The sequence below is a fragment of the Vanessa cardui genome, chromosome 27 (genome assembly GCF_905220365.1).
Source record: "Vanessa cardui chromosome 27, ilVanCard2.1, whole genome shotgun sequence".
NCBI classification, from domain to species: Eukaryota; Metazoa; Arthropoda; class Insecta; order Lepidoptera; family Nymphalidae; genus Vanessa; species Vanessa cardui.
In genome coordinates this window covers 5005445-5066392 of record NC_061149.1, presented here as the reverse complement: position 1 = coordinate 5066392, position 60948 = coordinate 5005445, and the positions used below count along the sequence as shown (strand labels likewise).

Below are 60948 nucleotides of genomic sequence, written 5' to 3'. Positions count from 1 at the left end.
GACACATGCCGATTTCCGCACGATGTTTTCCTTCCTTAATTATAAACAAACATTACTCACATGAATATTCAGCGGTGCTTGCCTGGGTTTGAACCTACACTCATCGGTTAAGAAACACGCGTTCTAACGACTGCACCCTCTCGACTTTGTAAAACTATAGTGGTAATATATTATATTATGTTGTTTAAGTATTTCTTAATGTCAGGATGTAATAAGGATATCCGAACGGTTTGTGAAATATAATTAGTATAACTTGTTCATTATAATGTAGAATTCATTAAAAATATATTCGTGCGATGTTAATTTTTTAAAACGTTCAATGCTGAGTAAGGTCTAAAAAGCTCGTTTATGTCCCCCTTGCGGGGCGTTTAAAAAAAACATATTTCTCTATCGTGCGGTGGCCGTAGCGTATATTTGTTTATAATATGTATAAATATGTGATATATTGTAAAAGTGATAAATATATGTATATGATGCCTAAAGTAAAGTAAAGTAACAGCCTGTAAATTTCCCACTGCTGGGTTAAGGCCTCATCTCATATCTCACGCTGTTCCAATGCGGGTTGGTGGAATGCACATGTGCAGAATTTCGATGATATTAGACACATGCAGGTTTCCTCGCGACGTTTTCGTTCACCGCCGAGCACGAGATGAATTATAAACACAAATTAAGCACATGCATATTCAGTGGTGCTTGCCTGGGTTTGAACCCGAAATCATCGGCTAAGACGCACGCGTTCGAACCACTGGGCCATCTCAGCTCATATGATGCCTTTTGAAAAGATAATGTACGGTGTTTTAATGCGGGGTTTCTTTTCAAACATACCGCAGTGAAGAAATAAAATTCGATTACATCACATCGAGTTTTATATTCTAAGACGTTACGGGGTCTAATAAACCCCGTACCGATATTATGATAGTTATTATACGAGATCTTAACCGCCTCGTACTGCACGAATGGAAAAAACTCCTTCCAGGCAGGATGTATTATACACATATATAATTGTTAGCTAACATGTCTTTGTATTTTTAAATGTTGAAATAGTAAGTTTCTAGCCGCTTCTGATCGGTAGAATATACATTCCATACTGGTGGTATTCTAACAAAATATAGTGTATTAAAAGACTTTTGAATCTTTATTTCTTGAAGAAATAAAGATTCAAAGTGCTGTTAAAATCCAACTTGAATGCCTAAAGTAAATTTTAATTTTGGTCTGTACACATTTTATAGATTATTATATATACATACATATCAAACAGTATATGCTGTAACCACTATCATATATTCACGAATGTATTTGTAATATTTAGGACAGTTTACCTTCCTTGAAGCTTGTTTAGTTGCTATTGATATGGTCACTGGTAGGACCTATGGTTGGTTTTAGTTTATTAGTAAAATGATTTGCAGAACAAGTTTATTTTTAACTGTGACCGTATTTTTGACTGTAGGTGCAACCAATATTGAGGGTGAGGTGTATTTAATATTCTTATTATTATTAGTATTACCAAGTTAATAATTAATAATAATGTTATTAATAAATATCATCTAGATGACTTACTTGATTAACATAAGAATTAATAACATTAAATGCTTAAATATATAAAAAAATATATGAATTAAAAATAATACTTGACCGCGTGCAATGCTGGCAAGAATGCTAGCAGCTTTCCACGTTGAATCGGATTGAAGAATGTTACTAGGTATGCCAAATCGCTTGAAATAAAAGCCTGTATGTGCATAAATACACTACTTTTTGTTGTAGTCAAAAATACCTAGTAGTTTTGATTTTAAAAGCGTACAAAGTTTCGAAAAATATCGAGTCCCGCTAACAGCCGCGCGAGTGCTGTGACGTCATTTTTTAAAGTGTCGGGAAGCGCACCGCTTAGTATCAAGTCGCCAGCTCTTTTTCAACCGACTTCCAAAAGGAGGAGGTTATCAATTCGTCTGTATTTTTTTTTTTTTTATGTTTGTTACCTCATAACTTTTCACTGGGTGGACCGATTTTGATAATTTTTTTTTTGTTTGAAAGGTAGTGCTTCCCGTGGGGTCCCATTTTTTTTTAATTTTTTTCCGATGATGGTATCCATGTGAAAACGACATAAGTCTTAAATTTGCATTATGTATATGCGCGACAAATCGGTGAATAACTGAAAATCACGTTAACCAATTTTGATAATTCTTTTTTTATTATAAAATATATACTTCAAGGGTAATTTGGTGAAAGTTTGGTAAGGTTCTGAGTACAGGATCCATGACAAAGTAACGGAACGGAAGGGAACGGAACAATTCTGAGGAGCACGTTAGCGATACTCAGTCGAATCTTTTATTTATAGGTTATTTGGATATTTGAGTCACCTTCCGTAATGTGGTTATGTTTACGTAATTATCATAGTCAAATATTATAATCAACTAGCTACCCACCCCGGCTTCGCACGGGTGCAATACTGATACTAAATATACTACAGAATTTGTGTATTTACGACATCACATCGCAAACTTCTAAAATTATCAGTGTTTCTTTACTATATTGTTCATGTATTATATACACAAACCTTCCCCTTGAATCACACTATCTTTTAAAAAAAACCGCATCAAAATCTGTTGCGTAGATTTAAAGACATAGGGACAGAGAAAGCGACTTTGTTTTATACTATGTAGTGATGGAACTCCTATACGGCTCGCAGTTAGGGTGCGATATGGGGCAGAATTTCTTACTATCTTTAATCAAATTTTGTGTATGTGATGTGATGTCATATGATGTACGAAATATAGTTGGTCTTTTTCAAAGTTTTTTTGCTGAGTTCGATTACAGCTCTTTCGAGGGATCCTTGTAGTTTACGCCGCGTGACGTATTAAATCCGCATTTTCGAAAGTCTATTTTTGCTTTATTCGCAAGTTTCCTTTGAAATTGTCCCCGAAGTAGTTTCTGACTCATATAAACGGAACGCTTAATCTATCCATATTAAAAAAAATTAGTTAGTCAACATCAGCTTCACTTAAAATCAAAAACTAAATAAAAAATTTAACAAAAAGAAAAACCGACTTCAAACAAAACACTATTTTAAAAAAAATGAATATGCACGAAAAAGTAATAAAAATAATTGCGTATTCAACATATTTTTTAGAGTCTTCCTAAGTTAAAAGAAATGAAAAATATTAGACTACTTAAAAGTCGATTAACGATTATATCATGTAGTTATAATTATTGCTATATTTGGAGTCGGTGTCAGCCAATAATACCCTACAGTATATCTATCAAAAAACAATACGAGAATACTTTAACAAATATGTTTTTTCCAAATTACCTTTTACACAATAATATCCTGGATCAAGCAAGGGGCTCGTATCGCTTCTTTCTTTTGATTGTTGGGGCAAGGGCACCGTGGCTGACACCGGCTCCAAATATACCAATAACTATAACTACATGATATAATCGTTAATCGACTTTTAATTAGTCTAATATTTTTCATTTCATTTAACTTAGGAAGACTCTAAAAAATATGTTGAATACGCAATTATTTTTATTACTTTTTCGTGCATATTCATTTTTTTTAAAATAGTGTTTTGTTTGAAGTCGGTTTTTCTTTTTGTTAAAATTTTTATTTATTTTTTGATTTTAAGTGAAGCTGATGTTGACTAACTAATTTTTTTTAATATGGATAGATTAAGCGTTCCGTTTATATGAGTCAGAAACTACTTCGGGGACAATTTCAAAGGAAACTTGCGAATAAAGCAAAAATAGACTTTCGAAAATGCGGATTTAATACGTCTGCCCCATTCTGCCCCATATCGCGTCCTAACTGTGAGCCGTATAGGAGTTCTATCACTACATAGTATAAAACAAAGTCGTTTTCTCTATCCCTATATCTTTAAATCTACGCAACGGATTTTGATGCAGTTTTTTTAATAGATAGTGTGATTCCAGGGGAAGGTTTGTATACATAATACATGAACAATATAGTAAAGAAACACTGTTAATTTTAGAAGTTTGCAATGTGATGTCGTAAATAAACAAATTCTGTAGTATATTTAGTATCAGTATTGCACCCGTGCGAAGCCGGGGTGGGTAGCTAGTTGATTATAATATTCGACTATGATAATTACATAAACATAACCACATTACGGAAGGTGACTCAAATATCCAAATAACCTATAAATATAAAAGATTCGACCGAGTATCGCTAACGTGCGCTTCAGAATTGTTCCGTTCCCTTCCGTTCCGTTATTTTGTCATGGATTCTATGCTCAGAACCTTACCAAACTTTCACCAAACTATCCTTGAATTATATATTTTATGATAAAAAAAGAATCATCAAAATTGGTTGACGCGATTTTCAGTTATTCATCTATTTGTCGCGCATATACATAATGCAAATTTAAGACTTATGTTGTTTTCATACGGATACCATCATCAGAAAAAAATAAAATTAAAATGGGACCCCACGGGAAGCACTACCTTTCAAACAAAAAAAAAATTATCAAAATCGGTCCACCCAGGAAAAAGTTATGAGGTAACAAACATAAAAAAAAAAAATACAGATGAATTGATAACCTCCTCCTTTTTGAAGTCGGTTGAAAATGAACAAATGAATAAACTAGCCAAATTATACATAAAACACATAAAATTTATTAATCAAATATTTTATAAAAAATAATACTCGAGGTCATTTTTGTCACACTTTTTTCGTCGTTTTCACGGATTATCGCAACACTTCGCGAATAACTCTTAATCTTAATGAACACCATGAATTTTATCCTTTTTTTTCGCATTTTAACATCATTTGGAACTATAAAAAACAACATTTCCGGTAGTTGCATTTTTACATTTAAGTATGATTTTCTTGTATTTGGATTGGACATTTTTAAAAGTATTTAGGTATAAAATTGACGGCGCGTGCGCGCAATTTCGGGCGGGCTGAGTGAGCCAGACTGAGCGTGTTGTACAATGACGTCACACCGTCACCGACAGTCCGCGTCGTACGTTACAACTTGTTTTACTTATAACTCGGAAACTAATTGACGTATCGAATTAATTCTTTCATTGTTATTTTTATTTTTGACAGAAAATATACAGTGCCATTAATCAAAATTAGTGAACATTGTTCATTCCAATCCTCTGAGCAAAAAACAAACCAAAAAATTCTAGACCACTTCAGATTGAATGCAAAGATTTTATGTTTTTCTTCTATTATATTTCGATATTTCTTCTAAGTATGAATTTTATGAATTAAGTCACTAATTATCTTATAACATATTATATGGTTGGCGAGTTTGTAAAGAAGACATACTTAGTATATACTTAAAAACAAAGATTAACACTCACCATCAAGTAGCAGAATAAGTAATTAATTACCATTAGAGTCACGGGATGCCTTAGGGATTTTCTGTGACTTATCCAAAGCCTTTGATTGTGTTCAACATGAGACTCTGGTCAGGAAACTTTATCACTATGGAATTAGAGAATGTGCGCTCGACCTTCTGACTTCTTATCTTAACAAAAGAATTCATAGGGTTGACGTTAAAGGAAAAAGGTCTCCTGGGGTCTCAGTTGGTATGGGGGTCCCTCAGGGATCAATTCTTGGACCTTTTCTGTTTCTCACATATATAAATGACTTGCCCTTTCTTGTTGGGAACAAACATGATATAGTATTGTTTGCTGATGGAGACCTCCTTAGTTTTTAAAATTAATAGAAAACAGGTACAGTACGACGAAGTAAACAATGCTATAGCTGATATAGTACATTGGTTTAGCATAAATAATCTTAGACTAAATAATAATAAAACTAAAATTGTGAAATTTAGTACACCAAATGTACAAAATGTAAAAGCCGATGTTCTCATCAACGGGGAATCGATGGATCCAATTGATTCTGCTGAGTTCCTTGGCCTCACTGATGATGCCAAGTTGCAATGGGGCCCCCGTATTAACGGATTGGCGAGTAGACTGAGTTCTGCGGCATTCGCGGTCAAAAAGATTAGATTATGTACCGATGTTGATACGGCGGCTAAAGAATTGTTAAGGAATAAATTTAAAGAAATCAAGATATTGACTTCTCAATATATGTATATATATTCTCTAATGTTATGTATGTACGAAAAAATATTAATGATTTCGTGAGAAAATGTGATACTCATAAAATTGGTACAAGGAACAAACACAAACTTGTTACTCCTGTTACTCGACTGCGTAGAGTCAGTAACTCCTTTGTGGGGCAATGTCGTATACATTGTCCCACAAAGGAGTTACTGACTCTACGTTTTACAACAGGATCCCAGAAGGCGTTCAAAATGCCTCTGTTGCCAAATTTAAAAAAAAATATTAAGGAACGCTTGTGTGCAAAATATAGATAGCACACCTTGGGAATGAAACGATCGCCTCCTGGCTATTTCATCTCATATTAAATTGTTTATTTATATAATACATAAAAAAATCCCGCTGAGTTTCTTTCGCCGGTTCTTCTCAGGTCAGGGTATTTTCTTTCCGAACCGGTGGTAGTGTTTCAATTGACCATCAATAAGAAAGTGTAATGCTTCTATATTGAATAAAGTTATTTGAGTTGAGTTTGAGTTTACCGTAATATAAGACACTTATACAAACCAATCTCATTTTTTTATGGTGTATGTTGGCGGACGAGCATATGGGCCACCTGATGGTAAGTGATCACCATCACCCATAGACAATGACGCTGTAAGAAATATAAGCTATTCCTTACATCGTCAATGTGCCACCAACCTTGGAAACTAAGATGTTATGTCCCTTGTGCCTGTAGTTACGCTGGCTCACTCAGCCTTCAAACTGGAACACAACAATACTTGGTACTGTTATTTGGCTTGTTAGGAGGAGTTATCGAAATGTTAAAGCATTTTTTCTGGTGTTACAAATATTAAAAGATATCTGTGCTAACTATTCATCGAAATTTAAAATTATCAAATCGTTTGTAAAAAATACATTGGTAGAAAAAGCATATTATTCAATACAATATTTTATAGATGATAAAAAAGCGTGGAGTTAATATCTGTTGACTTCCACGCAGGATATATCAATTTCAATAATTGTATTTAACTAACATGACTTTGTATTTTTAAATGTTAAAAAAGAGTAACTACTGATTTTCTTACCGGTTCTTCTCGGTAGAATCTACTTTCTGAACCGGTGGTAGCTTCACTTGGTTGTAAAATGACGATTCAAAAGTGCTTGTAAGAGCCTTCTTGAATAAAGTTTATTTTGATTTGATTTGATATTCTTATTATAAATATCTTTTTCAGGTCCTAAGCATGGTAAAGTTGCGGCATGCTACGTAGCCTCTTGGGCCATATTCAGAAGCCCTCCTTTTAGTTTCTCAGTATCAGATATAGACCCGACATTATGCACTCACATTGTCTATGCTTTTGCTGGTTTGGATGAAGAATCTTATACTATTAAAAGTCTCGGTAAGTTATATATGTGAAACTTATATTTGACTACCGGCCGGTCCCGGTTTCGCACGAGTGGACATAAGTAAAATAAAACGATTTTGGTTGTCTTTTTCCGATATGCTTAAAAGTTTTCGTTTTATGACAAGTGGGCGTATATCTGGGGGCATGGCAGTGCCCCAGCCAAGTCTCGAGCAAAACGGGCACGGCCGTACCATCTTTTCTCGAAGAGATTAGCGGCTGTTCCCCCCCCCCCTATATCTTCGACGTGAACAAAGCTAGGAGTTTAGGTTTTCAGTAATTAATAGTAGGCATTAGTACAAGCTTAAGTTTGAAATTACATGCTAATTGAATTAATAGTTTAGGTTTTACGGTCGATCAAAGTTACACCATTTTGTCACTTACTGACTCACTGACCTATTATCTAAAATCTTAGGTACTTCTAGCAGACTTAGAAACTTCAAATTTTGCACCAAGATATATATAGTCTCTCTCATAAAAAGGAATAATTATAAGTGACCATCATGATTCACACATAACAAATAATCTGATTACAGGTCTCTTCAATAACATTTGCACTTAATTCTAGACATCACTATAATTATAATATAAAGAAAACTATTGATACAATTATTAAATGTAGATTTATGACTAGAAAATAATTTAAATAGGACCGCATTGAGAGACATGGCATTTTTTAATATTTAATGTTTTCGGTGGGATTCAAACTGTTGTCCACAAATTTAATAGATTTTTAATTGAACAAATGAATTATACAGATAATTTTACTGTTGTTATAGATACTTTTACGTTAAAATATCATATACACAAAGACATATAAAAGTATCTATAACAAAAGAATAAGTGTTGGAAAGTAGGGATTCGTAGTATACGTTTTGCGCGGGAAATCTTAAATGTAACTGCATTCAAAATGGCTGCCTCGCTACTGTCGGCGCCGTTCAACTCCCATTGACACTATACCAACCAATATGAAAAACAAGATGGCGCACCATGCGCCGTCAATTAATTTTATCGTATCCATTGCCGAGACTTGCAAATAAACAATCAATATTATTATTTAATTGTCTAGTTGCATGTAATAAGCAATTTTAATACATTTTTATTTCAGATCCATGGCTTGACATAGATCGAAATAACGGTAATGGTGCATATAAAAATCTGACCAGAATCAAAAAGGCTTATCCCCATGTAAAAATAACTTTGAGTCTTGGTGGCTGGAATGAGGGTTCCGTGAAATTCTCCAGGATGGCCAGTGACAAATGGAAAAGAGCCACATTTATCAGAAGCGTCATGCAACATCTTGAGTGAGTACAGCTTGGTAGGAGTGTAAATGATCAGAGGCTGGTACTATCATTAAGTAAATTTGGTCATGTCATTTGAGCTGGACAAACTTTTATTAAAGTCTCACCTTTCTTGGTGGTAGGGCTTTGTGCAAGCCTGTCTGGGTAGGTACCACCCACTCATCAGTTATTCTACCGTCAAATAACAGTATTCAGTATTGTTGTGTTCCGGTTTGAAGAGTGAGTGAGCCAGTGTATCTACAGGCACAAGGGACATAACATCGTAGTTCCCAAGGTTGGTGGCACATTGACGACGTAAGGAATAGTTAATATTTCTTACAGCTTCATTGTCTATGGGTGATGGTGACCACTTTATATCAGGTGGCCTATATGCTCGTCGCCAACCTATACCATAAAAAACCCCAAACTCTCATATATTAAATAAATAAATAAATATTGGACAACATCACCTACTTTACTCTGATCCCAATGTATGTAGCTAAAGCATATATGGAAAATCAGAATAAACGGCGGTACCACACCCAGACCCAAGACGACATAGAAAACTAATGAATTTGTTCGACATCGACTCGTCCGGGAATCGAACCCACGTAATGGCATACCCATGAATAACGGTGCACAAGATATTCGACCACAGATGCTGTCATATTATTTTAATATCAAACATTAATACTGAGTATTGTTATGTCCAATTTAAAAGGATGAGCTTGCCAATATTATTACAGGCACAAGGAACATAACATCTGTGTTCCCAGACAGCATTGCTCAAAGCAAAAAGGTTTTACCCTCAATTTTTTTCTTTCCCTTAGGAAATACGGATTCGATGGTCTAAATGTTATGTGGAAATATCCAACATTGAGAGGGGGCAGTCCTGAAGATAAAAAGAACTTCGTCACTTTAACCAAGGTAGAAGATCGCATACCCAAATACAACAACAACAACCTGTAAATTCCCACTACTGGGCTAAAGGCCTCCTCTCCCTTTGAGGAGAAGGTTTGGAACATTTTCCACCACGCTGTTCCAATGGTGGAATACACATGTGGCAGAATTTCTATGAAATTTGTCACATGCAGGTTTCCTCACGATGCTTTCCTTCAACGCTGAGCACGAGATGAATTATAAAGACAAATTAAGCACATGAATCAGCGGTGCTTGCCTGGGTTTGAACCCGCAATCATTGGTTAAGATGCACGCGTTCTAACCACTGGGCCATCTCTTATCCCAAAATTAATTCCCACTCCCAAATGTTTTTCTTAAATTAAATACCAATTTCGCCATACTGAATTAGTATAAAACAAAGTCGCTTGCCGCTGTCTGTCCGTATGTACACAGCGGATTATGATGCAATATTTTTAGTAAATATAGTGATTCAAGAGGAAGGTTTATGTATATAAAACACGGACAATATTGTAAAGAAACACTATCAATTTTAGTAATTTCTAATGTGATGTCGTAATTAAATAAATTCTGCAGTAGAATGGGTAGGTACCACTCACTCATCAGATATTCTACCGCTAAACAACAGTGCTCAGTATTGTTGTGTTCCGGTTTGAAGGGTAAGTGATCCAGTGTAACTACAGGCACAAGGGACATAGCATCTTAGTTCCCAAGCTTGGTGGCGCATTGACGATGTAAGGAATAGTTAATATTTCTTACAGCGTCATTGTCTATGGGTGATGGTGACCATTTACCCTCAGGTGGCCCATATGCTCGTCCGCCAATATATTCCATAAAAAAATAGTATCAGTATTGGACACGCAGCAGTGGGAAATTTACAGGCTGTTGTTCTTGTTGTATGACATCACACTACGAGTTTGAGCAGTAACGATTAAACTACACAGTTTAATTATGATTTCAGGAATTAAAAGAGGCCTTCATACCATATGGTTACATATTAACCGCGACATTGGCGAATATCAAAGAAATAATAAGTGCAGCTTATGATTTAGAAAGCCTGAATCGTAATCTAGACCTGATCTATCTAATTGGCTACGATTATAATGGACCCTGGAATAAAATTGTTGGAGCATCTGCCCCGTTAAGGGGCTTAAGTAAGGATGAAAGGAATGTGGTATGATGATATTTATTATTATTTTTATCTATACATATAATAAAATTGGAGTATCTGAATGAGATATTAAAATAGCCCTTTTTTACTCAATGCATATGTATGTATACACGGTATACATACCAAAAAAATATTTTCTACAATTTTTGTCTGTCTGTATATCTGTCTGTTTCCCGCTAATCTTTGGAACGGCCGGACCGAATTTTGACAAGATTTTCACAGGCAGATAACTGATATAATTAAGGAGTAACTTTGGCTACAAATATTTTTTGTTAAATTTAAACGTGTGAAGGTCAAGGACACAGCTAATTAATCTTAGATGTTAACGATTTTTGAAAACATCCAAAGATACATCAACACAACATACAGTTCTGCTCTTGGTATAAACCTTACTATAGTCCATTCCGGGAGACGAACTCCTAGGACAGAAATTACTTGCAATCTATTAGTCGATGCTCATGGCTACACATAAGTGAGACAAATGCGAGATATAAGCCAATTCTAAGATGATGGAAGGATAGATTTGGTACTATAAAATATCTATGAATATTGTATAGATAACAAAAAAGGATAGATGTTTAATTTTGGACTTTCAGGCAGGATATCTAATATAAATTTAATTGTATTTGATTGACATAATTTGTTTTTCAAATGTTGGAAAAGTGTACTAAAATAGTAAGTAGTAATAGTGATAGTATTTCCACGGCAGCTGGAATAGTAGGTAATAGTAGGTAATTTATGTTTTATGTGAATACTGTACAAACGAATTCTGTAAAATTGTTATGTTACTTAAAATGCTTATAAAAAATGGATGAATTAAATTTGATATAAGTTAAATCTTAAAAAAGTTTTGTGAAAGTTTAAACGGTATACAGTATAATAAATGTGTTAAATATTATGTAAAACCCAATGATATTCAAATAAACAGATATGTTATACCCATACTAAACAACAGAAAAAAGTGTGCCGCGCCGGGAACCGTTTATTTTCATTTCACAAAAGGATAGCTTGATAAAAACAATAAGTAAAAGGGATAACTAGATGTTTTAATTACGCCAAACGTATTACTACATAATTATGATGTATTATAACGTATTACTGGCATAATTATGATGAAAACGACTAAAGGCAAACGTCCCAATTAGGACGTTTTCTAGTCTTCACTTTTTGCGCGTTAACGACATATCTGTTTACTAGAACATCATTGGTAAAACCTGAGCTAAATATGACATTTTTTTTTAGGAATACACAATAAAGTACATGCTGTCACATGGAGTGAGCCCTGAGAAGTTAGTTCTTGGTTTACAATTCCACGGGAAAACGTTTATTTTGAAAGATCCCAACGTCGAAATTGTTGAATTTGGTAAAACTCTAGCAGTAACCGATGTTTTTGCTGGACCGTATCTCAATGGAGCTAATATGTACGGATATACTGAGGTATGTGTCATAAAACTACTCACATAACATTTAATTATGTCTTTTTAAATAATAAATAAATATTAAATATGAGACAACATCACATACATTACTCTGATCCCAATGTAAGTAACTGAAGCACTTCTGTTATGGAAATCAGAAGTAACGACGATACCACAAACACCCAGACCCAACACAACATAGAAAACTAATGGTAGTCTACATCGACACGGCCGGGAATCGAACCCGGGACCTCAGAGTGGCGTACCCATGAAAACCGGTGTACACACCACTCGATCAAGGAGGTCGTCGTCTTATTCATTATCCGCTAATTGTATATTAATTATATACTTCTACTGAGTCTCGGGGGCGCAAGAATAGACAGACTGGGCAGGACTATTGTTTTTTCGTTTTGCTCTTGTTAAGATTCCGCTGGGCCCCTAGCACTCGATTCCAATACAAACGTACTTACATGCTAGTATCATTAATAACATACATCGCACTCATTTTTTTGGCAACGCACGAGCGTATTTGTGTTTAGTGTTTATCGTTAATGGGCAACGCATTTGCAACAGTGAACCTGCGTTTAAGTTTTAGTGAGTGAGACAGTAAAATAGGCAAAGGGTCTGCTTAAATAGGGCGCAGTTATAGAAGCTCGCACGCAGAAAAGGCTATTTACGGCACTGCTTTAACCGCCCATCACAGAACCTCGTTTTTGTTCTCCACCCCCCGTTCAAAATCAACCGCCTTTAGTTTTTCTCGTGCCAGGTAGTACCAGTCGCCCACCACGCCACGAGAGGAAGTGACGGGCGTCCCACAATACGGTGTCGATAACCGAATCAATGATCATACACCATCATATAAATATTATATATTTTTTATATTAGTTAAATATTATTATTTCAATTTAAAAATATATATTTAAAAAATCATGACATAAGTGAAAATGGAGATACATCTGTGGTTACAATCCATTCAAGCATCAGCTTAAAAAACTCTCTTAATAGATATTTTCTTCTCTAATTGTATTTTAATAAATTTCCACAGACATCTTTAACTTTGTCGTTTCATAAATTCAAATCATTGGTAAAAAAATACATTGATAAAGAAGGCATATTATTCAATACAAGATTATACAGACGATGAAAAAGCGTGGAAACATACATATACAGGGTTATTGGTAACTCGACGTATATCCGTTAGGAGGTGATAGGGGTGACTATTTGCAATAATTTATCCCATACGCATAATCCAAAAGTGAACCATTTTTGAGTTATTACGTTCTATAGCTTTTTTCAAAATTTGTCAAAAGTACAACTTCTAAAATTTATTTAAAAAAAAAAAATCAATAAAAATCTATTGTTATCTTTTGTTTTATAAAAACGATTAAACACTGGATATTTGTCAATATTTAAACAATAATTATCGGTCCAAATTTAAAAATGTGAAGCGGAAAACGAATTTATTTCAATATTTGTTTGATTTCTTTTTCCTCAGAAATGCCTTAAACACTAAAAAAATCATTATGAAACTTGTTCTGCAAATTTTAAAAACATTACCGTTTCACCCGTTATCACCCGCAGAAGATTGCTAAGTACAGATTACACAATTATTAGAATAAGAATTTCCAATACATAACTTTCCATTCAGAGACTTCTTCGTGAGGATAATTTGGTAACTACCAATAACCCTGTATAATTGTGTTTAAGTGATATGAAAGTATTTTTAAATGTTGAAAAAGAGTAACTACTGAGTTGCTTGCCGGTTCTTCTCGGTGGAATCTACTTTCCGAACCGGTGGTAGCTTCACTTAATATAGTGGTTAAATGACGATTTAAAATTTCTTTTAAAAACCTACTTGAATAATGTATATTTTGATTTTCATTTTTGATTGTCGTCAATCGGATCAGCCCGGTGTCCTTTTATGACCTCCGTGGTCGATTGGTGTGTACGCCGGCTTTCATGGGTACGCCACTCTAAGGTCCCGGGTTCGTTGTCTTGTGGTACCGTCGTTACTTCTGATTTTCCATAACACAAGTGCTTTAGCTACTTAAATTGGGATCAGAGTAATGTATGTGATGTTGCCTCATATTTATTTTTATTTATTATTATTTTACTTTACGTCACCAGTATTCTCAATCCGAAGGTCACATTTGCCATTTCTAAGTATTAATATAATCCTGACTAAAATGGTCATTTCAAAGTGTACGAAAAAACTGTTTGGATAAACTATGTTTTGTCATACATTTTTTCTATCCAGGTATGTCTAGAATTGAAAAATAATTCCAAGTGGGCTTATCACTGGGATAGAGATTCTTCAACGCCGTATTTGCGCGACGGACGTCGAATTGTTTCCTACGATGACTCTCGATCTATTGCCAATAAAGTCCAGTAAGATATTAAACTATTAGATAATCATATTATGTCAAAACATTCAGTTAACGAATAAATAAAATAAAATTACATTTGTTATTCATATGCAGTGAAAAAAGAGAAATGTGGAATCAATTATCTTTTTTTGTGCTATTGGTTGGCGGTCGAGTATATACGCCACCTGATGGTGAGTGGTCACCATCGCCCATAGACAATAGCGCTATAAGTAACATTAACCATGGCGCCAATGCGCCACCAATATGAGCTAGGATGTTATGTCCCTTGTGCCTCTACTTACACTGGCTCACTCATCCTTCAAACCGAAACACAATACCAAGTATTGTTGTTTAGCGGTAGAATATCTGATGAGTGGGTTGTACATGCCACCTACCACCTACCACCGAATAATATAAGTAAAGTATTTGTGAAAAAAAAAAAAAAAAATTCCGTAGAAATTTTTAACTTTGCCGTTTAGTAAATTCAAATCGTTTGTAAAAAATACATTGGTAGAAAAAGCATATTATTCGATACAAGATTTTGTAGATGATAAAAAAGCGTGGAGTTAATACCTGTTGACTTCCAAGCAGGATACATTAATTGAAATAATTGTATTTAATTAACATGACGTTGTATTTTTTAAATGTTAAAAAAGAGTGACTACTGAGTTTCTTGCCGGTTCTTCTCGGTAGAATCTACTTTCCGAACCGGTGGTAGCTTCACTTAATTGTAAAATGACGATTCAAAAGGGCTTATAAAAGCCTACTTGAATAAAGTTTATTTTGATTTGATTTGATTTGATTGTGAAGGTATGGGACAAATTTTGATGTAAGGCGATTCAATTGATATCAATATAGCGTTCTATTTTCTATATGAATTACAGATTGGCGATGGACTATAATCTCGCTGGTGTTATGGTTTGGAGTATAGACTTGGACGATTTTGGGGGTTTCTGCGATATCCCGAACGATACTTACACAGATTTCGTCGAGAGATTTAATGAGAGAACGCAGGACAAACTGTGGCAGGATTCATTCAAGAGCTTAAATACTCAGGGTATGTTTCAACAACCAAAATTCCATCGAGGAATCAACCATATACTTTTGTGTTCTTCTAATTAGCCATGTGTGCTAATGACTCTTGTGTTTGGAATTACATTGCTAAACTAACTTATAAGCCCTGATCAGACCGTGGCAATACAATGCCTTTAGTTTTAATAACTAATTTTCGACTAATGTAAACTAATTCCGCTAATTATTAATGTCCCTGAATGTTGCCTGACTTGTCGAACTTGCCTTACTTATAAGCATCGGAGAGTATCATTACGATGCTGTTAACTTATGTCTAATCGACCAAATAACATACCAATTTCTCACTAATTTCAGCAGATTTGGACGGAAAAATATATGGTACTTCAAAAGGTAAACCGACTCTGAAATTACCAAGAAATAATTACAAAAATTATCCTCTTATGAGGACAATCCATAACGCCATAGATGTAGCCTTAGAAGAGAAGAAGATAGTAGATGCAATCAAACTGGTTTCAACCAGTATGGAAGATAGGAGTAGAGGAGACTTCAGTGACAAACAGACGCTATGTTACAAAACATACTATGAAGTCTGTTTGACCGAACCAGAATATTGAAATGAAAAAGAAAAGAAGAGATGAAAGAGTAATTTCCATTATGTCCCACATTATTCTGCATATCGCCAAAACTTATTAAATCTTTTATGTCATAAATTAATATATGTATGTGTATTTTCCTAATTAATTTAATGTTTTGAAATACTTATTTTGTTATTGATTCGATGTTTTTATTTAAAACTATTTGCGGAATTGTATTCAATATAAAAGTAAGTTATTTTTTGTAAAATGATTTAAAAATAAATTTTGTCACACTAAGGCCGTGTTTAAATTATTACTGCAACCCTTGGATGACGTTAATGTTCCTTACATAAAATAAAAATGGAGTGTCTGTTTGTAATATTAAAATAGCCATTTCTTACTTAATTCATGTGTAAAACGGTACATATACCAAAATAACCTTTTTTTACTATTGTTGCCTGTCTGTCTGTCTATTTGTTCCATCTAATATAGCAACAATAACTTTATTGTTATTAAAAACGCACACGATGTCGAGAGCAAGGATAGTGAAATAACAAGTTGTTTTTGTTTAAAACTTGTATTGTCCAGTAATTGTTGTAACCACTATCAATTTTATTGTTTACGTAGTTGTAATACTTAAAACAGTTTACCTTCCTTGAAGCTTGTTTAGTTGCTATTGATAGGGTCACTGGTAGGACCTACAGTTAGTATAAGTTTATTAGTAAAATGATTTGCCGAACAAGTTTAATCTTAAGCGTGACAGTATTTTTAACTGTAAGTGGAAGCCATTTTGAAGGTTAGTGATCGCCTTTTTATATATACTTTTTTTATATAATAATTAATAATAATAATAATATTTATTGGTCAAAGTCGCACTACAACAAAATAACAATCTTATTCACGATTAAAAACAGTATAAAAAAGACACAATAAATAAATTTACACAAAAAAAAAAATATTACAACAAGAAAAGGGAAATATATATATATATGCTACAGTGCAACAATCCAGAAGGTACACGTACGCGCTGACAGTTGTGACAAAAAATAATAATAAAAAGAATACAAAGTAAATCTAAACACTGAAAAAACAAGCAAAAAAAGAAAGGTTGTTACAATAAAACACGAAAGTAAAAAAAAAAATAATAATAATAACAATAAACAGTCTTAGCGGAATGCTGAGTGAGTGAGATATCTACATGAGAACAATGCACACATAATGTTCCATCTCAGTCACAGTGTGTAGTATTGCTGTTAGCCTTACTGGCCTTTACAGCGTCACCGGTCTTTCGGGCGAGAACTAATGTCCCCTGCCTTGAGGTTGAGCGCGGGGCTCGAATTTAAATTTAAAGTTTGTCCTGAGGGTGTCTCCTATGAGATCGCACCTCGGCTCAGAACGAAGTCGGTGGGGAGTGAATCTAAGCACTGAGTGAATTTACTGACGTCTCGGCCGCCTCCAAGACGTCGCTAATCTGGGTAATCTCGTTTCCGACGGAAACGCTGTGAGTGAGAGGTGTGTAGTGTGGTGTTTTTCCCTACAAATGACTCGTTTACGACATTGAAGCTATCGTCTACGTCGTTCAGGACGTGCATAGGTCGCCTGAGTCTATCTGGACTTTTTTATATACCTGCGTCGATTGTATTTATAACTAGACCCGCCCCGGTACAATATTTACGGTTTTTTAGTCAATCTCTACTACATTGTGTATGTCTTATACATATAAATCTTCCTCTTGAATCACTCTATCTATTGAAAAAAACTGCTTCAAAATTCGTTGTCTAATTTTAAAGATCTAAGCATACATAGGGACAGACAGCGGTAAGCGACTTTGTTTAATACTAAGTATGTAATGAAATCAAAACAAATTGCCAAAATTTATCTAAAATACTCTTAGTATTGTCAATTAATATGTATGTTAAAAAACTTTGCAATAATAAATTGTATCGTATCGTATTTGCAATAATTAGTTGTATCCATGATAAAATTAGGGATCTGAGATGGCCCAGTGGTTAGAATGCGTGCATCTTCCGACGATTGCAAGTTCAAACCCAGGTAAGCATCACTGAATATTCATGTGCTTAATTTGTGTTTTAACAGCGTGGTAGAACATATTCCGAACCTTCTGCTCAAAGAGACGCCTTAGAAATTTACAGGCTGTTGTTGTTGTAGACGATACAATTTGTGACTATCAATACGTTCTCCTTTTTCAGGTCCAAAGCATGGCAAAGTTGTCGTGTGCTATGTGGCGTCTTGGGCGATGTTCAGGAAGCCTCCTTTGAAATTCTCGATATCAGATATAGACCCAACATTATGCACTCACATTGTCTATGCTTTTGCTGGTTTGGATGAGAAATCGCATACCGTTAAAAGTCTACGTAAGTTACATTATTTCCCTGATATACCTATTGGGAGCTAAGATGGCCCGGTGGTTAGAACGCGTGTATCTTAACCGATGATTGCGGGTTCAAACCCAGGCAAGCACCGCTATATATATGTGCTTAATTTGTGTTATAATTCATCTCGAGCTCGGCGGTGAAGGAAAACATCGTGAGGAAACCTGCATGTGTATAATTTCATAGAAGTTCTGCCACATGTGCATTCCACCAACCCGCATTGGAACAGCGTTGTGGAATATGTTCCAAACCCTCTCTTTAATGGAAGAGGAGGCCTTTATCCAAGCAGTGGGAAATTTAAAGGCTGTTACTTTACTTACTTTTATACCTATTAGGTACTTCTTAGGAAAATTGATTGGGTGTCTGTCAATGCCCATCCTTCGAGGTAATAGAGCTACCGCCTGGCATTGTATGTATATGTTACTGTAAAAGCTAAAACTGCGATAAACTTAAGGTCTTAGGATTTACCGACGAGAGTTGATAATTCGGACTTTTATCATTCGAATTCATTATATACAGAAAGCTGTACGTGTAATGGTCACCAATTAATTATTGATGATGTATATTCGTGACACCACTACCTATAATATTATATAAAGCAATGATGATACACTAAGAATAAATTCAGTTTGCATTGTCTTCCTTGCCTATTTAATTTCATCGGTTAATCATGTCGTACATACATAGACAATAAGAGCGGAATCTCTTGGATTTAACCGAAGTATATTTGATGGGTAATTCTTCGGTTTTTTTTTTTCAGACCAATGGCTAGATATGGAACAGGATAGAGGTAACGCTGCCTATAAAAATCTGACAAGCATCAAAAAGAATTACCCCCATGTAAAAGTAACTTTGAGTGTTGGTGGGTGGAATGAGGGTTCCGTGAAATTCTCTACGATGGCCAGCACGAGATGGAAAATGATCAGATTTATCAGAAGCGTCACACAATATCTTGAGTAAGTATGGTATTAAGATTTATGCCCTTTTTGCCTGTAATAGGGACTCATTTATCCTTCAAACCAGATCACAACAATAGGCTATTTGACAATGCAAAAAATAAATAGTGAATTTTTGTAATCAGTGTATATTATGAATTAGTGTAGTGTGTAATGTATATTAATAGTTATTTACTAATGAAACTTATAAATAATACTTAATTTATTCAAATATCCATATATAAAAATTAAAATTTTCAAACGTTTGTCACGTGAGACAAAATGCTCCTGATTGGCCGGGCTTATGATGAAGTCACTTTCTTGTAAACTTTGCTTTTCTACTATATGCACCACAGATTAAAATACAAGAAAGTGACGTCACCGACCCCATTGCAGCGCCATATTGTCCAAGTAGCGTTTTTGCGCGCTATTTAAATATGGAATTCTTAATATGATATTTTTCGGCGAATATGTACTAGAAATAAAAAACACAACTTTTACTGGGTTCTTTAACTTCTACTAAATAACATAAAATGGATCTTAAAATCTTAAAATAGCCTATTCTAATTGCCTTCATTAGAATTTATTTTTGGGGGTAGAATATATAATTAGTGGGTAGTATAGATGGGGCTATTTGTGGTAATTTATTTCGGACAAATATTCATTAATACTAATGTCAATAATTAACTTTCATCAATGATTATAATATATACTAACATTATAAATGGGAAAGTAACTCTCTCTGTTTAAGGAACGACCTTAATTTCCAAACCAATTAACCGACCGAATTTGAAGAAATTAGCTATGAAGCAAACTTGAAACTACTATGTAATATAACTTGTAAAAAGAAATTTTGTGTTTTAGGAAATACAATTTTGATGGTCTGGATATCATGTGGAAATATCCTACTATGAGAGGGGGCAGACCTGAAGATAAAGATAACTTCATCACTTTAATAAAGGTCACAGTTCGTGTTTTTTTATGGTATATGTTGGCGGACGAGCAATGGGCCACCTGATGGTATGTGGCCACCATCACCCATAGACAATGACGCTGTAAGAAATATACCTATTCCTTACATCGTCAATGTGCCACCAACCTTGGGAACTAAGGTGTTATGTCCCTTGTGCCTGTAGTTACACTGGCTCACTCACCCTTCAAACCGGAACACAACAATACTGAGTTCTGTTATTTGGCGGAAGAATAACAGATGAGTGGGTGGTACCTACTCAGACGGGCTTGCCAAAGCCCTACCGCCAAGTGAAGTTATGGTCGAATTTCCACCCATTGACGACTATTATTATTATTTCCCCCTACTACTGATACAAAACTTATAAAAAATAATAGCAATTAAGTTTTTTACACAATTGCAATGCATAATATAAATACTATATTATAAATATTATTACATAGTATAAAACAAAGTCACTTACCGCTGTCTGTCCCTATGTATGCTTTGGTCTTTAAAATTACGAAGCGGATTTGAAGCGGTTTTTTTAAAGATTGATTGATTCAAAAGGTTTATATGTATAATACATGCCCAATATAGTAGAGAATTATCAACCAACTTCAAAAAAAGGAGGAGGTTCTCAATTCGACCCGTATGTTTTTTTTCTATGTTTGTTACGCGATAACTCCGCCAATTGTGAAGGAACCGATTTGAACAAATCTTTTTTGGCGTATAGGTAATACCTCAAGGGTGGTCCCATTTAAATTTGGAACAAAAAAAAACCCCCAAGGGTGGAAATTCGGGGATGAACTTTTTTATACGCAATATCTTCGCCGATTATAAACTAAAACTAGTTACTGTATAAATCTTGACCGCGTGGAATGGTGGCAAGAATGCTAGCAGCATTTCCCCGTTGAATCGCAATTCCGATCCTCTTGGCAAAGAACGAACCAGCCCTCCTGTCACCAGTGGAGGCAATGAGGCGAGGTGTTATACTTTTGATGAAGCTTTTTGCACCACTACTCCAAGGGAACTACTACTACTACTTACTCATTTTAAAAAGATAATTATTGAAGGCTGTGAATATTGTAAGATATTTTGTATTTTATTTAGTATCAGCATTGCAATCACGCGAAACCGTCTGGAAATATAGTAATGGCATTTGATACATTTCTTTGCTTCACCACATTTTTTTTGTTTTCTTTCACTCCGTTCTCAGTTCCACCGAACTAATTGGCTTCCAAATTGAGTAAACGCATTTGTGTTTATGTTTAATATTTTATGATTTCAGGAATTAAAAGAGGCCTTTCTACCGTACGGCTTCATTTTATCCGCAACGTTGAGTAATACCAGAGAAGTAATAAGTACAGCGTATGATTTAGTAAGCCTTAATCGTTACCTGGATTTGATATATGTAATTGGCTACGATTATAATGTACCCTGGGACAAAATCGTTGGAGCATCTGCCCCGTTAGGGGGATTAAGTAAGCGGGATGAAAATAACGTGGTATGGTGATATTTTATTTAATTATATCATTTAAAATAAGATGTTGCAACACAGTAAACACTGTATATTTACAATGCTGTTATTTACAGTAATTAGTGATATAATGATAGAACCCGAGCCTAACTACAGGCTTTTCTATCTAAAAAGTACTCTTTTAATGAATACTATGATTTATTTATTAATTTATTCTTAATAATCTTTTTAAATTTTTGAAAATGGTAATTTGATTATATTTTCCGGTATCTTATTATAAATGCGTATACCATTGCCCAAAAACATTCTATTTACCGTATGCAAACGGAAACAGGGGGTTACAAGTTTATTAGCTTATTTCTTGTATTAATAGTATGTATATCAGCATTTATGGAATATTTTCTTATATTTCATTTGTATAAACATTATATTATCATAAATATATTGTAAAGCAGCCGTTATTACACCTATTTCTTTAAATTTCTCGCCTAATGATATCTTAGAGCTAATATTGTAAATAGATCGGATAGCTCTTCTCTGTAGAATAAAAACAACTTCAATATCTGCTGCATTACCCCATAACAACAATCCATATGACATAAGACTGAAAATTACTACAATAAACTAGTCTAGCAGTTCTTATGTCCGTGATGATTAAAATCCTCATGTTTATTCCGCGATTAGATCTCCTAGGGAACACTTGCACCGCATTGATCGATACGTGCGCCTATAGATAAGTAATACCTTTTTTGACGTTGACGTTTAGCGGTGACAATAGTCTCTCTGTATATTTTGAATTATTAATATAAAAAAGTCGGATATTGTTTGTAAAAAGTTTATTTAAACACTTACGTGAGTTTAACAAAGTGAGTGAATTATTATAACACTGGTATATAAGTGTGTAGCTTGTGACTCTTATCAGATACAACAATCAGCTGTTTCAAATAGTGAATGCGCAGGTACCCCCACAAAAAGAATTAAAATAACCAAATACAAAAAACAACTCATACATCTTGTGATTCGTGCATTATTCGTATATAATCACATCAGTCGTACACTTCAAGTGCATCCTATTAAATTAATAACTACTTTATTAATTAACAATTGTTACTCATCTCAGTGTGCCATCTATCGGATATCCTTAGTACTACGTTATTTTTAAATAATGGCTAACAAATGCAATCAATGCGGCAAGTTCCTCTCAACAACAGATGGCGCTAAATGCAATAAATGCAGTTCGGTATTCCATCGTTCGTGTGTCAATATAAGCCCCGACTCTCGCCTCCCTGCGCGCTGGATGTGTCGTCACTGTCGTGGGCTCGATATTAAAAACAAGCCTTCTGCCGAATCGCCTACTGAAGAGCTATTTATAGACGCCAATGCGGTAGATAAAAGCTCTGCAGGATCATTGGCTGAGGAAATCAGGCTGCTAAGAATAGAGCTCATCACAGTTACGCGGGAGATGACTTCCTTTAGGCTGGAGTTAGGAAGGCTAAATGAAAATATGGCCGAATTTAATAAAAGGGTGGACACGGTTGAAGACCGAATGACGTCTTTGGAGGATAAATATCTCAAAATTAATGAAGAGGGTAAAAATTCACAAATTAGTGAAACAATTGCGTCATTGAAAGCAGAGTTTAACGATAGAGAACAGGGTACATTGCTGAATGACGTACAAATATCAGGAGTACCTGAACAGAAGGGTGAAAATGTGGTGCACCTGACTCAAGCCATCTCCAGGAAACTGGGCATGACACTCGACCCTCGCGACATAGTCAGTGCCGAGCGTGTCGGACTTCGCCACCAGTTGTCGCCAAACGAAGATCGGCGACCGCGACTTGTCGTGGTGCGATTGGCGCGGCGGTCTTTGCGCGACGATTTAATAAAGTCGGCGCGGGTGCGACGCGGAATTGATACGTCTGGCGTCATTGACGGCAACCCCTCTCGAATTTATATTAACGAACATCTGACACGAGCAAACCGGCTTCTCTTTTATAAGGCCAGAGAGGAGGGAAAACGTCATGGTTGGCGTTACATATGGAGTCGCGATGGGAGAATATTCATGCGGCGCGAGACGGATGCAGCAGTTCAACGGGTACGTTCAGAAAACGATATCTGCAAAATTTTTGGCAAAAATTAAGTTTGCATATTCCATTGTTATGTGTTTTTCTTATGGAAGTCTTATTTTATATGTATTGTAAACGACTTTTTAATTTTGTTATGATTATTTATATTTTTTATGTCGCTGTAATTAATGATGTTTTCAAGACTTTATTTCAATTTTATCATTTCACAATAATTTTAAGTTATGAGAGATTTAGTTTGTTCAATGATAGCAACAGTGATGTGGCCTTGTTCTGTATATTAAGAAATATTATAGATAAGATATATACTATTTTATTTATTTATTTTTATAACAATTATCATTTTATGAACGCGTATGAAGCGGGGTTTGTTCTATATAATTATTCTCTATTTATTAATACTATTAAATTAATTATTTTACTCATATTCGTTATAATACATTTTATTTCTCATTTCTTTATATTTATTATCAAATGGTTAACATGAGCAATCTTAAATTTGGTTTATTCAACCCGGGCTCGCTTGGGTCACATCATGAGGAGTTCATAGTTTTAATGGAACGTCATAAAGCCGATGTGATAGCCATTAATGAAACTTGGTTGCGTCCTGGAGAAGATGGCAGAGCCCCTCGTGTCCCAGGTTATCGATTACGTCATATACCGCGACCTACGGAGATACGATCAAGGGGTGGTGGTGTTGGCTTTTATATAAAATGTGGTATATCTGTGCGTACACTTGCACATCCTGTTTTTAATTTGGTTGAACAAATGTGGATACTCGTTAAATTGAACGGCAGGACTATAGTTGTTGGAACAGCTTATCGCCCTCCCTGGTTGAATACGTCCAGTTTTTTTGATGCATTGTCAGAAACTATCAGTGCATTGCCTTATTACGATTCGTTATATTTATTAGGAGATTTCAACATCGATTATCTTAGAACTCATGAATATCAGAAACAAATCTTGGACACCTTTTTATCGACTCACGGTTTGACACAACATGTCACGAAGCCTACACATTTTACGGCTAACAGTGAAACTTTAATAGATCTCATTTGCTCTAATACAAGGGTTCACAATATTGTAGTAGAACATATTGCAGAGCTTAGCGGCCATGCATTTGTTTCTTGTGAATTAAATATTAAGAGAATTAAAAGTCCATCAAAGATCTTTATGTTCAGACCGCTAAAAAATATTAACAAAGAATGTCTCACAGATACACTTAATTTAGTTAATTGGCAGGACATATGCAAAATCGAGGACATTAATGACATGGTAAGTCAGTTCACTGGTTGCCTATTATGGGTATTTGATACTGTTGCCCCTATTAAGATGGTCACCATCAAAGATACTAACTACCCTTGGATTACTTATAATATTAAATTATTTATGAGACGTCGAGATGAAGCTCAAACTCAGGCAAGGTTGTCTAAAAATGATTCTAAATTACTATAAAGACCTAAAACGACAAGTGGTACGGGCAATGCACAGGGAGAAATCTGCTTATTTTAATTTTCATATTAATTCCAATATTAAAAACTCAGTTGAACTTTGGAAACACTTAAATAATATTATACATATAAAACAAAAACACAACCAAAATATACCAGAACATCTTAATGACCCGACAATGATAAATAACTTCTTCCTTAATGTGCCAAGTAGTAGGGATCACGTTTCAATAGCAACAATGAATTATTATGAATCGAACAAGTTTGGCACGGCTGTTTTTACATTATTACCGACTAACGAAGTCGAAATTTTACAAATACTCCGCTCGTTGAAGTCTAACGCCATAGGTGTGGATGGAATATCGTTGGACATGATTTTGTTGTCGTTACCATGTATTTTACCAGTTATAATTAAAATCTTAAATACATCAATCGTAACGGGCACATTTCCGAACCTTTGGCAGACTGCGATAGTTAAACCCATTCCCAAGAAGGAGAATGTTTGTGAACTCAAGGATCTACGACCTATTAGCATTTTGCCCTGCATATCCAAAATATTGGAAAGAATCGTATGTAACCAACTGACACGATTCTTAGAGAATAATAATGTTTTACCACTTGTGCAATCTGGATTTCGTAAACATCACAGCACCACTACTGCGCTACTGGATGTTACAGACAATGTTCTATGCGGCATGGACGTAGGCGAGGGAACGATTCTTGTTTTACTAGATTTTTCTCGTGCCTTTGATACCATTGATAGAGCTCTGTTCTTGTCCAAATTAAAATATTACGGATTCAGTTGTCAAACTATTAAATGGTTTGCAAGTTATTTAAGTAATCGCGAACAAATGGTTGAGGTAGTTAATGGAAACGGTTCCCGGGTGCTCTCAGACTGTAGCGCGGTTAATACAGGCGTTCCACAAGGCTCTATACTAGGACCGATTATCTTTGCGCTATATTGTGCCGACATTGTTAACAGCATTAAACACTGTAAATACCACATTTACGCTGATGATATACAAATTTATATATCGTTTAAGCCATCTGAAGCTAGCGTGGCTATTCAAAAGTTGAATGATGACTTGAGTTATATTACGCAATGGTCAGAATCTCATAATCTCGTACTGAATCCGGACAAAACTAAGTATATCATATTAGGAACGAAGAAACAAATCAATCTAATTGGTAACTTAAACCCTAACATACAAATTAAAGGAAAGAAAATCGAGCGCATGAAAGAAGCGCGAAACTTGGGTTTGTTGATCGATGAGGAATTGAGATTCGAAAAGCACACCATTAATACAGTTCGTAATTGCTTTTACAGATTAAAAGTATTGTATAGGATAAGAGATGTTCTTAGTAAAGACATGCGAATTAAACTTTGTGATAGCCTGGTATTGTCTAAACTTAATTATGCTGATGCCGTTCTAGGACCCAGACTGCTAGCTCGCTCAAAAAACCTAATACAACGAGTACAAAATGCATGTCTCAGGTATTGTTTCCACATTCCGCCTCGCGCACATGTATCCCCATACCTTAATACCGCACGGATGATTAAGATGGAATACCGAAGGCAATTACATCTTGCTACCCTCCTATTTGGCGTTATTCAAAATAAAGCACCTTTATATCTATACAGTAAGTTGCGTTGGGCAAAAGAAAGTCACAAAACATATCCCACGAGGGCGTCGTCTTATATGCTTAGCGTGCCTCTTCATCGATCAGCAGCCTTTCGTGGTAGTTTCCGCTATGCAGCGACGAAGTGCTGGAACAATCTGCCGCCTCCCCTTCGGATCCTGGAAACCATTAATATATTTCGTTTTAGATACAAATCATATTTACGTAATCTACAGCTTCAGTCATAATTTGTTTTTTATTATTATTATTATTATTTTTTTTTTCTTTTCTTCTTTTAATTTAGTTAACTATTATGCAATTAATAGTAAATACAATTGTAGTATGCATATATCAAAATGATATATATGTGTAGACCAAGTTGGTTTATATATATATATATATATTTATCTCGTTATAGGTATAATTTAATTTAATATTTATTATAATAATTATTTATATCTTACCTAAAGGTATGGCTCCGTAGCTTATAGCTCAGATTGGTCTAGCAACGCGCTGCTGCAAAGGCTGCTATTTGCTTTCTTGTTTTTTTTTTTTTTTGTACGACTTCTTCGTGGTCGTACATATTGTGCTGTATGGTTTGAATGACAGATAATTATATAATAAAGCATACAATTGAGTTACGTAAGATATAATAATTGGATATTCAACTTACCGTTTTAACAAATTACAACTTTCGGATTAAGCTCATTAGATTTTATATTATATAGTTTTTTGTTTTATTTTGTATTTTATTACGGGAAACAGTAAATAACTGAAAGTAATACGCAATAGAAGGATGCGTGACAGCGTCGATACACTGCCGGCGCGCGCGCCTCACTGAGGCGGGAGGCCTTGCATTCCTTCCCCCGTCACCCCCCGAACGATTATTAGTTAATGGAACAAAATTGTCATTAGCTAATGGGTTCATAAAATATGTATGTATTTATATATTTATAGTTATGTATTGTTATTATGTGTATATTGTATGTACATTCAAATTGTAGATTTTTTTATTTTTTATTTATTTATTTATTTTTTATTTATTTTTTTATAATATATTATCATATATTGTCACAACCCGTCACAACCACACAGGGTACCATTGAAAATCAGCGTTGGGTTCTTGGAACCCAACTTGGAAGCTGAATGGTACACCTTTTAGGACATGTTAAGATCATTGTGTTGTTTTGTATTGTTGTTGTTTTTTTTTGTATATTTAGTTAGCAAGTAGTTATAGTTAGTTAATATGTTTATATTTTTTTTTGTTTGTTTTTTCTTCCTTTTGTTTTAAATTTTTATACTTCTTATTCTTTTATTATGTACTGTGTCCTAATAAACATTTCTTTCTTTCTTTCTTTCTTTCTTTCTTTCTTTCTTTACTAATTTGGTAGGTACATACTCTTTACAAATAATTTGGCGAATTAACTAATAAGCACACATGGATCATTAAGCGGCCTTTGGGAGCTCGATTCGTGGAACGGCCTATAGATACTTATAAGCACATAAGTTCTGATATATTATCATCTAAAAAATTAACCGAAATCTCCTCTTATTGTCATAAAGGTAAAGACTAAGTTTGAATGTTAGTAAATATCATCATTCGAAATAATATCTACTTATAGAGATTTTATTGAGATTATATTGGTATGACTAATAGAGATGAAGCGAGCTGACATGGCCCAGTGGTTAGAACGCGTGCATCTTAACCGACGATTTCGCTTTCAAACCCCGGCAAGCACCACTATATATATATGTGGTTTAATTAGTGTTTATAATTCAGCTCTTGCTCGGCGGTGAAGAAAAACAGCGAGAGGAAACCTGTATGTTTCCGATTTCATCAAAATTCTGACACATGTGCATTCTACCAACCCGCACTGGAACAGCGTGGTGGAATATGTTCCAAACTCTCTCCTTAATGGGAGAGGAGGCCTTAGCCCAGCAGTGGTTAATTTACAGTCTGTTACTTTACTTTAATAGAGATGAAGTAATGTTTAAGGCAGGTAAAACAACGTGAAGCAGCTAGTGTGTAATTAAATATACTTTTTAGGAATACACAATTAAGTACATGCTCTCGTTTGGGGTAAGTCCTGATAACTTGGTCCTTGGCGTCCAATTCCACGGACGGACGTTCGTTTTGAAAGATCAAGATGTAAAAGATATCGAATTTGGCAAAACTGAAGCCGAAATTAATGGATTTTCCGGACCATATCTAAATGAGACAAATAAGTACGGATATAACGAGGTATGTAATAATTACATATGCTAAATGAAGTATAGTACGACACAAATTAGATGTAGCATCGGAAAATGCAATAGAATAAAAATAAAACCGATTACTGCCGATTTACACGACCAATAGAAATAGCTCCCTATCGCGCCATTCGACGCTATTCGTCGCTACAGATTCACGCGTCAGAGAAAGCAAGTGCATGTAAATCGAAGTGTCAAATTGACGAATATATTAGGTCATGTGATATTACAAGTTATTACGTTTGTGCAAAGATCATATTCGCATGAGAAATAAATATTGATGATTTGGGATAGCGTACTCAATTCGGATGTGATCGGTTTTACGAATTTTGCCGATGCGACATCTAAGTTGTGTCGTACTACTTAACTATAGTCTAATATCTTACTCAGAACTTTTAAGCCACATCATTAAAATTCTCTCCATGTTTTTTTAACAGAAAAGGCTGTATGCCCTTCGTAAGATACAAAAGTGAAAACACTCCCTACTTTATACTTTCAAATTTTTATTTCAAAAAAATTCACTCCTCGTATCCAGTGTTTGAACCCAGATCATGCAGTAATGAATATTCATAGATTAACATACTTTCATCCTCAGTTTATGATAATCAAATCTGGCAAATTTTGTTATTTTTAAAATTTTGTATCGAGTTTTGATGTCTTATATTTTAACCGATGATTGCGGGTTCAAACCCAGGCAAGCACCGCTGATTCATGTGCTTAATTTGTCTTTATAATTCATCTCGTGCTCAGCGGTGAAGTTAAACATCGTGAGGAAACCTGTATGTGACAAATTTCATAGAAATTCTGCCACATGTGTATTCCACCAACCCGCATTGGAACAGCGTGGTAGAATATGTTCCAAACCTTCTCCTTAATGGGAGAGGAGGCCTTTAGCCCAGCAGTGGGAATTTCCAGGCTGCTGTTGTTGTTGTTGTTGTATATGATAATACTTTAAAATATTTTATTATGGTTATTTTAATGATCTACTTTGTGGTAGGGCTTTGTGCAAGCCCGTCTGGGTAGGTACCACCCTCTTCAGATATTCTACCGCCAAACAACAGTACTTGGTATTGTTGTGTTCCGATTTGAAGGGTGAGAGAGTCAGTGTAACTACAGGTACAAGGGACATAACATCTTAGTTCCCAAAGTTGGTGGCGCATTGACGATGAAAGCACCATTGTCTACAGCACCAGTGGTTACCACTTACGGCCCATATGATATGGCCCATATGACGCTCGTCTGCCAATCAATAGAATAAAACAAAATTAAAAATATTTTTCGTTAATTATTTTCCAGGTATGTCTAGAATTGAAAAATAATTCCAAGTGGGCTTATCACTGGGATAGAGATTCTTCAACGCCGTATTTGCGCGACGGACGTCGAATTGTTTCCTAGGATGACTCTCGATCTATTGCCAATAAAGTCAAGTAAGATGTATTATGTTATTAATGAAATATATTATGTTAGAGTGACCGTTAAATGTATGAACGAATGAAAGTAAAGATAAAGTTGAATTTAAGCTTATTTTTTTTTAATTATTATTTGTTGTTTATTATATAGAATAGCCGAGATGGCCCATTGGTTACAGCATGTGTATTTTCATCGATAATTATAGGTCTCAGCCAAGCACCTCTGAGTTTTTATGTGTTTAATTTATATTGCTCATCGGTGAAGGGAAACATCGTGACTAAATCGTCATATGTCTTAATTCAATAAAATTCTGGTACATCTATCAAACCCAATTGAAACTTTTCTGGAATGAGCTCCAAGCAGCCTCATTACTTTTATAAAGATCAAGGAGAGGATTGAGCCTTTCATAATTTGAAAAATATGTAACATAAAGTAAAATATGTAAAATAAAAAGTCGAGATGGCCCAGTGGTTAGAACGCGTGCATCTTAACGGGTGATGATTGCGGGTTCAAACCCAGGCAAGCACCGCTGTTTCATGTACTTAATTTGTCTTTATAATTCATCTCGTGCTCAGCGGTGAAGGAAAACATCGTGAGGAAACCTGCATGTGACAAATTTCATAGAAATTCTGCCACATGTGCATTCCACCAACCCGCATTGGAACAGCGTGGTGGAATATGTTCCAAAACCTCAAAGGGAGAGGAGGCCTTTAGCCCAACAGTGCGAATTTACAGGCTGTTGTTGTTGTTGTAACATAAACGAGATCAAAAATCTGTCAAAATTTCTGCAGAAGTATTGATGAATTTTGACGATTCTTTGATGAGATTAGCCCTGGACTACAATCTCGCTGGATTTATGGCTTGGAGTATAGACATGGACGATTTTAGAGGAGTTTGTGACATGCCAAACGATACTTACACAGATTTCATCGAGAAATTTGATGATATCAAAGACAAAACATGGCAAGACGCATTCAAGGAGCTGAATGACCAGGGTGAGAATATTTCTTCACCATTTTATCCATGCGTTTTCTACTACCCTATGTTTGGATTAAAACGGCCCCATTTATTTATTAGCATCAGACCATAGTATCCACTTGTTTTTTTTATATATATATAAGTGATTACACTTTATTACTGATTGTCGAAAATATACCACCGGTAAGGAATTTAACGCCTCAGACCCGAAAAGAACCGGCGAAATAAACTCAGCAGAATCAATTTCTTTTTTTTGTAAAGACCCACATTGCCCCAAAAAAGAGTTACTAGCCCTGTGCAATCGGGTACTTGGCGTAACAAGTTTATTCTTGTTCCTAGTATTAATGGAATGTACGTCACTTTTTTTGGGAAAATCATTTATGTTTTTGCGTACATACACAACATTATCAAAAACAAATTAAGAACATTACAGATTTTTCTCCAGGACATTTGGAAGGCAAAATATATGGCGCATTAAGAGATAAGAAAATTCTCAGACTACCGAAAAGGAATTTCAAAAATTATCCGCTGTTACGGACAATCCATAAAGTGATAGATGTAGCTTTAGAGGAGAAGAGGATAGCAGATGCAATGAAACTGGTTTCAACTAGTTTAAATGATAGAAATAGACATGACAGCGAAACGCAGACGCCGTGCTATAGAACTTGCTCTGAAGTCTGCTTTTATGGACCTGGTTATTAGTATGAAAATCTTCAAATTGGCTCTGTTCCACTTGGGAAATGAAGTTATAATATTAATTATATTTCCATTTTAAATTAAATATATCTAAAGTAGGCGGAAGTTTTTACTTGTAAAAAAAGGTGACAGTTGATATATGTGAATCTCTTTGTTCCTTGAGAACAGGGTTTGGAGCTTTGTCCATCATATTCAGTACCGGTTTTATTTACTTACTTTTTTATGGTATAGGTTGGCGGACAAGCATATGGGCCACATGATGGTAAGTAGTCACCACCACCCAGAGACAATGACGCTGTAAGAAATATTAACTATTCCTTACATGGTCAATGTGCCACCAACCTTGGGAACTAAGATGTTATGTCCCTTGTGCCTGTTGTTACACTGGCTTACTCACCCTTCAAACCGGAACACAACAATACTGAGTACTGTTATTTGGCGGTAGAATAACTGATGAGTGGGTGGTACCTACCCAGACGGGCTTGCACAAAGCCTTACCACAAAGTAATTGGTTGGTGGTTACTAATGACATCTGCAGGTTTCCTCGCGGTCTCAACTACCCATAATTGGCAATTAGTCACAGCGAATTTGAATAATATATATGAAGGCAAAATAATTACTGTATTTTATAGAAATGGCTGTAGATTGCTCCTTTGTTATCCAGATTTAGACATGTGATGCCGAGAAATATATTCTCAAATTGTTTTGAGACTCTGTTGCTACTAGTTAGAACTAAAAATGGGTATAAAAATTTCAGTATTAATGAGCTGGTTGAAAATTTAGTGGCAGTAATTTTAGCACACTCTACGTACCACGCTAAGTTGATGGCCTCTCAGCTAAATTAAAAAAGCCAAATGGAACATTAAAGTGAAGCAACAAGGGCAAACACAGAATCAAAAGCAGCGGCAAGTACTCGGCAGTGTGAAACGACTCGAGTTTTTGAGACGACAATAATAATAATTAATATTGAATTTTCTTTTTTAATAATGTCACAATGCTTATTTATATGTTCCCGACAAATATATGCGTGGTGTTGGAAGACAGCAACATACTCGTAGACTGTTTTGTTATGATTATGTCATGTTTAAAAATGTTTTTCCTTTAAAAACGTTAATAATTTTTATTTGTGGATTGTATATCGTAAAATGCGGCTCAAATAAAAGCATAAATGGATATAAATTATATTCAAAAATCGAATGGTTTCGTTCTGAAAGAAATGATTATCGATTTAGGTATTATTTCATTTTAATTTAACATAATTTAACAAGGAACGTATCACGTGTTATATGTATCACAAGTCTTCATAGGGAGAACCGCAGCGGACGTTGTAGAAATGATCACATACCTGGAACAAAAGTTAAATACATCTGGCTAGGCCCTCCTTTTGAGGAGAAGGAAACTCCAATTGCTAGATACGTATGGGATCATTAAATTCAATACATCCAGATTTCTTTATGATGTTTTCCTTCACGGAACACGGAAGAGCCGAGATGTCCCAGTGGTTAGAACTCGTGCATCATAGCCGATGATTGCGGATTTAAACCCAGGCGAGCATTACTGAATATTCATGTGCATAATTTTGTTTATAATTCATCTCGTGCTCTTTGGTATGGAAAACATCGTAAGGAAACCTGCATGTGTCTAATTTCATAGAAACTGTACCACATGTGTATTCCCCCAACCCGTTGGAACCACGTCTCCTCAAAGAAAACGGAGGCAATAGTCCAGTAGTGGCAAAATTTACAGGCTGTTGTTGATGTCATTATGTTTGGTGAGGTTCATTTTTGACATGGCTCGGCGACTAACTAAGCGCCATATTCCCAAATGGAGTTCAAATCGAGGGCATTCTATAAATGTATTTTTTTATAGTTGACAAGTAAATTTATAAAAGGACTTAGTTAAAATGTCGAAAAGTATGCAAATCAAAAACAGGAGTACTTAAGTCAATGTTAGATCTGGTGATCTTTATAAAAGTTTCGAATTTTCTATTGCACAAAGTTTCTTCTACGATTTTTTAAAAAATCTTATGATAAACTTCAAAAATCCTTTTCAGTACTGCACTGTGTATGAAGCGTTTAATCTATTTTTAAAAGTATAGTACGAACTTACACGTAGCATCGGCAATATTCGTAAAACCGATCACGTCCGAATTGAGTACGCTATCCTAAATTATAAATATTTATTTCTTGTGTGAATATGATCTTTTCTCAAACTTAATAACATGTAATGTCATATGACCGTCAATTTGACACGTCGATTTACATGCACTTGCATTCTCGGGATGAACTGACGCGAGAATCTATATTGACGAATAGCGTCAAATGGCGTGATAGGGAGCTACTTCTATTAGTCGTGTAAATCGACAGTAATCTGTTTTATTTTCATATCATTGCATTTTCCGATGCTCCATCTAAAACAACAACAACAACAACAGCCTGTAAATTCCCACTGCTGGGCTAAAGGCCTCCTCTCCCTTTCAGAAGAAGGTTTGGAACATATTCCACCACGCTGGTCCAATGCGGGATGGTGGAATACACATGTGGCAGAATTTCTATGAAATTTGTCACATGCAGGTTTCCTCACGATGTTTTCCTTCACCGCCGAGCACGAGATGAATTATATAGACAAATTAAGCACATGAAACAGCGGTGCTTGCCTGGGTTTGAACCCGCAATCATCGGTTAAGATGCACGCGTTATAACCACTGGGCCATCTCATTGAGGAGACCGTAACGTCTATTTGATATATTTTATAAAAGTGATAAATTAAATATATATTTATATAATGCCTATTGAAAACATGCTATGATGTACTTACTATATTACGAGGTCACTTTGACAACGTACCGCACTGAAGAAGTAAATTTCGATGACATTACATCGAGTTTTAATTTATTAATCGTTACGGGGTCTAATAATATGCCTCGTACATATATTATAATAGATTTCAAACGAGGTCTTAAACACCCCGTACCATAGGAATGGAAAATAATATCTTTACCTGAAACTGTTCATTAAACAGTGTCCCATTGCTGCATAAATCCGTGCTGACGAGACGCTGACGCCAGCAAAAGTGGAAAGCCTGGAAATATAATTTTCCAATATCATTAATCTATACTAGCGATATTAATGCGAAAGTTACTCTTTGACGATCTCCGTGGTCGAGTGGTGTGTATACCGGTTTTCATGGGTACGCCACTCCGAGGTCCCGGGTTCGATTCCCGGCCGAGTCGATATAGATTATAATTAGTATTCTATGTTGTCTTGGGTCTGAGTGTCTGTGGTACCGTCGTTACTTCTAATTTTCCATAACACAAGTGCGTTAGCTACTTACATTGGGATCAGAGTAATGTATGTGATATTGTCTCATATTTATTTATAATTATCAACTGACTTCCAAAAGGAGGAGGTTATCAATTCGTCCGTATTTTTTTTTTTTTTTTTTTTTTTAAGTTTGTTACCTCAAAACTTTTCACTGGGTGGACCGATTTTGATAATTTTTTTTTTGTTTGAAAGGTAGTGCTTCCCGTGGGGTCCCATTTTTTTATTTTTTTTTCCGATGATGGTATCCATGTGAAAACGACATAAGTCTTAAATTTGCATTATGTATATGCGCGACAAATAGGTGAATAACTGAAAATCACGTTAACCAATTTTGATAATTCTTTTTTTATTATAAAATATATACTTCAAGGGTAATTTGGTGAAAGTTTGGTAAGGTTTTGAGCACAGGATCCATGACAAAGTAACGGAACGGAAGGGAACGGAACAATTCTGAGGAGCACGTTAGCGATACTCGGTCGAATCTTTTATTTATAAGTTATTTGGATATTTGAGTCACCTTCCGTAATGTGGTTATGTTTATGTAATTATCATAGTCGAATATTATAATCAACTAGCTACCCACCCCGGCTTCGCACGGGTGCAATACTGATACTAAATATACTACAGAATTTGTGTATTTACGACATCACATCGCAAACTTCTAAAATTATCAGTGTTTCTTTACTATATTGTTCATGTATTATATACACAAACCTTCCCCTTGAATCACACTATCTTTAAAAAAAAACCGCATCAAAATCCGTTGCGTAGATTTAAAGATATAGGGACAGAGAAAGCGACTTTGTTTTATACTATGTAGTGATGGAACTCCTATACGGCTCGCAGTTAGGGTGCGATATGGGGCAGAATTTCTTACTATCTTTAATCAAATGTTGTGTATGTGATGTGATGTAATATGATGTACGAAATATAGTTGGTCTTTTTCAAAGTTTTTTTGCTGAGTTCGATTACAGCTCTTTCGAGGGATCCTTGTAGTTTACGCCGCGTGACGTATTAAATCCGCATTTTCGAAAGTTTATTTTTGCTTTATTCGCAAGTTTCCTTTGAAATTGTCCTCGAAGTAGTTTCTGACTCATATAAACGGAACGCTTAATCTATCCTTATTAAAAAAAATTAGTTAGTCAACATCAGCTTCACTTAAAATCAAAAAATAAATAAAATTTTAACAAAAAGAAAAACCGACTTCAAACAAAACACTATTTTAAAACAAATGAATATGCACGAAAAAGTAATAAAAATAATTGCGTATTCAACATATTTTTTAGAGTCTTCCTAAGTTAAATGAAATGAAAAATATTAGACTACTTAAAAGTCGATTAACGATTATATCATGTAGTTATAATTATTGTTATATTTGGAGTCGGTGTCAGCCAATAAAACCCTACAGTATATCTATCAAAAAACAATAATAATAATACGAGAATACTTTAACAAATATGTTTTTTACAAATTACCTTTTACACAATAATATACTGGATCAATCAAGGGGCTCGTATCGCTTCTTTCTTTTGATTGTTGGGGCAAGGGCACCGTGGCTGACACCGGCTCCAAATATACCAATAACTATCACTACATGATATAATCGTTAATCGACTTTTAAGTAGTCTAATATTTTTCATTTCATTTAACTTAGGAAGACTCTAAAAAATATGTTGAATACGCAATTATTTTTATTACTTTTTCGTGCATATTCATTTGTTTTAAAATAGTGTTTTGTTTGAAGTCGGTTTTTCTTTTTGTTAAAATTTTATTTATTTATTATTCTCTTTTTGTTTGTTGCTCTTTTACGGTTAAACCACAGTATCCAAATTAATGAAAGTTGGTGTGAAGCTTAAGTAATCCAAAAAAGGACAAAGGTTACTTTTTATGCTGAATAGCGGAGGACTTATTATGTATATAAAAATAGTCCTTATGGTGATCTTAAAACCAAAAAAAAAAAACAGAACACCAAAATACTATTTATTTATTTTTATTTTTTTATTTATAGGTTGGCGGACGAGCATATGGGCCACCTGATAGTAAGTGGTCACCATCACCCATAGACAATGACGCTGTAAGCAATATTAACTATTCTTTACATCGTCAATGTGCCACCAAACTTGAACTAAGATGTTATGGCCCTTGTGTCTGTAGTTACACTGGCTCACTCACCCTTCAAACCGGAACACAACAATACTGAGTACTGTTATTTGACGGTAGAATAACTGATGAGTGGGTGGTACCTACCCAGACGGGCTAGCACCATAAATGTACAAATGAATATCACCTCAAGAGTCATTGGTTATATAATACAAGTAGACCTGCGTTTTAATAGGGTATAATATTTAAAGTAATATTTCAAAATGTTGTATATCCTCATAATAAGCCAAACAAAAATATATTTTGGCAAAATAAACACCTTTTCATATAATTCATAACAAACATTTCGTCGAATTTTCTATTCGATTACGCATCGTACAATTGAAAACTAAATTGGATTTTTAAATTAATAGGAATTTTCATTCAAACCGGATGCAAAATGATTCAGATAGCGGTAAAAGCTTATGCACAGATTAACGAAACGTCACGGAATTTACCGAACATCTCCGAAAGTTATAATCTTTACCTTTTTTAGAAATAATTTACAGAAACTTATACAAGATTCTATCAAACGTACGAATATATTGATATGTAAATATGTTTTCAATTAAATTCTTAGTTTAATGCAATGATGTTTTAGTAAACAGATATGTTATTAACGCGCAAAAAGTGAAGACTAGAAAACGTCCTAATTGGGACGTTTGCCTTTAGTCGTTTTACGTAGTAATACGTTATAATACATCATAATTACGTAGTAATACGTTATAATACATCATAATTACGTAGTAATACGTTTTGAGTAATTAAAACATCTAGTTATCCCTTTTACTTATTGTTTTTATCAAGCTATCCTTTTTACTTTTAACGAAATGTAAAAATAAACTAAAATAAACGGTCCTCAGTGCGGCACACTTTTTACTGTTGTTTAGTATGGATATAACATATCTGTTTATTAGAATATCATTGGTTTAATGCCTTTTAAGTTGTGCCGACAGGGCACAGATTAAAAATGTTTATTTTAAATTCATTAATGTCATTTACCTGACAGCCGCTGTCAACGTCAGCGTAATAACCTCGGCTACGTCCTTGGCATGTAAAGCGCGTTGGTGGCGCCTTCTCGAACACGGGGTATAGGGGCGGGTCGTGAGGTAGATGCAAGATGTGGTAGTATTCGAAGTCTTTGGGATGCTGACTGACGACGGCAGTTAGCGCTGTGAATTAAATATTTTATTTTAAATGACTTTATTTAAAGTATACTGATACATTCGCAGGATCGTGGGTAGAAGCTGGATGAGGGACGCAGAGGGCCGAGCAACGTGGCGCGGTTTGGGAGAGGCCTATGTTTAGGAGTGGGCTGATGATGATGATGAAAGTATAATGGAAAATCGGTCACGTGAAATTAAGTCAAGAGTAAGTTCCAAGCTTGGAAACTAAGATGATGGGTCCCTTTTTTAAGTAACTACACTGACTAAATCACCTTTCGAACTGGAACACAGTAATCGTGAGTATTGCTGATAACCAGTAGAACATGTAGTTCGACAAGAGTTGGCACTCGTGAAGTTAGTTCAGAACATCCAACATAAGAAAAAAAAATACGCAAGTAAGAACTAGCGCGCACTGGTGATTTTTGTCACGGTGACTTTTTCGTCACTCTTGTCGAGTCCATGAATATGTATCGAGTTGCGCGCACGTTACGACGTGACAATTGGGTGACATTTGTGTCCGATAGCGACAAATTTGTCACTCTCGTCATCAGTCTTGCGCTATTTGCACTTTGACTGCCGTCTTTGGCACGCGCAAATAGCGTCATCATCTATTCAAAACGTAAACATTCGTGAAGACGATACTGATAATGATATTCCAATAGAAGAAGTGGAAAAGAGACCAGCTCTTTATGATAAAAAGTTGAATGAGTATTCAGATATTCACGTGAAAATTAAAGGCTCTTTCTGCCGAGTCTCACGAGTTCACAGAGAACCACCGTTCGAAATCCATAGTGGCAAATGACACTTCGATTTCGAAATGTTTGATATTGTAGGGTTTTTTGCATAAAAGAAGAGCTCAAAACTCAAACTCGATTTCCTTTATTCAATAAAGAAGAACTTACTTATAGATATTCAAATTAAATGCCACCGACACGGAAAAGAAAATGCGAAAAACCAGTAACAACTAGGAGTAAGGATAAGCTTATAACGCCAAGTTGCCGACTCCGCAAAGTAAATAAATCCTTCTTGGAGCAAGGTATCCGTTTCTGTAATAAAATTCCGCAGACATTTTTAACTTTGCCGTTTCGTAAATTCAAATCGTTTATAAAAAAATAAATTGGTAAAAAAGGCACATTATTCGATACAAGATTTTATAGATGATAAAAAAGCGTGGAGTAAATACCTGTTGACTTCCAAGCAGGATATATTAATTTAAATAATTGTATTTAACTAACTTGACTTTGTATTTTTTAAATGTTGGAAAAGAGTAACTACTGAGTTTCTTGTAGAATCTTTCTTGTAGAATTTACTTTCCAAACCGGTGGTAGCTTCACTTAATTGTAAAATGACGATTCAAAAGTGCTTGTAAAAGCCTACTTGAATAATGTTAAAAAAAAAAAAAACATCGTAACATATAACGGGGGTATCGTACGATTTGCAACGTCCAAATCACCGATGAATCGCCAACCATCGGTACGAGGACGAAGGAGGCTTCACTTCTGGCTCACGCTGAAGGAGCCTTCACTCCTAGCTCACGCTTTGAGCAGCAACAACAACAGCCTGTAAATTCCCACTGCTGGGCTAAAGGCCTCCTCTCCGTTTGAGGAGAAGGTTTGAACATATTCCACCACGCTGTTCCAATGCGGGTTGGTGGAATACACATGTGGCAGAATTTCTATGAAATTTGTCACATGCAGGTTTCCTCACGATGTTTTCCTTCACCGCTGAGCACGAGATGAATTATAAAGATAAATTAAGCACATGAATCAGCGGTGCCTGCCTGGGTTTGAACCCACAATCATCGGTTAAGATGCACGCGTTCTAACCACTGGGCCATCTCGAATCGCATTTGAGCAGCATACACTAGGCTAATTAGTTGATAGGTAGTATGTAATTTTTTTACTTCTGATTTTTTAAAATAAATAGTTTAAGATATAAAACGTTTTATTGGCACCTCTCGGGCTCGCTCTTTACCATTCGCTATGTGCTACTTATTAATATTTAACTATTTTAATTGATTATGAAGAATATACTTGGTGGTAGGGCTTTGTGCAAGCCCGTCTGGGTAGGCACCACTCACACATCAGTTATTCTACCGCCAAATAACAGTACTCAGTATTGTTGTGCTCCGGTTTGAAGGGTGAGTGAGCCAGTGTAACTACAGGCACAAGAGACATAACATCTTAGTTCCCAAGGTTGGTGGCACATTGACGATGTAAGGAATAGTTAATATTTCTTACAGCGTCATTGTCTATGGGTGATGGCGACCACTTACTATCAGGTGGCCCATATGCTCGTCCGCCAACCTATACCATAAAAAAAAACATACTACCAATTACTAACCAGTCTAAGAACTGTTTATAAATACGATGATTTGTCTCTAATCAGAGCTTAGAGCTTTTTATTATTAATAATACGACCCAGATACAATCGTTTATTTTTTATAGTTACTAATTGTATAAATGTAATCAATCAGAGTTTTTATTAGCTTATTTGTTCTATAACTAATCAAACGCTAAAGACGCGTTCAGATAAGATGATTTTAGTTATAAAAGTGATGATAAATTAAAAAAAAACGTACTGGCACGAAATTTGGTCAAGTCGATTTATTTAATTTTTTAAACGATTTTTTTTTACTTGGCATACAATAAAAGAAATTCGTTACCTAATGAAAAAGCGAGAAAGCGATATTTCGCTCTCTTTTTTTAAATTACCTAACATTAACAGCCATAAGCATATTCCACCACGCTACTCCAATGCTGCTTGGTGGATACATTTTTGACAGAATTGCGTTGAAATTAAACATACAGGTTTCCTGACGATGCACGAGTTGAATTATAAACAGAAATTAAACACATGGAAATTCAGTGGTGCTTGTCTGAGTTAGTACCGGCAATCATCGGATAAGATGTACTCTTTCTCACCACTGGGCTCAAGGGGTGAATTAATAAAAAGTAGCCTTTTTCCTTCCCTGGAATTACATCTCCATACAAAACTTCATCGAAATCATTTCAACGCTTCAGGTTGAGGTAACAAACAAACTTACATTCTCACTTAGAATATTAGTATACATTATTTATTATATATGAAGTATGGAACATCGATATCATCCATAGAGTTATCTAGAATAGTTCTTCAATAATATACAAATACAACATTATAAATATAAATATGAGGCAACATCACATAAATTACTCTGATCCCAATGAGGTACCACAAACACCCAGACCCAAGACAACATAGAAAACTAATGGTAATCTACATCGACTCGGCCAGGAATCGAACCCGGGACCTCGGAGTGGCGTACCCATGAAAACCGGTGTACACACCATTCGACCATGGAGGTCGTCGTAGTTACTAATCATTACATAGTATAAAACAAAGTCGCTTACCGCTGTCTCTCCCTATGTATACTTAGATCTTTAAAACTACACAACGGATTTTGATGCAGTTCTATTAATAGATAGATTGATTCATCAGGAAGGTTTACATGTATAAAACATGCACAACATAGTAGGAAAATACTGACAGTTTTAGACGTGCGAAGCCGGGGCGTGTAGCTAGTTAATACATAAATAAAAATGAAACTTACCCATTAAAAACATGGCAATACTTTTCAACATTTTATTTTTAATTAATTAAATAATTTAATAAATAAATAAATTAACAGTTAACCACACGTGTGGTTCGTAACACTTATTTGAACTATATAACATGAGATTATCATTGAAATTTAGAATGTATCAGCTTGTAACGATGTGACAGCTTTATGTGTGAGGTAACCAAGACTTACAAATACAATCTAAGTAATATATATTATACTAGATGTGCCCGCGAATGTGTACGCATTTGAATTTAACAATAAAAAATGTTGTAGCCAAAGTTACTCCCTATTATATCAGTTATCTGAAGTGAAAGCTCCCTCAAAACCATATGTGTACTCCACCCTTTCCTAAAAATGAGAGCTTTCCTTCACCGCCGAGCACGAGATGAATTAATAAACAGAAATTAAGCACATACATATAGTGCTGCTTGCCTAGATTTGAACCCGCAATCAACGGTTAAGATGCACGCGTTCTAACCACTAGGCCATTTCAGCTCTATATATATAATATATGCACCTATATCTAATTATCTACAGTAAATACACATAATCTACTGCATAACGATGTCCATAGGATCGGTGTATCAATTTTCGCATATTACAGAGGTCGTGATCACAAAAACCTTGCGGTCATCTACTGTCCTTTATACACTAGCTTGTTTTGTGGTTTTACGCGATTTAGAACTAATATTTTTTTTAATTCTTTACTTGGTGGTAGGGCTTTGTGCAAGCCCGTCTGGGTAGGTACCATCCACTCATGAATTATTCTACCGCCAAATAACAATACTCAGTATTGTTGCGTTCCGGTTTGAAGGGTGAGTGAGCCAGTGTAACTACAGGCACAAGAGACATAACATCTTAGTTCCCAAGGTTGGTGGCACATTGACGGTGTAAAGAATAGTTAATATTACAGCGTCATTGTCTATGGGTGATGGTGACCACTTATCATCAGGTGGCCCATATGCTCGTCCGTCAACCTATATCATAAAAAAGGAAGAAAAAAAAAATGTCTATAAGTTCGTCTAGCAAATCTCGACTTTATTGTAAGTCTCAGATGCGACACAGGAGCGACAAGAAAAGGCAATTTCTTACAACATACAACATAAATTTCCTACTGCTGTGCTAAGGCCCTTTGTTGAATGCGGATTGGTGGAATATACATGTGGCAGAATTTCTATGAAATTTGTCACATGCAGGTTTCCTCACGATGTTTTTTCCTTCACCGCTGAGCACGAGATGAATTATAAAGACAAATTAAGCACGTGAATCAGCGGTGCTTGCCTGGGTTTGAACCCGCAATCATCGGTTAAGATGCACGCGTTCTAACCACTGGACCATCTCGACTCTACTACGACTAATAAATTGCATAAAAAAGAATAATAAACTTAAAATCGATCCATCTTTGGACTTAAATACAGCACTAATTCTAACTGGCATTCATATTTGATGTACATACATACAATGGCAAGTATTGAATATATGTAGATATATAATACAAAATATATGTACATATTTCGCTGCGTGTACAACTGTTAAAGTTATTTAAATGACGATGATGACGATGCAATTATGTTTATTAAAACACAAAATACAACTAAAGAGAAATTACACTTCATTTAAATATCGAATATGAAAAAAATGCGTTTTTTTATTCATTGAAAACATTCCAAATTCAAATATCATTGTCATTATTGAATTTATTTATTTAGTGACTAGTTGATTGGCAGACACTTGGCAGGTTGAAGTGACGGCATCATAAAAAAAGGGTATGATATTACAATTCCTATTCAGATAACATGTTATTCTGAACGAACAATAATTATTGTCTATATTACGACACAAATTAGATGTAGCATCGGAAAATGCAATAGAATGAAAATAAAGCCGATTACTGTCGATTTACACAACCAATAGAAATAGCTCCCTATCGCGCCATTCGACGCTATTCGTCGCTATAGATTCTCGCGTCAGAGAAAGCATGTACATCGACGTGTGAAATTGGCGAATATATTAGGTCATGTGATATTACAAATTATTACGTTTGTGCAAAGATCATATGAGCATGAGAAATAAATATTGATAATTTGGGATAGCGTACTCAATTCGGATGTGATCGGTTTTACGAATTTTGCAGATACAACATCTAAGTTGTGTCGTACTATACCTACCCATGATTATCTTATACAGATCTTTTACCAATAGTTCACTGCTTAAGTGATAAGGCGGGCTTCGCATAAAACCTTTTCCAATCCAAACGTCAAATTTAGTTTTTTAATACTGGTGTGCAATAAATAAAAAAAATAACTTAAAAATCCTTGTCTATCGATGTTTATCCTAAAGTGCAAGAATGAGGAACAAAACTGAATGTCAGAGGGCGTTTCCATCACGATATGATTCAGACATACATTGTATATCATTACCAAGGGCACGAAACAAATGTTGCCAGCTACAAAACTTAACCTACGTTCCATAAAAAAAAACTAATTGTATTCCGTAGCTTCAGGTTTAAGGCCTGTAAATTTCCCATTGAGGACGTTAGGACGTCACCACGCTTCTCCAATGCAGGTTGGTGGATTCAAACGTGGCAAAATTTCTTTGAAATTACACACGTATAGTTTTCCTCACGATGTTTTCCTTCACAGAGTACGAGATGATTTATAAAAACAAATTACCACATGAAATGCAGTGGTGATTGCCTGTGTTTGAACCCGCAAACATATTTATGATGTAAGTATCTTAAGCAGTTGATCGTCTCGGATCTTCTGTGATGTGATATGTCCATCATTGGGGTCCGCACTTGTTTCATATCGACCAGTCAGACAGTCAGACAGACAGACGGACAGAAGTTATTTTCGGGTTTATAATATTAGATATAATAACGTGTTCATGTTTTCAATGAATTAAAAGTATTACATGAATTGTTTATTGTACTTTAGTCACCAAATTTACTTATCAAAACTTCAACAACAACAACTACAACAACAACAACAGCCTGTAAATTCCCACTGCTGGGCTAAAGGCCTCCTCTCCCTTTGAGGAGAAGGTTTGGAACATATTCCACCAAGCTGTTCCAATTCGGGTTGGTGGAATTCACATGTGGCAGAATTTCGATGAAATTAGACACATGCAGGTTTCCTCACGATGTTTTCCTTCGCTGCTGGGCACGAGATGAATTATAAAGACAAATTAAGAACATGAATCAGCAATGCTTGTCTGGTTTTGAACCTGAATCATCGGTTAAGATGAACGCGCACTGGGCCATCTCGACCCAAAACTTAATCAGGCTTTTTCCCAGCAGTGGGAGATTTACATGCAATGACATTCGATAGTGAAACTTTTTGCTTTATCAATAACTAGCGACCTGCCCGGCTTCACTCGGGTGAAGTGATATGTAATCGCAGAAGAAACATCTAAAATTATCAAAGTTTCCTTACTAAATTTTCCATGTATTAGGTATATTTAAAAAACTTCATCTCGAATCACTGTATCTATTAAAAAGACGCATCAAAATCCGTTACGTAGTTTTAACTAAACTAAACTGTCAATTAAATGACATAGACAACTTCACACCTTATCTTTTTTTATGGCATAGTTTGGGTGACGAGCATATGGGCCACCTGATGGTAAATGGTCACCCTTAAACAACGACCCTGTATGAAATATTAATTATTCCTTACATTAATGCGCCACCAATCTTGGGAACTAAGATGTTATGTCCCTTGTGCCTGTTACACTGGCTCTCTCACCCTTCAAACCGGAACACAATAATACTGAGTACTGTTATTTGGCGGTAGAATAACTGATGATGGGTGGTACCTACCCAGACGGACGTTTTTTTTCAATTACAAGAAATACATTTAGATATTAATTGTAATTTCTATTAATGAGTACATTTTTATTATGTTATTTTTATTTATTATTTGCTAAATAAAAAAAGGCGGGTTTAAATCCACAAGATCTTGCTAGTTTTCTTTTCTAATGTAGCTGGTAATGTCGCATATACGATTAAAGGAAAACCAGTATCTTCATATGGTATACAACCATAAACGTCACCAGCTCACCATCACGTCCAGTAACGTTGCTATAGCTTTGAATCTTTAAATCAATTATTTATTTCATCGAAGAATTATTAATGAACGCACTAGTTTGATAAAAAAACTGACGGAGGTTCGAAAACTGGGGGGGGGGTATCTGGTTACCGTAACTTAGCAGGATTTTTATGAAAGGTCAGTGATATTTTTACAGACGTCAATATATGTTTTTTTTAAACGCAAAAGTAAGTGTATTCATCGCGATTTAGTGACTATAAGAGTATAACTTATCATAAGTTTGAAGGGTGAGTGAGCCAGTGTAACTACAGGCACAAGGGACATAACATCTTAGTTCCCAAGGTGGTACATTGACGACTTAAAGAATAGTTAATATTTTTACAGCGTCATTGTCTATGGGTGATGGTGACCACTTACCATTATGTCGCCCATATGCTCGTCCGCAAACCTGTACCATAAAAAAAAACTGAGGTCGTCAAGTCGAGTCGTTACTTTAGCATTTATTATATTATTATATAGCTTGATACAATGATGTTCTAGTAAACAGATATGTTATTAACGCGCAAAAAGTGAAGACTAGAAAATGTCCTAATTGGGACGTTTGTTTTTAGTCTTTTTGCGTACTATTACGTAGTAATACGTAATACGTTTTGCGTAAACTTAAACTTTTTTCTGTTGTTTAGTATGGCTATAACATATCTAATTATTAGAATATCATTGGCTTGATACAATTAATAAAAGATTATTTAATAATAATAAAATTCGTTTAACCTTAGAACGTTTCTAATATTACATCTGAAAGTAGTTTTAACCTAATGTACCAAGATACGAGATCGACCTCTTATTTCGACTTAAACATGTCAGTTTGTGAAATAAAAAAAAAAGTGACAAGAATGAATTATTTTTTCAATGCCGAGTGTTCCGTATGTTGATAGTATATTATTGTTATTTTGATAAACTTCCATTTGTATTGTTATAGGTGATACGAATATTGGTTACATTTTAATCTCACCGAGGATCAAACCTACAATGGTTTGATTCAGGCAGTGATCATTTGTATTTATAACTTGCTTGGTGAAAGCAAGTATTGAGAAATATATTTTTATAATATATGACGATCAAATTGGCCTGATGGTATGTGGTCATTAATAATAAGCAATAGTAATGTGATATAAATTATGATATAGAATCAAATGTCATCCGTATTGAAGGCTAAGGTAACTCTCGTAAGAAAATATGGTGTGCATATCAAGTGATTTCCTTAAAACAAAAAGTTCTTATAGATATTTGCGACATAAATGTGAGCATATCTGGTGATCTCCTCAAAAACAGATCTTATCCCAGCACTGGGATATTTCGATCCCGTGGCGTCCGCCGAAAGACGGAGAGGGTACCGCTGGTTTTTTAGTGGGTAAACCCGGTGTGCTTGTTCGCACTCGGCGTTTAGGGCTCCGGGGAGTCCCACACACCCCCCCACTTTCCATCACGTGGGGGAAGGGCGTAATGCGTTTTTCCAGCGAGAAAAAAAAAGCACTGGGATATTTGCATTATTTGGGATGATGACATACAAAAATGTACGTAAAACGTAATGAAGCTTTTGATTTACCAAATTAAACTTAAGGGTTTTTTTTTATTTCACAAACGTATTCTAAAAATTTAAATTTAAAACGACCTCGGAACGGTATGCGCGACCCGCTCACTTACACTGCGATCATATTATAATATACTCTGTGTTTTGGCAGGTGAATATACTCACACATAACTAGACTAGTCGAGATGGCCCAGTGGTTAGAACGCGTGCATCTTAAGCGATGATTGCGGGTTCAAAACCCAGGCAAGCACCGCCGATTCATGTGCTTAATTTGCCTTTATAATTCATCTCGAGCTCAGCGGTGAAGGAAAACATCGTGAGGAAACCTGCATGTGACAAATTTCATAGAAATTCTGGCACATTTGTATTGGAACAGCTTGGTGGAATCTATTCCAAACCTTCTCCTCAAAGGGAGAGGAGGCCTTTAGCCCAGCGGTGGGAATTTACAGCCTGCTGTTGTTGTAACTAGACTAATTACTGAGGGTTTGTTGATGATAAAAATATCTTTTGTTTTTTTTTAAAGAGATTTTTTCACTATGTATCAAGACAGTACGCAATCATTGAAGTAGTAATAAAACTGTTAATAATAACACCAATTCGCGTTGGGAACTAAGATATTAGCTTATCCCTTGTACATATACAATAGTTATACTGGTTCACTCTCCTTCCAAACCGGAAAACAACAGTGCTATGATATAAAAAAGTGCTATTTAGCCGAACGGTCTTGCACAAAGCGTACACCCAATACACTTATCGTAATTTATATAATAATAACATAAACATTATGACGACCTCCATGGTCGAGTGGTGTGTACACCGGTTTTCATGGGTACGCCACTCTGAGGTCCCGGGTTCGATTCCCGGCCGAGTCGATGTAGATTACCATTAGTTTTCTATGTTGTCTTGGGTTTGGGTGTTTGTGGTACCGTCGTTACTTCTGATTTCCATAACACAAGTGCTTAAGCTACTTACATTGGGATCAGAGTAATGTATGTGACGTTGTCTCATATATATATTTATTTATTTATTTAAAAAAAAAAATAGAATTTATAGAATAAAAATTGCAAAAAAAATTAAAACAAAGTCGGGCCTCGTCTTCCGAAGTCTTCTAAAAGTTTTTCTCATGAGCGGTTCGAAATCCTGGGGGTTGGGGTCACGTTTATTAAAATTGGAGCAGAGGTCGAATGGGTCAAATTCTATTCGTATTGGCCATTATATTTCAGACTAGTGACTCGCCCCGACTTCGCATATGTGTATGTATAGTTATATTACGACCAAATTACATAAAATCATTATAAATAGGCTATTTGACTGTTTTTTAAAATCCATTTTATATTATTTAGTAGAAGTTAAGGAACCCAGTAAAAGTTGTGTTTTTTATTTCTAGAATATATTTGCCGATAAAGATCATATTAAAAATTCCATATTTAAATAGCGCACAAAATCGCTACTTGGACAACATGGCGCTGCAATGGGGTCGGTGACGTCACTTTCCTGTATTTTAATCTGTGGTACGTATAGTAGAAAAGCAAAGTTTACAAGAAATTGACTTCATCATAAGCCCGGCCAATCAGGAGCGTTTTGTGTCACGTGACAAACGTTTGAAAAATGCATTTTTATTTATGGATTTTTGAATAAATTAAGTATTATTTTCAACTTTCGTTAGTAAATAACCATTTTTAAACTCATAAACTGATTACAATAATTTATTTTTCGCATTATCAAATAGCCTATTGTAGCCTATGTGATATTCTGATGTACAATTTACATTACTGTAAAATTTCATTCGAATCCATTTAGTAGTTTTTTCGTGAAAGAGTAACAAACATACATACATTCATCCTCACAAACTTTCGCATTTATAATACTAGTAGGACATATGTGGTTACTGTGCTTGCTTCCGACCAACAGAACCTTAGCTGGAGCGTTGTGTTAGTAGAAAATCATCACTACATAGTATAAAACAAAGTCGCTTTCTCTGTCCCTATATCTCTATGCATGCTTAAATCTTTAAAACTATCGATTTTGATGCGGTTTGTTTTTAATAGAATGATTCGAGAGGGAGGTTTTTGTGTATAATACATGGACGATATAATAAAGAAACACTGATAATTTTAGAAGTTTCTTTTGTGATGTCTTAAATGAATAAATTCTGTGGTATGTTTAGTATCAGTGCTATACCTGTGCGAAGCCAGGGCGAGTAACTAGTACGAAATAATCGGCTTTACAGCGATAAATCAAATCGAAACAGATTCGTTTGCGATAAAGTGACAAATCGTTAATAGTACTGTCGTTATCTTAATATTATTTCTATTGTCATTAAATGTTTGTTCAAGCTTAGTACGTTTGGACCTGCCTGCCTCCACAGATACCAAAAATATTTCTCTGATTTATGACGTATTTTTTATTGATTTATTTATTGATTTTCCGTAACACAAGTGCTTTAGCTACTTACATTGGGATCAGAGTAATGTATGTGATGTTGTCTCATATTTATTATTATTTATTATTATTCACTTTGCAAAATCAGAAACAATGTGTTATTTGTTTACCTTTCCTAGTGTACAGACACAATCTCATTAACAAGATCCTCTACAAAAGATGTGAGATCAGTTGTAGTACATCTCGCTTTAAAGAATCCGTGCTGCTCCGGAGCCTTAAATTTGAGAATGAGATTGGATATACAGCTTAGTCGAGATGGCCAAGTGGTTAGAACGCGTGCATCCTAACCGATGATTGTGGGTTCAAACCCAGGTAAGCACCGATGTTTCATGTGCTTAATTTGTCTTTATAATTCATCTCGTGCTCAGCGATGAAGGAAAACATCGTGAGCAAACCTGCATGTGACAAATTTGATAGAAATTCTGCCACATGTGTATTCCACCAACCCGCATTGGAACAGCGTGGTGGAATATGTTCCAAACCTTCTCCTCAAAGGAGGAGGTTTGGAACAATTCAAATACAGGAGGCCTTTAGCGCAGCAGTGGGAATTTACAGGCTGTTGTTGTTGTATACAGCTAGTTCAAACAATTTGGCGAACACAGAAATGATGAATGGTCTATCAAAATCAAAATCAAAGTATACTTTATTCAAGTGGGCTTTTAAAAGCACTTTTGAATCGTCATTTAACAATTAAGTGAAGCTACCACCGGTTCGGAAAGTAGATTCTACCGAGAAGAACCGGCAAGAAACTCAGTAGTTACTCTTTTTCAACATTTAAAAAAATACAGTCATGTAAGTTAATTTTTAAGTTAATACAATTATTAAATAATTATATCCTGCCTGGAAGTCAACAGGTATTAATTCCACGCTTTTTTATCATCTAAGACCACGATCACCATTTTTGAAATGAGAAATGACTAGAGTCTCTTGATTGTGATGGATAGATACCAGTGCTCCGAACAACTTGTTACAAATCTGGAATACCATCTGTAGCTGTGCCTTTCGAACTGTCAACTCTTTTTAAGACCCTAAGATTTGTGATTTGAGGAATTTATTTAATTTCAATAAAAAATCATGGTGAAGCTTAATAGAATAAGCTCCAATCCCCTTCAAAGAGAGTCCAGTAGTGGGACACCTACGCCCACACCTACTCCTTGAAATAATAAACTACCACGCACGAATAATTTAAAACGATATTATAATTAATCATTAATTATAATCGTTAATCGATACATCGAAAACAAAAGTCGATTCGTTATTTATCAACCTCAGTCTGACGTTTCAATGTTATTGATATTATCTCGTTATCTCAAACGAGATTTATATAGAGCTTAGATATAATTGACTTATACATAGCACGACACAACTTAGATGTAGCATCGGCAAATTGAATAAAACCGATCCCACCAAAAACATAAAATGTAAAAAAAGCCAAGCCTCACGCTGCAGTATTTCCATCGTAAAAAGTTTTGAGATCTCATAATAGCCAAGTCCTATTCAAATTATTATGTAGTTAGAAATCAACAATTAGTAATTGTATCAATAGTTTTCTTAATATAATTAATATATTGACTTGGCAATGACCCCAGATTACTGCCGATTTATACAACCAATAGAAACAGCTCCATATCGCACCATTAGACGCTATTCGTCGCTATGGATTCTCGCGTCAGTTGATATTATATTACAAGTTCATATGATATTACAAGTTATACACTTACACATATGAAATAAATATTGATAATTTGGAATAGCGCACTTAATTCGGATGTGATTGTTTTACGAATTTTACCGATGCTACATCTAAGTTGTGTCGTACTATACGACTGCTTATATCTATACATAGTATAAAAAAGTTGCTTCTCGCTGTCTGTTTGCTTGGTTTAAACTACTCTACAGATTTTGTCTGTCAGTGTCAGTTATTTCAGGAGAAGGTGGAGGAAGAGACATGTGGCAGAATTTCTAAGAAATTAGGCACATGCAGGTTTCCTCAGGATGTTTTCCTTCACCGCTAAACACGAGGTAAATTAACAACACAAATTAACATAAATTCAGTGGTGCTTGCCTGGGTTTGAAGTCGAAATCATCGGTTAAGATGTACGCGTTCTCACCACTGACATTCAAACTCAATTTTAATGCGGCTTTTATCAATAAACAGAGCGATTAAAGAGAAAGGTTTTTATGAGTAATACATGCATACTATTGTAGCGATAAGCTGAAAGTTTCGGCTTTCGTAACAAGAAATAACAATATATTTTCTTTTAAGGATAGTACTTCAGTCTACTTTTATGTACTCGTAAAACCTTAGGTTTAAAGAAGTTTATTTCCAAAAACAACAAAGTTCGCTTATAAAGGAAATTCTAAAATTATAACTACAATTAAGATATTACATTTGTAATATCTTAATTGTAGTTATAATTTTAGAATAACAAACAGTAGTGATATTAAACAAGATCAGTGAAATCATCTAATATATGGGTTCTTAATCGTTTTTTAATATATTTAGAGGCAAAGAGTTATACAGCTGTGCTCCTTCAAATGAAATAGTTTTAATGCCGTACTTGGTTCGAGTTTTAGGTGTTTCTAGTTTACATTTGTTCCTTGTGTGGTAAGAATGGCTTTTGGTTTTAAATGTAATTTGAGAATGAGTAAGTTTTGTTAATATTTTTCGAATACAAGTATACATAATTTATATTTATACATTTGTTTATAACCTTATATGCGTGAAACCGGGATGGGTAGCTAGTATTATATAAATAGCATAGATTTTATCTTTAAATATTTCATTTATAATGAACGGACTTTTTATAAGGTTGCTTAGTTTATTGCGATACATTTATATGACGGCGGCTGCGATAGATCAGTGGCAGGCTCGTCATCAGTAGGATATTCTGGTACAGGGTTCAGGGCGTAGGTCTCAGGCAATTTACTATAAAGATACAATATGACAATTATGACAATTCCTGTATTATATTCAGTAACATATTATAAAGTAGGTATATTTTCAACCGACTTCCAAAAGGAGGAGGTTATCAATTCGTCTGTATTTTTTTTTTTTTTTTTTTTTTTTTTTTTTTTTTTTTTTTTTTTATGTTTGTTACCTCATAACTTTTCACTGGGTGGACCGATTTTGATAATTTTTTTTTTGTTTGAAAGGTAGTGCTTCCCGTGGGGTCCCATTTTTTTAATTTTTTTTTCCGATGATGGTATCCATGTGAAAACGACATAAGTCTTAAATTTGCATTATGTATATGCGCGACAAATAGGTGAATAACTGAAAATCACGTTGACCAATTTTGATAATTCTTTTTTTATTATAAAATATATACTTCAAGGGTAATTTGATGAAAGTTTGGTAAGGTTCTGAGCACAGGATCCATGACAAAGTAACGGAACGGAAGGGAACGGAACAATTCTGAGGAGCACGTTAGCGATACTAGGTCGAATCTTTTATTTATAGGTTATTTGGATATTTGAGTCACCTTCCGTAATGTGGTTATGTTTATGTAATTATCATAGTCGAATATTATAATCAACTAGCTACCCACCCCGGCTTCGCACGGGTGCAATACTGATACTAAATATACTACAGAATTTGTTTATATACGACATCACATCGCAAACTTCTAAAATTATCAGTGTTTCTTTATTATATTGTTCATGTATTATATACACAAACCTTCCCCTTGAATCACACTATCTTTTAAAAAAAAAACCGCATCAAAATCCGTTGCGTAGATTAAAATATATAGGGACAGAGAAAGCGACTTTGTTTTATACTATGTAGTGATGGAACTCCTATACGGCTCGCAGTTAGGGTGCGATATGGGGCAGAATTTCTTACTATCTTTAATCAAATTTTGTGTATGTGATGTGATGTCATATGATGTCCGAAATATAGTTGGTCTTTTTCAAAGTTTTTTTGCTGAGTTCGATTACAGCTCTTTCGAGGGATCCTTGTAGTTTACGCCGCGTGACGTATTAAATCCGTATTTTCGAAAGTCTATTTTTGCTTTATTCGCAAGTTTCCTTTGAAATTGTCCTCGAAGTAGTTTCTTACTCATATAAACGGAATGCTTAATCTATCCATATTAAAAAAAATTAGTTAGTCAACATCAGTTTCACTTAAAATCAAAAAATAAATAAAATTTTAACAAAAAGAAAAACCGACTTCAAACAAAACACTATTTTAAAACAAATGAATATGCACGAAAAAGTAATAAAAATAATTGCGTATTCAACATATTTTTTAGAGTCTTCCTAAGTTAAATGAAATGAAAAATATTAGACTACTTAAAAGTCGATTAACGATTATATCATGTGGTTATAATTATTGTTATATTTGGAGTCGGTGTCAGCCAATAAAACCCAAAAGTATATCTATCAAAAAACAATACGAGAATATTTTAACAAATATGTTTTTTACAAATTACCTTTTACACAATAATATACTGGATCAATCAAGGGGCTCGTATCGCTTCTTTCTTTTGATTGTTGGGACAAGGGCACCGTGGCTGACACCGGCTCCAAATATAGCAATAACTATAACTACATGATATAATCGTTAATCGACTTTTAAGTAGTCTAATATTTTTCATTTCATTTAACTTAGGAAGACTCTAAAAAATATGTTGAATACGCAATTATTTTTATTACTTTTTCGTGCATATTCATTTGTTTTAAAATAGTGTTTTGTTTGAAGTCGGTTTTTCTTTTTGTTAAAATTTTATTTATAGTAGTAACTATCACAGTTGCGTGAACCAACGGTCCCGTTTGGAAGGCCCGAACTGTATCTCTCCTTTTAATCACATTTAGCTTCCGACTCGTCGCTATCGAAAAGAATTAATAGAATGTAACAGTTTTCCCTTCAAACGATTCCGATCACGTGACTCTTTATGGCGTTCGGCGTTCAAATCTCACAGACACAACAAAATCGACGACATATATATTATTGCATAATTGATTTTTATGAAGTAGGTGATAGATGAATTTGCTACCTGATGGTCGCTACACTGTGGTAATATCAGTCCTTATGTGTCGATGCTCTTGAGCCTGTAGTTATACTGGGTCACTTTATTTTTTGATGTTTGGTAGTGGAATATCTGATGTACGGATTGCACTTACTCAGTTAAGATTGATTTCATATATCCTAATTTATAGATTGTACAAATTTTCTACAACAAAATATCTTAAAGACAAACTCAAGCTATAGATCAAAAATGTTATTCATATCAATAGTTATCAATACGATAAAGCTAAAGAATAATTGTTTGTTTGAGCACATTTAACTCTGGAACTATCAACCCGATTCGAAAAAGGTAAGCTAATATTATCACGCTATGGCGTGTAGTCCCTTTTTATAATTTCGATGAAGGAAAATGAGTCCACTCCACCTGTTTGCAAGTAGAGACCACTATCATCAAATACAAATATATGTATGTTCTCAAATGCAAGCCATTGACATGCAAAAGAAAGAATTCAGAAACAAGTACAGAACCCTGAGGAACCCCAGCATTCATTGCTTGGAATTTTGAAGCACGAACATCAACTAAAACGCAAAAGCTACGCTTAAAGTAGCGTGAGGTAGCATGATCGTTTGACGCAGGAAATTCTTGTAATAACAATTTTTCATAATACATGCGTATTATGAAAATTTGTTTCGAGCGATATATTAATCGAATACAAATTTTGTGATGAGTTTATTGATACATATAGATATTGACAAAACTGTAGCTTGCTAGTCTGTGATTTAGTATTGTTATTGGTCTGTGCATTTTATTAATTATTCTTAACTTAAAGTCGAATCTGAGACGTTCTTCACTAGTTCTAATCAAAATTAATATCTTCATACCTTTTACGGGCATATTAATATTAATTTTGAGAGATCAATATCCATTTGCCAATTAAATTTACTATTCAATATATTTTCAGGACCGAAAAGAATCGTCAATAAATTCGATTATTTAAATCAATTATTTCTAGTCGATTAAATAATAGTAAACAACAAAAATATATAACAAGTATGTTATACATTTTAAGTCTTTTTTATTCTATGAAATAAGTGGACCTATTTCAACGATTTGACTCTATACAAACTAACAAACAAATCTCGAATGTTACATAAAAGTTTGCAAAAATAATAATAAAATTGTACTTGTTTTCGCGTATTTTTCACAATTAATTGTAAAATCAGTTATTAGAATATCTAAATAATCAATTTTAATACTATTATTTTATGACAGGTCAAAGCGTAGGCGCGTAAAAATGATTGACATTCTACGTATTTAAATAGAAAGTGAACCACATGTTGAGCAATAATAGGTTAATACGTTGACCATAGCAAAGGCTAAAAAATATTGTTTCATTATTCCGTCTGAAGGTCATTGAATATTTTGATTTTGGTGCTTATAATATTTTGTGTTAAGTAAAAAAAAGGCCCCGACGAATTGAGAACCTCCTCCTTTTTTTTGAAGTCGGTTAAAAATAAGAAAGACAATGATGATCTAGTAAACAGATATGTCACCAGAAAACGTCCTAATTGGGACGTTTGCCTTTAGTTGTTTTGATCATAATTATGCCAGTAATAGGTACGTTATAATACATCATAATTATGTAGTAATATGTTTTGCGTAATTAAAACATCTAGTTATCCCTTTTACTTGTTATTTTTATCAAGCTATCCTTTTTACTTGTAACGAAATGTAAAATAAACGGTCCCTGGCGCGGCACACTTTTTTCTGTTGTTTAGTATCATGGGTATAACATATCTGTTTATTAGAATATCATTGATGAAAGACCAAATTTATCAGAAATTATTTTAACTAACAGAAAATTTATAGTTGGGCTCATTCAAATTAATTTAAATATCTTTAAAATGGAATTGCTTACTTTCGATTATAGATTTTAGTATAAAACATAATATTTTTGTTACTTTTTTATTATTTTATTATATATATACTTAATACTATATTTTATAAGCTCTGAAAATACCAATACATAACAATATATATAAATACAGCATTAACATTATTTTGTTACAATACTAATAAAATTTAAGCCAGAAACGGTTAACTACGAAAATAATTCATATATAACTACAAAACTTTATTATAATTATGTGTCAATAAAGCATAACTATTAAAATAGTTTTTTAATAGCGAAACTAAATTCTACACTAATAACGTTCTTACCGAAATAACAACATTGTTGACTTTTAAATGTTTATATATAAATATTTAAAAATCTATATTTATATATATGTAGATAATATACATATATTTAAAAATATGAAATAGTTTTTTTTTTTTTTATATTTCGATGTTACGAGGAACCGATTACGTTTTGACATTTGACATTGACATCAAAATCTCATTTTATCTGTCACTTTTGGGTATTGAATTCTGACATATAAACATTATTCTGCTTCCATTTATAATAATAATAATAAAGAATAACTGTGATATGATATTATTTTTAAAGACTTATAGTACATATTAAAATGAGTAATATTTATATTCAAGAACCACCTGCACTCGGCAAGGTAATTTCCCTCTAAATTCATGACTTGTATTGTATACTAATAAATATTAATTTCTTTATTTTTGGCTGAAGATCCTTTTTCCTTTAAATATCAACATAAAAAAAAACATTTGTACATTTCTTAACTTACTAAAGTTTATTTATCGATTAATGATTTCAGGTGCTTTTAAAAACTACAGCTGGCGATATAGATATTGAATTATGGACGAAGGAAACGCCGAAAGCGTCACGGAATTTTATTCAACTTTGTTTGGAGGGTTATTACAATGGTAAATTTTAAAATAACTATTAATTTTTTTATAAGAGAAGTAATTAAATGGTTAACACGTATAAAGTTTGGTGAGCAAAACAAAACAGCATTTAAATTATTTGTTCAGCATACAAAGATATTGGCTGCAATAAAAGAAATCGACTAACATTTCTTTTTCCGCAAATAATTGTAATAATGGTCAAAAGTTAAACAATAAATAGGCAGCAGATAATATCATATGTTTACATTAAAATGCATTCAGTCACATTATAAGTTGTTTTTTTTAATAATTATATTTATTAAAAACAAGTAACTGAATCAAGGATGATGCCTAATGTTTAAAATGTAATGTAAAATATTAACTTACTATTTACTTCAGGTACAATATTCCACCGAGTAGTACCAGGCTTTATTGTGCAAGGTGGTGATCCGAATGGTAATGGTACAGGAGGTGAATCAGTGTACGGAGAACCTTTTAAGGTGAGAATATGTTTATTTATTGTACACACACATGTATATGATTAAAATAAGTACAGAAGACAAATAACACACATACAAATTAATGCTACTACAGCTAAAAATAAATTATGCAAATTTGCCATTATAGGTTATGTTTGTAAAATAATATTAATTTGTACAAACCAATTATGAAACTAAACTGCTGTTCAATCTCTTTTTAATGATTAAAGGTTTATTATTATTATATTATATTATGTATGTAATATATCTTGCCTGAAAGTCAACGAGTATCAGCTCCATAGTTTTTTATCATCTAATATATTACTATTAATTTAAATATTTTTTGAATATCAGGATGAGTTCCATTCTCGTCTCCGTTTCAACCGACGAGGGCTTGTGGCGATGGCTAATGCCGGTAAAGATGATAACGGTTCACAATTCTTCTTCACTCTAGCAGCTACTCCGGAACTACAAAACAAACATACAATATTTGGAAAGGTTACTGGTAAGTATCAAGACTATTTTTCATTTTATACTTGAGATTTGTGCAACACCATTTCAGTACTTGATCATTTATATACATGTTGGAGCATGGGATTATTAAATAACTTGATTGAAATCTCTTAGTTTAGAGATTTGATTCTGGCCAGAGAGAATCATGTTAGAAAAACAAGAAATGTCAGCTGGCAGAAAAAGAAGGATGATGGATGGTGTCATGGCTTATAAAAAAGACTGTAACAAATTAATATACAAATCCAGCTATAGTTTTGTTGTACTATTCCCTGAATATGTATGTTGAAGATGATGACTTAACAAAACAATAACCTATAAACCTTGCTGGCTCTCTGTTATACATATTACTATACATATTACGAGACTCGTAAAAAAGATATTCATAGATAATATCGAAATATCGTTCTCCATCAAATAAAAATAAAAAAACATAGTAAATATCCCATTTTTAATAACTAATAATAAAAATAATCATGTTAATTTAAAGACTTATTTCTTACATATTCTACTCCTGAACACTACTATTTTGTATTATAGAGTAAGCGAGTGTAACTAGTGTCATGGTTAGCCGTTAGACTTTATATTTAGGCTTTGGATCAGATTTATTAAGTAAAATTTTATTGTATGTACTTTATGTAAAATTTGTAAGTATATTATGAATAAAATTATAAAGTAGATGAAGTTAACAACTGTACACCGTTTTTATAATCTGTATAATATCATAAAGAGTAATAATTTTGACGACCTCCTAGTCGAGTGGTGTGTACACCGGTTTTCATGGGTACGCCACTCCGAGGTCCCGGGTTTGATTCCCGGCCGAGTCAATGTAGATTATCATTAGTTTTCTATGTTGTCTTGGGGTTGGGGGTTTGTGGTACCGTCGTTACTTCTGATTTTCCATAACACAAGTGCTTTAGCTTACATTGGGATCAGAGTAATGTGTGTGATTTTGTCTCATATAATAATTAAATAAATTCATCTTTATTTACAGGTGATACAATCTACAATGTTCTGAAGCTGTCCGAAGGTCTAATAGGGCCGGATGAAAAACCTGAACATCCTAACAAGATATTGAACACTCTAGTATTAATTAACCCGTTCACTGATATCGTGCCGAGAGTGCAAGAGAAACCCCAGGATCAGGATGTAGACAAATCTAAAAAGAAAAAGAGGGAACGACAAGGGGTGAAGTGAGTATGATCATACACACTTTATATGTACAGTGTAAACTCCATCTAATGTCACTCATACATAGATTCATATAGATACACTCTATAGAGTGTTACAACAACAAACAACAACAACTGCCTGTAAATTTCCCACCGCTGGGCTAAGACCTCCTTCCAATTTTATTTCGATTGATTTGAAATAATTTCCTTCTTTTTATACATTTTTGGAAAGCTAAAAAAAACGGTTATGTTTTTAAAATAATCT

The 60948-nt window shown here is 34.4% G+C and overlaps 4 protein-coding genes and 1 long non-coding RNA gene across 9 annotated transcripts in view; 3 read left to right on the top strand and 2 right to left on the bottom strand.

Moving 5' to 3' along the window:
* Positions 1–1325: 1325 nt before the first annotated feature.
* Positions 1326–16414, top strand: LOC124541228 (probable chitinase 2). Of its 2 annotated transcripts, none has more exons than XM_047119106.1 (9): positions 1326–1465; positions 7266–7430; positions 8542–8737; positions 9544–9640; positions 10593–10805; positions 12045–12239; positions 14478–14608; positions 15471–15643; positions 15973–16414. In XM_047119106.1, exons 1-9 carry the CDS (start codon positions 1396–1398, stop codon positions 16230–16232), a joined length of 1500 nt encoding a protein of 499 aa, XP_046975062.1. In that variant the 5' UTR covers positions 1326–1395; the 3' UTR covers positions 16233–16414. The 2 variants fall into 2 exon arrangements, with proteins under 2 accessions (XP_046975062.1, XP_046975063.1); XM_047119107.1 differs by having other exon boundaries at positions 1327–1465; positions 15976–16411.
* A 422-nt stretch (positions 16415–16836) lies between these two features.
* LOC124541091 (probable chitinase 2) lies at positions 16837–31719 on the top strand. Of its 3 annotated transcripts, none has more exons than XM_047118915.1 (8): positions 16837–16989; positions 18404–18568; positions 19347–19542; positions 20386–20482; positions 21762–21977; positions 29153–29347; positions 30652–30782; positions 31591–31719. In XM_047118915.1, the coding sequence occupies exons 1-7, from the start codon at positions 16920–16922 to the stop codon at positions 30748–30750; spliced, it is 1038 nt and encodes a 345-aa protein (XP_046974871.1). In that variant the 5' UTR covers positions 16837–16919; the 3' UTR covers positions 30751–30782; positions 31591–31719. The 3 variants fall into 3 exon arrangements, with proteins under 3 accessions (XP_046974871.1, XP_046974872.1, XP_046974873.1); XM_047118916.1 differs by having other exon boundaries at positions 31557–31644; XM_047118917.1 differs by lacking the exons at positions 16837–16989; positions 18404–18568 and adding an exon at positions 18581–18971.
* On the bottom strand, positions 26754–28183 carry LOC124541093. Its single transcript, XR_006967191.1, has 3 exons — positions 27779–28183; positions 27570–27694; positions 26754–27284 (listed from the first exon to the last, which is right to left on the bottom strand). It is a non-coding gene; the product is annotated as an uncharacterized LOC124541093 (long non-coding RNA).
* Positions 31720–33666: 1947 nt separating the features above from the next.
* Positions 33667–42799, bottom strand: LOC124541092 (U-scoloptoxin(01)-Er1a-like). Its single transcript, XM_047118919.1, has 4 exons — positions 42660–42799; positions 38904–39073; positions 35440–35520; positions 33667–33784 (listed from the first exon to the last, which is right to left on the bottom strand). Exons 1-4 carry the CDS (start codon positions 42688–42690, stop codon positions 33731–33733), a joined length of 336 nt encoding a protein of 111 aa, XP_046974875.1. The 5' UTR covers positions 42691–42799; the 3' UTR covers positions 33667–33730.
* Positions 42800–58146: 15347 nt separating this feature from the next.
* The window catches only part of LOC124541195 (spliceosome-associated protein CWC27 homolog), an 18512-nt gene continuing 15710 nt past the window's right edge, over positions 58147–60948 (top strand). For both annotated transcript variants that reach the window (XM_047119062.1, XM_047119061.1), the window contains exons 1-5: positions 58147–58293; positions 58453–58561; positions 58922–59022; positions 59356–59506; positions 60506–60704. In XM_047119062.1, the coding sequence (XP_046975018.1) occupies positions 58252–58293; positions 58453–58561; positions 58922–59022; positions 59356–59506; positions 60506–60704 (602 nt within the window). In that variant the 5' untranslated portion in view covers positions 58147–58251. The remainder of the gene's footprint in view (positions 58294–58452; positions 58562–58921; positions 59023–59355; positions 59507–60505; positions 60705–60948) is intronic.

Bases quoted from the DNA above. Each gene is read 5' to 3' on its own strand.
- LOC124541092 (XM_047118919.1), bottom strand. From the start codon at position 42,690: ATGTTGAAAAGTATTGCCATGTTTTTAATGG. The intron at 35,521-38,903 runs GTAAATGACATT...TTATATTTCCAG, and splicing joins ACGTTGACAGCGGCTGTCAG to GCTTTCCACTTTTGCTGGCG. The intron at 33,785-35,439 runs GTAAAGATATTA...CTTTTGTTCCAG, and splicing joins TGTTTAATGAACAGTTTCAG to GTATGTGATCATTTCTACAA.
- LOC124541228 (XM_047119106.1), top strand. From the start codon at position 1,396: ATGATTTGCAGAACAAGTTTATTTTTAACTGTGACCGTATTTTTGACT. The intron at 8,738-9,543 runs GTGAGTACAGCT...TCTTTCCCTTAG, and splicing joins AGCGTCATGCAACATCTTGA to GAAATACGGATTCGATGGTC. The intron at 10,806-12,044 runs GTATGATGATAT...ATTTTTTTTTAG, and splicing joins GTAAGGATGAAAGGAATGTG to GAATACACAATAAAGTACAT.
- LOC124541091 (XM_047118915.1), top strand. From the start codon at position 16,920: ATGATTTGCCGAACAAGTTTAATCTTAAGCGTGACAGTATTTTTAACT. The intron at 16,990-18,403 runs GTTAGTGATCGC...CTCCTTTTTCAG, and splicing joins AAGTGGAAGCCATTTTGAAG to GTCCAAAGCATGGCAAAGTT. The intron at 29,348-30,651 runs GTATGTAATAAT...ATTATTTTCCAG, and splicing joins ATAAGTACGGATATAACGAG to GTATGTCTAGAATTGAAAAA.